Consider the following 72089-nt stretch of genomic DNA (forward strand, 5'->3'; position numbering starts at 1 on the left):
AAGCTGATCCCAGATCTGAACCTAACAGGGGTGTTATGAATCTTACGTATAATGGTTCATAGGGGGAAGCTGATCCCAGATCTGAACCTAACAGGGGTGTTATGAATCTTATGTATAATGGTTCATAGGGGGAAGCTGATCCCAGATCTGAACCTAACAGGGGTGTTATGAATCTTATGTATAATGGTTCATAGGGGGAAGCTGATCCCAGATCTGAACCTAACAGGGGTGTTATGAATCTTATGTATAATGGTTCATAGGGGGAAGCTGATCCCAGATCTGAACCTAACAGGGGTGTTATGAATCTTATGTATAATGGTTCATAGGGGGAAGCTGATCCCAGATCTGAACCTAACAGGGGTGTTATGAATCTTATGTATAATGGTTCATAGGGGGAAGCTGATCCCAGATCTGAACCTAACAAGGGGTGTTATGAATCTTATGTATAATGGTTCATAGGGGGAAGCTGATCCCAGATCTGAACCTAACAAGGGGTGTTATGAATCTTATGTATAATGGTTCATAGGGGGAAGCTGATCCCAGATCTGAACCTAACAGGAAGTGATTTTAATTAATTAAACATGTAAAAAAAGGAAAAGCTCATAAAATAAATAGTTTCTACTTCCTGAATAATGTTTCTACTTCCTGAATTGACTGCCTTCAACCCCTTGTACCTCGGGGAAACATTTTAATGGCTGTCATTTCAATTCAACACCTCCATCTCTGCTGTCAGTCTCCTTCCTTCTGCAGACTACAGAACCATTTTAATGGCTGTCATTTCAATTCAACACCTCCATCTCTGCTGTCAGTCTCCTTCCTTCTGCAGACTACAGAACCATTTTAATGGCTGTCATTTCAATTCAACACCTCCATCTCTGCTGTCAGTCTCCTTCCTTCTGCAGACTACAGAACCATTTTAATGGCTGTCATTTCAATTCAACACCTCCATCTCTGCTGTCAGTCTCCTTCCTTCTGCAGACTACAGAACCATTTTAATGGCTGTCATTTCAATTCAACACCTCCATCTCTGCTGTCAGTCTCCTTCCTTCTGCAGACTACAGAACCATTTTAATGGCTGTCATTTCAATTCAACACCTCCATCTCTGCTGTCAGTCTCCTTCCTTCTGCAGACTACAGAACCATTTTAATGGCTATCATTTCAATTCAACACCTCCATCTCTGCTGTCAGTCTCCTTCCTTCTGCAGACTACAGAACCATTTTAATGGCTGTCATTTCAATTCAACACCTCCATCTCTGCTGTCAGTCTCCTTCCTTCTGCAGACTACAGAACCATTTTAATGGCTGTCATTTCAATTCAACACCTCCATCTCTGCTGTCAGTCTCCTTCCTTCTGCAGACTACAGAACCTGCTGGATTGAAATTCAAAAACAAGACCAATTGCAACCAATGGAAAAACAAAACCACAGAAACAAACTGTGTCCATTTCACGTTCTTGGAATTTATTTAGTTTCCCTTGTCATTGTGGATGCGTTTAAATGTCAACAAAGTTAAAATATGTTGCTTCCTGTCCTCCTGTAACCCAGATGGCATCTGGTTCTTGATTGGTTATTTTTGTTGTTGTTTCAAATGCAAAATAAGAATCAGGACTTTAGAATCTACTGGTTCTGGATAAATCAACTTCCTGTTATTGTTTTTAACTCCTCCCACCCATCTTGTATTCCATCCAATCAGAAGGCCTGTTTTACTAACTCGTCCCGCCCCCAGCCCGTCATCGGTCCTATCCCGAAGAGCTGTTTCACTTCTTAACAATCTGGATGACGTCCTCGTGCTCCATGATGTGTGTTAGCCCCACCCGCTGGGGGTCGAACTTGGTGCTGGTGCCCTGGAACACAACAGTCACAAAATGGAGTCATGAAAGAAAGATACAGCGTTTTATAACGCAGAGGGCAAACCCAACGTTGCTAGCACGGGGTGCTGCTAACTTACCCAGACCAGGGCGTACTTGAACTGGCTGGCTAACGTTCTGTGGATCCGATGGCACTGCAGGGAGAGAGAGGGGGAGACCGTCGTTAAGGCTTTAGCTCAAGGGTTAACACAGTCTGGTGCCGACCACCTGGGTTCAAAGCCAGGATTGTCAGTGTGTTCAAGCTCACCACATGTTCTACAGACGCTCCTCTCCTCATGATGATGGCGTCGCTGAAGTCAGGCCTCTCTGAAACAACAAGACCCACAATTCAACAGGACACACCAGGGGTTCTAACCACAGCGTGGGAGACGCCGAGGGTTCTACACACCGCGTGGGAGGCGCCGGGGGCTCTACACACCGCGTGGGAGGCGCCGGGGGCTCTACACACCGCGTGGGAGGCGCCGGGGGCTCTACACACCGCGTGGGAGGCGCCGGGGGTTCTACACACAGCGTGGGAGGCGCCGGGGGTTCTACCCACAGCGTGGGAGGCGCCGGGGGTTCTACCCACAGCGTGGGAGGCGCCGGGGGTTCTACCCACAGCGTGGGAGGCGGCGGGGGTTCTACACACAGCGTGGGAGGCGCCGGGGGTTCTACCCACAGCGTGGGAGGCGCCGGGGGTTCTACCCACATCGTGGGAGGCGCCGGGGGTTCTACCCACAGCGTGGGAGGCGCCGGGGGTTCTACCCACAGCGTGGGAGGCGCCGGGGGTTCTACCCACAGCGTGGGAGGCGCCGGGGGTTCAACACAGCGTGGGAGACACCGGGGGTTCAACACAGCGTGGGAGACACCGGGGGTTCAACACAGCGTGGGAGACACCGGGGGTTCAACACAGCGTGGGAGAGTGTGTGCACATTTGAGTGTGTATGTGTATGAGTGAGCTTGAGCCTGTGTCCATTTCTGAATTCTCCTACATCCTAAATAGTAGGCTGTTTAAGTATGAGAAAAAGTCAAATAGAATGCGACAATTTGAAACTCAGTCAGCCTATGACAACAGCTGATCAGTTAGATATGGGGAGGAGCTACCGACATCAACCAATAGCAGGCAACAACAAAATCGAACATGACGCATTCTCAGTATACGGGGGTTGGGGGGGGGGGGGGGGGGGGGGAGTGTGTGTGTGTGTACCTCCTCTCTTCTTTGTGTAAAGACAGATGAGCGCCAGGTATTCCCACAGCCTCTCTAACAGGAAGTCCAGGTTCAGCTTCATCCCACAGCTAACAGAGAGACACAGTCAGACAGACAAGAGACAGTCAGACAGACAAGAGACAGTCAGCAGACAAGAGACAGTCAGACAGACAAGAGACAGTCAGACAGACAAGAGACAGTCAGACAGACAAGAGACAGTCAGACAGACAAGAGACAGTCAGACAGACAAGAGACAGTCAGACAGACAAGAGACAGTCAGAGAGACAAGAGACAGTCAGAGAGAAGGACAGTCAGGCAGACAAGTCAGGCAGACAAGAGACAGTCAGGCAGACAAGAGACAGTCAGGCAGACAAGAGACAGTCAGGCAGACAAGAGACAGTCAGGCAGACAAGAGACAGTCAGGCAGACAAGAGGCCAGACAAGAGACAGTCAGGCAGACAAGAGACAGTCAGGCAGACAAGAGACAGTCAGGCAGACAAGAGACAGTCAGGCAGACAAGAGACAGTCAGGCAGACAAGAGACAGTCAGGCAGACAAGAGACAGTCAGGCAGACAAGAGACAGTCAGACAGACAAGAGACAGTCAGACAGAGAAGAGACAGTCAGACAGAGAAGAGACAGTCAGACAGAGAAGAGACAGTCAGACAGAGAGACAGTCAAACAGAGAAGAGACAGTCAGACAGAGAAGAGACAGTCAGACAGAGAAGAGACAGTCAGACAGAAGAGACAGTCAGACAGAGACAGAAGAGACAGTCAGACAGAGAAGAGACAGTCAGACAGAGAAGAGACAGTCAGACAGAGAAGCGACAGTCAGACAGAGAAGAGACAGTCAGACAGAAGAGACAGTCAGACAGAAGAGACAGTCAGACAGAGAAGAGACAGTCAGACAGACAGGGTAGTTTCTGACCTGATGACAACGCTGTGGGGTTCGTGGGCCAGTCTGTCCACCTCCTCTATAGAGATCTGATCCACCTTGTTGTACACCTACACACACCACTACATATTCATTGTGGACTGATACAGAACAGGTACGTATAAACATAGAGCTAGATCATAGATCAGGTACGCATGTATAAACATAGAGCTAGATCAGGTAGGTATTAACATAGAGCTAGATCATAGATCAGGTAGGTATAAACAGAGCTAGATCATAGATCAGGTAGGTATAAACATAGAGCTAGATCATAGATCAGGTACGCATGTATAAACATAGAGCTAGATCATAGATCAGGTACGCATGTATAAACATAGAGCTAGCTAGATCATAGATCAGGTACCTACATATTAACATAGAGCTAGATCATAGATCAGTTACGTATAAACAGAGCTAGATCATAGATCAGATACGTACGTATAAACAGGGCATGTAAACTCGGTTCCCAACAATGACGTCGATGAAGTCATCAGGAGTGCTGTCTTCTCGGAACAGAACCTCCGCATTGAAGATTTCTGAGGGGGATCGTTAAGGTATTGTGTCTGTAGTTAGTAGTGGTATTGTGTCTGTAGTTAGTAGTGGTATGGTGTCTGTAGTTAGTTAGTGGTATGGTGTCTGTAGTTAGTAGTGGTATGGTGTCTGTAGTTAGTAGTGGTATGGTGTCTGTAGTTAGTAGTGGTATGGTGTCTGTAGTTAGTAGTGGTATGGTGTCTGTAGTTAGTAGTGGTATGGTGTCTGTAGTTAGTAGTGGTATGGTGTCTGTAGTTAGTAGTGGTATGGTGTCTGTAGTTAGTAGTGGTATGGTGTCTGTAGTTAGTAGTGGTATGGTGTCTGTAGTTAGTAGTGGTATGGTGTCTGTAGTTAGTAGTGGTATGGTGTCTGTAGTTAGTAGTGGTATGGTGTCTGTAGTTAGTAGTGGTATGGTGTCTGTAGTTAGTAGTGGTATGGTGTCTGTAGTTAGTAGTGGTATGGTGTCGGTAGTTGATGTTGTGTCTGTGTTTAGTGGTGTCTGCAGTTAGTGGTATGTGTCTGTAGTTAGTAGTGGTATGGTGTCTGTAGTTAGTAGTGGTATGGTGTCTGCAGTTAGTGGTATGTGTCTGTAGTTAGTAGTGGTATGGTGTCTGGTTAGTGGTATGGCGTCTGTAGTTAGTAGTGGTATGGTGTCTGTAGTTAGTGGTATGGTGTCTGCAGTTAGTGGTATTTTGTTTGTAGTTAGTAGTGGTATTGTGTCTGTAGTTAGTAGTGGTATTGTGTCTGTAGTTAGATAGTGGTATTGCGTCTGTAGTTGATGATGTTGTGTCTGTGTTTAGTGGCGTCTGTAGTTAGTGGTGTCTGTAGTTAGTAGTGGTATGGTGTCTGTAGTTAGTTAGTGGTATGGTGTCTGGAGTTAGTAGTGGTATGGTGTCTGTAGTTAGTAGTGGTATGGCGTCTATAGTTAGTGGTATTGCGTCTGTAGTTAGTGGTATTGTGTCTGTAGTTGGTAGTGGTATTGTGTCTGTAGTTGGTAGTGGTATTGTGTCTGTAGTTGGTAGTGGTATTGTGTCTGTAGTTGGTAGTGGTATTGTGTCTGTAGTTGGTAGTGGTATTGTGTCTGTAGTTGGTAGTGGTATGGTGTCTGTAGTTGGTAGTGGTATGGTGTCTGTAGTTGGTAGTGGTATTGTGTCTGTAGTTGGTAGTGGTATTGTGTCTGTAGTTGGTAGTGGTATTGTGTCTGTAGTTGGTAGTGGTATTGTGTCTGTAGTTGGTAGTGGTATTGTGTCTGTAGTTGGTAGTGGTATTGTGTCTGTAGTTGGTAGTGGTATTGTGTCTGTAGTTGGTAGTGGTATTGTGTCTGTAGTTGGTAGTGGTATTGTGTCTGTAGTTGGTAGTGGTATTGTGTCTGTAGTTGGTAGTGGTATTGTGTCTGTAGTTGGTAGTGGTATTGTGTCTGTAGTTGGTAGTGGTATTGTGTCTGTAGTTGGTAGTGGTATTGTGTCTGTAGTTGGTAGTGGTATTGTGTCTGTAGCTAGTAGTGGTATTGTGTCTGTAGTTAGTGGTATTGTGTCTGTAGTTAGTGGTATTGTGTCTGTAGTTAGTGGTATTGTGTCTGTAGTTAGTGGTATTGTGTCTGTAGTTAGTAGTGGTACGGTGTCTGTAGTTAGTAGTGGTATTGTGTCTGTAGTTGGTGAGGTTGTGTCTGTGGTTAGTGGTATGGCGTCTATAGTTAGTGGTATGGTGTCTGTAGTTAGTAGTGGTATTGCGTCTGTAGTTGGTGATGCTGTGTCTGTGGTTAGTGGTGTCTGTAGTTAGTGCTGGTATTGTGTGTGGTTGGTGGCATCGTGTCTGTAGTTGGTGGTATTGTGTCTGTAGTCAGGCGTCTGTAGTTGGTATGGTGTCTGTAGTTGGTGGTATTGTGTCCGTAGTCAGTGGTGTCTGTAGTTAGTGGTGTCTGTATCTAGTGGTGTCTGTATCTAGTGGTGTCTGTAGGTAGTGGTGTCTGTAGGTAGTGATATTGTGTCTGTAGTCAGGCGTCTGTAGTTGGTATGGTGTCTGTATCTAGTGGTGTCTGTATCTAGTGGTGTCTGTATCTAGTGGTGTCTGTATCTAGTGGTGTCTGTATCTAGTGGTGTCTGTATCTAGTGGTGTCTAGTTAGTAGTGTCTGTATCTAGTGGTGTCTGTATCTAGTGGTGTCTGTATCTAGTGGTGTCTGTATCTAGTGGTGTCTGTATCTAGTGGTGTCTGTATCTAGTGGTGTCTGTATCTAGTGGTGTCTGTAGGTAGTAGTGTCTGTATCTAGTGGTGTCTGTGTCTAGTGGTGTCTGTATCTAGTGGTGTCTGTAGGTAGTGGTGTCTGTATCTAGTGGTGTCTGTAGGTAGTGGTGTCTAGGTAGTGGTGTCTAGGTAGTGGTGTCTGTAGGTAGTGGTGTCTGTATCTAGTGGTGTCTGTAGGTAGTGGTGTCTGTAGGTAGCAGTGTCTGTAGGTAGTGGTGTCTGTAGGTAGTGGTGTCTGTAGGTAGTGGTGTCTGTATCTAGTGGTGTCTGTAGGTAGTGGTGTCTGTAGGTAGTGGTGTCTGTAGGTAGTGGTGTCTGTAGGTAGTGGTGTCTGTATCTAGTGGTGTCTGTATCTAGTGGTGTCTGTAGGTAGTGGTGTCTGTATCTAGTGGTGTCTGTAGGTAGTGGTGTCTGTAGGTAGTGGTGTATCTAGGTAGTGGTGTCTGTAGGTAGTGGTGTCTGTAGGTAGTGGTGTCTGTAGGTAGTGGTGTCTGTATCTAGTGGTGTCTGTATCTAGTGGTGTCTGTATCTAGTGGTGTCTGTAGGTAGTGGTGTCTGTAGGTAGTGGTGTCTGTAGGTAGTGGTGTCTGTAGGTAGTGGTGTCTGTAGGTACTGGTGTCTGTATCTAGTGGTGTCTGTATCTAGTGGTGTCTGTAGGTAGTGGTGTCTGTAGGTAGTGGTGTCTGTAGGTAGTGGTGTCTGTAGGTAGTGGTGTCTGTATCTAGTGGTGTCTGTATCTAGTGGTGTCTGTATCTAGTGGTGTCTGTAGGTAGTGGTGTCTGTATCTAGTGGTGTCTGTATCTAGTGGTGTCTGTAGGTAGTGGTGTCCTGTATCTAGTGGTGTCTGTAGGTAGTGGTGTCTGTATCTAGTGGTGTCTGTAGGTAGTGGTGTCTGTATCTAGTGGTGTCTGTAGGTAGTGGTGTCTGTAGGTAGTGGTGTCTGTAGGTAGTGGTGTCTGTATCTAGTGGTGTCTGTAGGTAGTGGTGTCTGTATGTCAGAAGGATACTGTATTCGTGGAGGATAAGCTGGACCAGTTTCTCAGAACACATCGTCAGAGGAACCATGGAGTTATAGGACAAACCCCCTCCTTTCTTGGGCTGAACACAAACACACAGTTGTCACATTACTACAGACCAGCATCATACACGTTGTTGAATACTACCATCATACACATGTTGTTGAATACTACCATCATACACATGTTGTTGAATACTACCATCATACACATGTTGTTGAATACTACCATCATACACATGTTGTTGAATACTACCATCATACACATGTTGTTGAATACTACCATCATACACATGTTGTTGAATACTACCATCATACACATGTTGTTGAATACTACCATCAAACACATGTTGAATACTACCATCAAACACATGTTGAATACTACCATCATACACATGTTGTTGAATACTACCATCATACACATGTTGTTGAATACTACCATCAAACACATGTTGTTGAATACTACCATCAAACACATGGTGTTGAATACTACCATCAAACACATGTTGAATACTACCATCATACACATGTTGAATACTACCATCATACACATGTTGTTGAATACTACCATCATACACATGTTGAATACTACCATCATACACATGTTGAATACTACCATCATACACATGTTGAATACTACCATCATACACATGTTGTTGAATACTACCATCATACACATGTTGTTGAATACTACCATCATACACATGTTGTTGAATACTACCATCAAACACATGTTGTTGAATACTACCATCAAACACATGTTGAATACTACCATCATACACATGTTGTTGAATACTACCATCATACACATGTTGTTGAATACTACCATCAAACACATGTTGTTGAATACTACCATCATACACATGTTGTTGAATACTACCATCATACACATGTTGAATACTACCATCATACACATGTTGTTGAATACTACCATCATACACATGTTGAATACTACCATCAAACACATGTTGAATACTACCATCATACACATGTTGTTGAATACTACCATCATACACATGTTGTTGAATACTACCATCATACACATGTTGTTGAATACTACCATCATACACATGTTGAATACTACCATCATACACATGTTGAATACTACCATCAAACACATGTTGAATACTACCATCAAACACATGTTGAATACTACCATCAAACACATGTTGTTGAATACTACCATCAAACACATGTTGTTGAATACTACCATCATACACATGTTGAATACTACCATCAAACACATGTTGAATACTACCATCATACACATGTTGTTGAATACTACCATCAAACACATGTTGTTGAATACTACCATCAAACACATGTTGAATACTACCATCAAACACATGTTGAATACTACCATCAAACACATGTTGTTGAATACTACCATCATACACATGTTGTTGAATACTACCATCATACACATGTTGTTGAATACTACCATCAAACACATGTTGAATACTACCATCAAACACATGTTGAATACTACCATCATACACATGTTGAATACTACCATCAAACACATGTTGAATACTACCATCATACACATGTTGAATACTACCATCATACACATGTGGAATACTACCATCAAACACATGTTGAATACTACCATCATACACATGTTGAATACTACCATCATACACATGTTGAATACTACCATCAAACACATGTTGAATACTACCATCAAACACATGTTGAATACTACACATGTTGAATACTACCATCAACACATGTTGAATACTACCATCATACACATGTTGAATACTACCATCATAACACATGTTGAATACTACCATCAAACACATGTTGAATACTACCATCAAACACATGTTGAATACTACCATCAAACACATGTTGAATACTACCATCAAACACATGTTGAATACTACCATCAAACACATGTTGAATACTACCATCATACACATGTTGAATACTACCATCAAACACATGTTGAATACTACCATCATACACATGTTGAAATACTACCATCATACACATGTTGAATACTACCATCAAACACATGTTGAATACTACCATCATACACATGTTGAATACTACCATCATACACATGTTGTTGAATACACCATCACACACATGTTGTTGAATACTACCATCAAACACATGTTGAATACTACCATCATACACATGTTGAATACTACCATCATACACATGTTGAATACTACCATCAAACACATGTTGAATACTACCATCAAACACATGTTGAATACTACCATCAAACACATGTTGAATACTACATCAAACACATGTTGAATACTACCATCATACACATGTTGAATACTACCATCATACACATGTTGAATACTACCATCAAACACATGTTGAATACTACCATCAAACACATGTTGAATACTACCATCAAACACATGTTGAATACTACCATCATACACATGTTGAATACTACCATCAAACACATGTTGAATACTACCATCAAACACATGTTGAATACTACCATCATACACATGTTGAATACTACCATCAAACACATGTTGAATACTACCATCATACACATGTTGAATACTACCATCATACACATGTTGAATACTACCATCAAACACATGTTGAATACTACCATCAAACACATGTTGAATACTACCATCAAACACATGTTGAATACTACCATCATACACATGTTGAATACTACCATCAAACACATGTTGAATACTACCATCAAACACATGTTGAATACTACCATCATACACATGTTGAATACTACCATCAAACACATGTTGAATACTACCATCAAACACATGTTGAATACTACCATCAAACACATGTTGTTGAATACTACCATCAAACACATGTTGTTGAATACTACCATCATACACATGTTGAATACTACCATCAAACACATGTTGAATACTACCATCATACACATGTTGTTGAATACTACCATCAAACACATGTTGTTGAATACTACCATCAAACACATGTTGAATACTACCATCAAACACATGTTGAATACTACCATCAAACACATGTTGTTGAATACTACCATCATACACATGTTGAATACTACCATCAAACACATGTTGTTGAATACTACCATCATACACATGTTGAATACTACCATCATACACATGTTGAATACTACCATCATACACATGTTGAATACTACCATCAAACACATGTTGAATACTACCATCAAACACATGTTGAATACTACCATCATACACATGTTGAATACTACCATCAAACACGTTGAATACTACCATCATACACATGTTGAATACTACCATCAAACACATGTTGTTGAATACTACCATCATACACATGTTGTTGAATACTACCATCAAACACATGTTGAATACTACCATCATACACATGTTGAATACTACCATCAAACACATGTTGAATACTACCATCAAACACATGTTGAATACTACCATCATACACATGTTGAATACTACCATCATACACATGTTGAATACTACCATCAAACACATGTTGTTGAATACTACCATCATACACATGTTGTTGAATACTACCATCATACACATGTTGTTGAATACTACCATCAAACACATGTTGTTGAATACTACCATCATACACATGTTGTTGAATACTACCATCATACACATGTTGTTGAATACTACCATCATACACATGTTGAATACTACCATCAAACACATGTTGAATACTACCATCATACACATGTTGTTGAATACTACCATCATACACATGTTGTTGAATACTACCATCATACACATGTTGTTGAATACTACCATCATACACATGTTGTTGAATACTACCATCATACACATGTTGTTGAATACTACCATCATACACATGTTGAATACTACCATCATACACATGTTGAATACTACCATCAAACACATGTTGAATACTACCATCAAACACATGTTGAATACTACCATCATACACATGTTGAATACTACCATCATACACATGTTGAATACTACCATCAAACACGCACCTTCTGGGAAGGCTTTCCACTAGATGTTGGAACATTGCTGCTATAACAGCCTCCACTCTTCTGGGAAGGCTTTCCACTAGATGTTGGAACATTGCTGCTATAACAGCCTCTACTCTTCTGGGAAGGCTTTCCACTAGATGTTGGAACATTGCTGCTATAACAGCCTCCTCTCTTCTGGGAAGGCTGTCCACTAGATGTAGGAACATTGCTGCTATAACAGCCTCCACTCTTCTGGGAAGGCTTTCCACTAGATGTTGGAACATTGCTGCTATAACAGCCTCCACTCTTCTGGGAAGGCTTTCCACTAGATGTTGGAACATGGCTGCTATAACAGCCTCCACTCTTCTGGGAAGGCTTTCCACTCGATGTTGGAACATTGCTGCTATAACAGCCTCGACTCTTCTGGGAAGGCTTTCCACTAGATGTTGGAACATTGCTGCAGGGACTTTCTTCCATTCAGCCATGAGCATTAGTGCGGTCGGTCTGATGTTGGGGGTGATTAGGCTCGCAGTCGGTGTTCCAATTCATCCCGAAGGTGTTAGATGGGGTTGAGGTCAGGGCTCTTTGCAGGCCAGTCAAGTTCTTCCACGCAGATCGACAAACTGTTTTTGTATGGACCTCGCTTCGTGCACGCTGAAACAGGAAAGGGCCTTCTCCAAACTGTCGCCACAAAGTTGACAGCACAGAATAGTCTAGAATGTCATTGTATGCTGTAGCGTTAAGATTTTCCTTCACTGGAACTAAGGGGCCCGCACCATGAAAAACAGACCATTATTCCTCCTCCACCAAACTTTACAGTTGGCACTATGTAGTCGGGCAGGAAGCGTTCTCCTGGATTACGCCAAACCCAGATTCGTCCATCGGACTGACAGATGGTTAAGTGTGATTCATCACTCCAGAGAACGTGTTTCCACTGCTCCAGAGTCCAATGGCAGCGAGCTTTACATCACTCCAGTTGACGCTAGGTTGACACCACTCCAGCCCAAACTTGGTTTACACCACTCCAGTCAACGCTTGACATTGAGCATGGTGATCTTAGGCTTGTGTGCGGCTGCTCGGCCATGGAAACCCATTTCACGAAGCTCCCGACTAACAGTTATTGTGCTGATGTCCATTCTGTGAGCTTGTGTGGCCTACCACTTCGCAGCTGAGCCGTTGTTGCTTCTTGACGTTTCCACTTCACAATAACAGAGCTTACAGTTGACCGGGGCAGCTCTAGCAGGACAGAAATTTGATGAACTGACTTGTTGGAAAGGTGGCATCCTGACAGTGCCACGTTGAAAATCACTGAGCTCTTCAGTAAGGCCATTCTACTGCCTATGTTTGTCTATGGAGATTGCATGGCTGTGTGCTGGATTCGATCCACTTATCAGCAGCGGGCTGAAATAGAACCCACTAATTAGAAGGGTGTCCACATAGATATATACTCCCGAGTGGAGCAGCGGTCTGACACACAGCATCTCAGTGCAAGAGGCGTCACTGCAGTCCTTGGTTCGAAACCAGGCTGTTTCACATCCGGCCGTGATCGGAAGTCTCATAGGGCGGTGCACAGCGGCGTCCTGGTTTGGCCAGGGTAGGCCGTCATTGGGAGTCTCATAGGGCGGTGCACAGCGTCGTCCTGGTCTGGCCAGGGTAGGCCGTCATTGGGAGTCTCATAGGGCGGTGCACAGCGTCCTGGTTTGGCCAGGGTAGGCCGTCATTGGGAGTCTCATAGGGCGGTGCACAGCGTCGTCCTGGTTTGGCCAGGGTAGGCCGTCATTGGGAGTCTCATAGGGTGGTGCACAGCGTCGTCCTGGTTTGGCCAGGGTAAGCCGTCATTGTAATGAAGAATTTGTCCTTAAATGACTTGTTAAATAAAAGGTTAAATGTCAAATATATAAAATAATGTGATGGAGAAACTGACCTTAAAGTAGATGTTGGGTTTGGAGCGGTTGAGTCTGATGCCGACGGACTCCAACTCCTTCTCCAGGAGTTTCCTGAGGAGACAGAACACACTAACTAACTAACCAACCAACCTGGGGAGACAGACAGAACACACTAACTAACTAACCAACCAACCTGGGGAGACAGACAGAACACACTAACTAACCAACCAACCTGGGGAGACAGACAGAACACACTAACTAACCAACCAACCTGGGGAGACAGACAGAACACACTAACTAACCAACCAACCTGGGGAGACAGACAGAACACACTAACTAACCAACCAACCTGGGGAGACAGACAGAACATACTAACTAACTAACCTGGGGAGACAGACAGAACATACTAACTAACCAACCTGGGGAGACAGACAGAACACACTAACTAACCAACCAACCAACCTGGGGAGACAGACAGAACATACTAACTAACTAACCTGGGGAGACAGACAGAACATACTAACTAACTAACCTGGGGAGACAGACAGAACATACTAACTAACTAACCTGGGGAGACAGACAGAACATACTAACTAACTAACCTGGGGAGACAGACAGAACACACTAACTAACTAACTAACCTGGGGAGACAGACAGAACACACTAACTAACTAACCTGGGGAGACAGACAGAACACACTAACTAACTAACCTGGGGAGACAGACAGAACACACTAACTAACTAACCAGCTGGGACAGACTGAACAGTACAGGGAAACACACACTAGACGGTTTAGCAGTAACTAACTAGCTGCTAGTACTAAGAACAGAACACACTAACTAACCAGCTGGGACAGACAGAACACACTAACTAACTAACCAGGTGGGACAGACTGAACACACTAACTAACTAACCAGCTGGGACAGACTGAACACACTAACTAACTAACCAGCTGGGACAGACAGAACACACTAACTAACCAGCTGGGACAGACTGAACAGTACAGGGAAACACACACTAGACGGTTTAGCAGTAACTAACTAGCTGCTAGTACTAAGAACAGAACACACTAACTAACTAACCAGCTGGGACAGACAGAACACACTAACTAACTAACCAGCTGGGACAGACAGAACACACTAACTAACCAACCAGCTGGGACAGACAGAACACACTAACTAACCAACCAGCTGGGACAGACAGAACACACTAACCAACCAACCAGCTGGGACAGACAGAACACACTAACTAACTAACCAGCTGGGACAGACAGAACACACTAACTAACTAACCAGCTGGGACAGACAGAACACACTAACTAACTAACCAGCTGGGACAGACAGAACACACTAACTAACTAGCTGGGACAGACGGAACACACTAACCAACCAGCGGGGACAGACTGAACACACTAACCAACCAGCTGGGACAGACTGAACAGTACAGGAAAAACACACTAGACGGTTTAGCAGTAACTAACTAGCTGCTAGTACTAAGAACAGAACACACACCTCTGTACGTCTCCCTTGGTGGCGTCCAGCATCATGATGACCACGTCTGCTGTCCTGGCAACAGCAATGACCTGCCGACCTCGACCCTTACCTACGAAACACACACACAGGTCAGAGGTCACCAAATCACAACAAAGAGTTCAAATCATCATCCAATCATAAAAGGCCTCTATATTAATAGTTCAGAGATAACACAGTGCTCTATATTAATAGCTCAGAGATAACACAGTGCTCTACATGAATAGCTCAGAGATAACACAGTGCTCTATATTAATAGCTCAGAGATAACACAGTGCTCTACATTAATAGCTCAGAGATAACACAGTGCTCTATAACACAGTGCTCTATATTAATAGCTCAGAGATAACACAGTGCTCTATATTAATAGCTCAGAGATAACACAGTGCTCTATATTAATAGCTCAGAGATAACACAGTGCTCTATAACACAGTGCTCTATATTAATAGCTCAGAGATAACACAGTGCTCTATATTAATAGCTCAGAGATAACACAGTGCTCTATATTAATAGCTCAGAGATAACACAGTGCTCTATATTAATAGCTCAGAGATAACACAGTGCTCTATATTAATAGCTCAGAGATAACACAGTGCTCTATATTAATAGCTCAGAGATAACACAGTGCTCTATATTAATAGCTCAGAGATAACACAGTGCTCTATAACACAGTGCTCTATATTAATAGCTCAGAGATAACACAGTGCTCTATATTAATAGCTCAGAGATAACACAGTGCTCTATATTAATAGCTCAGAGATAACACAGTGCTCTATATTAATAGCTCAGAGATAACACAGTGCTCTATATTAATAGCTCAGAGATAACACAGTGCTCTACATGAATAGCTCAGAGATAACACAGTGCTCTACATGAATAGCTCAGAGATAACACAGTGCTCTATATTTATAGCTCAGAGATAACACAATGCTCTATATTAATAGCTCAGAGATAACACAGTGCTCTACATGAATAGCTCAGAGATAACACAGTGCTCTATATTAATAGCTCAGAGATAACACAGTGCTCTATATTAATAGCTCAGAGATAACACAGTGCTCTATATTAATAGCTCAGAGATAACACAGTGCTCTATATTAATAGCTCAGAGATAACACAGTGCTCTATAACACGGTGCTCTATATTAACAGCTCAGAGATAACACAGTGCTCTATAACACAGTGCTCTATATTAATAGCTCAGAGATAACACAGTGCTCTATAACACGGTGCTCTATATTAATAGCTCAGAGATAACACAGTGCTCTATATTAATAGCTCAGAGATAACACAGTGCTCCATATTAACAGCTCAGAGATAACACAGTGCTCTATAACACAGTGCTCTATATTAATAGCTCAGAGATAACAGTACTCTATAACACAGTGCTCTATATTAATAGCTCAGAGATAACACAATGCTCTATATTAATAGCTCAGAGATAACACAGTGCTCTATATTAATAGGTCAGAGATAAGTGCTCTATAACACAGTGCTCTATATTACTAGCTCAGAGATAACACAGTGCTCTATATTAATAGCTCAGAGATAACACAGTGCTCTACATTAATAGCGCAGAAATAACACAGTGCTCTACATGAATAGCTCAGAGATAACACAGTGCTCTACATGAATAGCTCAGAGATAACACAGAGCTCTATATTAATAGCTCAGAGATAACACAGTGCTCTATATTAATAGCTCGGAGATAACACAGTGCTCTATATTAATAGCTCGGAGATAACACGGTGCTCTATATTAATAGCTCAGAGATAACACAGTGCTCTATATTAATAGCTCAGAGATAACACAGTGCTCTATATTAATAGCTCAGAGATAACACAGTGCTCTATAACACAGTGCTCTATATTAATAGCTCAGAGATAACACAGTGCTCTACATGAATAGCTCAGAGATAACACAGTGCTCTATATTAATAGCTCAGATAACACAGTGCTCTACATTAATAGCTCAGAGATAACACAGTGCTCTATATTAATAGCTCAGAGATAACACAGTGCTCTACATTAATAGCTCAGAGATAACACAGTGCTCTATATTAATAGCTCAGAGATAACACAGTGCTCTATATTAACAGCTCAGAGATAACACAGTGCTCTATAACACGGTGCTCTATATTAATAGCTCAGAGATAACACAGTGCTCTATATTAATAGCTCAGAGATAACACAGTGTTCTACATGAATAGCTCAGAGATAACACAGTGCTCTATATTAATAGCTCAGAGATAACACAGTGCTCTATATTACTAGCTCAGAGATAACAGTGCTCTATAACACAGTGCTCTATATTAATAGCTCAGAGATAACAGTGCTCTATAACACAGTGCTCTATATTAATAGCTCAGAGATAACACAGTGCTCTATAACACAGTGCTCTACATTAATAGCTCAGAGATAACACAGTGCTCTATATTAATAGCTCAGAGATAACACAGTGCTCTATATTAATAGCTCAGAGATAACACAGTGCTCTACATTAATAGCTCAGAGATAACACAGTGCTCTACATTAATAGCTCAGAGATAACACAGTGCTCTATAACACAGTGCTCTATATTAATAGCTCAGAGATAACACAGTACCACCAGGGGAGCGTTCAGCAGGACGCACTGTGTTAGAACGTTCAGATAGATAGAAATACGTTATGTAGAACAAACATGCCTCTCAGACATGTACACCAAGGCTCAACTTGTGTCATCTGTATCTGCAACGTTCAACACCGTTTGGCTACTGAACGCGGCAGCAACCCCCTCTACAGTAGACAACCATCACGGTAACCAGTTACTGTACCTTGGGAAGCTCCTTCTATGATTCCTGGCAGATCCAGCAGCTGGATGTTGGCTCCATTATACTGCAGGACAACAGGATGGGTTATTATACACTACTGTCAGCTGGATGTTGGCTCCATTATACTGCAGGATGGGTTATTATACACTACTGTCAGCTGGATGTTGGCTCCATTATACTGCAGGATGGGTCATTATACACTACTGTCAGCTGGATGTTGGCTCCATTATACTGCAGGACAACAGGATGGGTCATTATACACTACTGTCAGCTGGATGTTGGCTCCATTATACTGCAGGACAACAGGATGGGTTATTATACACTACTGTCAGCTGGATGTTGGCTCCATTATACTGCAGGATGGGTTATTATACACTACTGTCAGCTGGATGTTGGCTCCATTATACTGCAGGATGGGTCATTATACACTACTGTCAGCTGGATGTTGGTTCCATTATACTGCAGGACAACAGGATGGGTCATTATACACTACTGTCAGCTGGATGTTGGCTCCATTATACTGCAGGATGGGTCATTATACACTACTGTCAGCTGGATGTTGGCTCCATTATACTGCAGGATGGGTTATTATACACTACTGTCAGCTGGATGTTGGCTCCATTATACTGCAGGATGGGTTATTATACACTACTGTCAGCTGGATGTTGGTTCCATTATACTGCAGGACAACAGGATGGGTCATTATACACTACTGTCAGCTGGATGTTGGCTCCATTATACTGCAGGATGGGTCATTATACACTACTGTCAGCTGGATGTTGGCTCCATTATACTGCAGGACAACAGGATGGGTTATTATACACTACTGTCAGCTGGATGTTGGCTCCATTATACTGCAGGATGGGTCATTATACACTACTGTCAGCTGGATGTTGGCTCCATTATACTGCAGGATGGGTTATTATACACTACTGTCAGCTGGATGTTGGCTCCATTATACTGCAGGACAACAGGATGGGTTATTATACACTACTGTCAGCTGGATGTTGGCTCCATTATACTGCAGGACAACAGGATGGGTTATTATACACTACTGTCAGCTGGATGTTGGCTCCATTATACTGCAGGACAACAGGATGGGTTAATATACACTACTGTCAGCTGGATGTTGGCTCCATTATACTGCAGGACAACAGGATGGGTTATTATACACTACTGTCAGCTGGATGTTGGCTCCATTATACTGCAGGACAACAGGATGGGTCATTATACACTACTGTCAGCTGGATGTTGGCTCCATTATACTGCAGGATGGGTCATTATAAACTACTGTCAGCTGGATGTTGGCTCCATTATACTGCAGGACAACAGGATGGGTCATTATACACTACTGTCAGCTGGATGTTGGCTCCATTATACTGCAGGACAACAGGATGGGTTATTATACACTACTGTCAGCTGGATGTTGGCTCCATTATACTGCAGGATGGGTCATTATACACTACTGTCAGCTGGATGTTGGCTCCATTATACTGCAGGATGGGTTATTATACACTACTGTCAGCTGGATGTTGGCTCCATTATACTGCAGGATGGGTTATTATACACTACTGTCAGCTGGATGTTGGCTCCATTATACTGCAGGACAACAGGATGGGTTATTATACACTACTGTCAGCTGGATGTTGGCTCCATTATACTGCAGGACAACAGGATGGGTTATTATACACTACTGTCAGCTGGATGTTGGCTCCATTATACTGCAGGACAACAGGATGGGTTAATATACACTACTGTCAGCTGGATGTTGGCTCCATTATACTGCAGGACAACAGGATGGGTTATTATACACTACTGTCAGCTGGATGTTGGCTCCATTATACTGCAGGACAACAGGATGGGTCATTATACACTACTGTCAGCTGGATGTTGGCTCCATTATACTGCAGGATGGGTCATTATACACTACTGTCAGCTGGATGTTGGCTCCATTATACTGCAGGACAACAGGATGGGTCATTATACACTACTGTCAGCTGGATGTTGGCTCCATTATACTGCAGGACAACAGGATGGGTTATTATACACTACTGTCAGCTGGATGTTGGCTCCATTATACTGCAGGACAACAGGATGGGTTATTATCCACTACTGTCAGCTGGATGTTGGCTCCATTATACTGCAGGACAACAGGATGGGTTATTATACACTACTGTCAGCTGGATGTTGGCTCCATTATACTGCAGGACAACAGGATGGGTTATTATCCACTACTGTCAGCTGGATGTTGGCTCCATTATACTGCAGGATGGGTTATTATACACTACTGTCAGCTGGATGTTGGCTCCACTATACTGCAGGACAACAGGATGGGTTATTATACACTACTGTCAGCTGGATGTTGGCTCCATTATACTGCAGGATGGGTTATTATACACTACTGTCAGCTGGATGTTGGCTCCATTATACTGCAGGACAACAGGATGGGTTATTATCCACTACTGTCAACTGGATGTTGGCTCCATTATACTGCAGGATGGGTTATTATACACTACTGTCAGCTGGATGTTGGCTCCATTATACTGCAGGATGGGGTTATTATACACTACTGTCAGCTGGATGTTGGCTCCATTATACTGCAGGATGGGTCATTATACACTACTGTCAGCTGGATGTTGGCTCCATTATACTGCAGGATGGGTCATTATACCCTACTGTCAGCTGGATGTTGGCTCCATTATACTGCAGGACAACAGGATGGGTCATTATACACTACTGTCAGCTGGATGTTGGCTCCATTATACTGCAGGATGGGTCATTATACACTACTGTCAGCTGGATGTTGGCTCCATTATACTGCAGGATGGGGTTATTATACACTACTGTCAGCTGGATGTTGGCTCCATTATACTGCAGGATGGGTTATTATACACTACTGTCAGCTGGATGTTGGCTCCATTATACTGCAGGACAACAGGATGGGTTATTATACACTACTGTCAGCTGGATGTTGGCTCCATTATACTGCAGGACAACAGGATGGGTTATTATACACTACTGTCAGCTGGATGTTGGCTCCATTATACTGCAGGACAACAGGATGGGTTATTATACACTACTGTCAGCTGGATGTTGGCTCCATTATACTGCAGGACAACAGGATGGGTCATTATACACTACTGTCAGCTGGATGTTGGCTCCATTATACTGCAGGATGGGTCATTATACACTACTGTTAGCTGGATGTTGGCTCCATTATACTGCAGGACAACAGGATGGGTTATTATACACTACTGTCAGCTGGATGTTGGCTCCATTATACTGTAGGACAACAGGATGGGTTAATATACACTACTCTCCGCTGGATGTTGGCTCCATTATACTGCAGGACAACAGGATGGGTCATTATACACTACTGTCAGCTGGATGTTGGCTCCATTATACTGCAGGATGGGTCATTATACACTACTGTCAGCTGGATGTTGGCTCCATTATACTGCAGGACAACAGGATGGGTTATTATACACTACTGTCAGCTGGATGTTGGCTCCATTATACTGCAGGACAACAGGATGGGTCATTATACACTACTGTCAGCTGGATGTTGGCTCCATTATACTGCAGGACAACAGGATGGGTTATTATACACTACTATCAGCTGGATGTTGGCTCCATTATACTGCAGGACAACAGGATGGGTTATTATACACTACTGTCAGCTGGATGTTGGCTCCATTATACTGCAGGACAACAGGATGGGTTATTATACACTACTGTCAGCTGGATGTTGGCTCCATTATACTGCAGGATGGGTTATTATACACTACTGTCAGCTGGATGTTGGCTCCATTATACTGCAGGATGGGTTATTATACACTACTGTCAGCTGGATGTTGGCTCCATTATACTGCAGGATGGGGTTATTATACACTACTGTCAGCTGGATGTTGGCTCCATTATACTGCAGGATGGGGTTATTATACACTACTGTCAGCTGGATGTTGGCTCCATTATACTGCAGGACAACAGGATGGGTTATTATACACTACTGTCAGCTGGATGTTGGCTCCATTATACTGCAGGACAACAGGATGGGTTATTATACACTACTGTCAGCTGGATGTTGGCTCCATTATACTGCAGGACAACAGGATGGGTTATTATACACTACTGTCAGCTGGATGTTGGCTCCATTATACTGCAGGACAACAGGATGGGTTATTATACACTACTGTCAGCTGGATGTTGGCTCCATTATACTGCAGGACAACAGGATGGGTCATTATACACTACTGTCAGCTGGATGTTGGCTCCATTATACTGCAGGACAACAGGATGGGTTATTATACACTACTGTCAGCTGGATGTTGGCTCCATTATACTGCAGGATGGGTCATTATACACTACTGTCAGCTGGATGTTGGCTCCATTATACTGCAGGACAACAGGATGGGTATTATACACTACTGTCAGCTGGATGTTGGCTCCATTATACTGCAGGACAACAGGATGGGTTAATATACACTACTGTCAGCTGGATGTTGGCTCCATTATACTGCAGGACAACAGGATGGGTCATTATACACTACTGTCAGCTGGATGTTGGCTCCATTATACTGCAGGACAACAGGATGGGTTATTATACACTACTGTCAGCTGGATGTTGGCTCCATTATACTGCAGGACAACAGGATGGGTTATTATACACTACTGTCAGCTGGATGTTGGCTCCATTATACTGCAGGATGGGTTATTATACACTACTGTCAGCTGGATGTTGGCTCCATTATACTGCAGGACAACAGGATGGGTTATTATACACTACTGTCAGCTGGATGTTGGCTCCATTATACTGCAGGACAACAGGATGGGTTATTATACACTACTGTCAGCTGGATGTTGGCTCCATTATACTGCAGGATGGGTCATTATACACTACTGTCAGCTGGATGTTGGCTCCATTATACTGCAGGACAACAGGATGGGTTATTATACACTACTGTCAGCTGGATGTTGGCTCCATTATACTGCAGGATGGTTTATTATACACTACTGTCAGCTGGATGTTGGCTCCATTATACTGCAGGACAACAGGATGGGTTATTATACACTACTGTCAGCTGGATGTTGGCTCCATTATACTGCAGGATGGGTCATTATACACTACTGTCAGCTGGATGTTGGCTCCATTATACTGCAGGATGGGGTTATTATACACTACTGTCAGCTGGATGTTGGCTCCATTATACTGCAGGATGGGTTATTATACACTACCGTCAGCTGGATGTTGGCTCCATTATACTGCAGGACAACAGGATGGGTCATTATACACTACTGTCAGCTGGATGTTGGCTCCATTATACTGCAGGATGGGGTTATTATACACTACTGTCAGCTGGATGTTGGCTCCATTATACTGCAGGATGGGGTTATTATACACTACTGTCAGCTGGATGTTGGCTCCATTATACTGCAGGACAACAGGATGGGTTATTATACACTACTGTCAGCTGGATGTTGGCTCCATTATACTGCAGGACAACAGGATGGGTTATTATACACTACTGTCAGCTGGATGTTGGCTCCATTATACTGCAGGACAACAGGATGGGTTATTATACACTACTGTCAGCTGGATGTTGGCTCCATTATACTGCAGGACAACAGGATGGGTCATTATACACTACTGTCAGCTGGATGTTGGCTCCATTATACTGCAGGATGGGTCATTATACACTACTGTTAGCTGGATGTTGGCTCCATTATACTGCAGGACAACAGGATGGGTTATTATACACTACTGTCAGCTGGATGTTGGCTCCATTATACTGTAGGACAACAGGATGGGTTAATATACACTACTCTCAGCTGGATGTTGGCTCCATTATACTGCAGGACAACAGGATGGGTCATTATACACTACTGTCAGCTGGATGTTGGCTCCATTATACTGCAGGATGGGTCATTATACACTACTGTCAGCTGGATGTTGGCTCCATTATACTGCAGGACAACAGGATGGGTTATTATACACTACTGTCAGCTGGATGTTGGCCCCATTATACTGCAGGACAACAGGATGGGTTAATATACACTACTGTCAGCTGGATGTTGGCTCCATTATACTGCAGGACAACAGGATGGGTTAATATACACTACTGTCAGCTGGATGTTGGCTCCATTATACTGCAGGACAACAGGATGGGTCATTATACACTACTGTCAGCTGGATGTTGGCTCCATTATACTGCAGGACAACAGGATGGGTTATTATACACTACTATCAGCTGGATGTTGGCTCCATTATACTGCAGGACAACAGGATGGGTTATTATACACTACTGTCAGCTGGATGTTGGCTCCATTATACTGCAGGACAACAGGATGGGTTATTATACACTACTGTCAGCTGGATGTTGGCTCCATTATACTGCAGGATGGGTTATTATACACTACTGTCAGCTGGATGTTGGCTCCATTATACTGCAGGATGGGTTATTATACACTACTGTCAGCTGGATGTTGGCTCCATTATACTGCAGGATGGGGTTATTATACACTACTGTCAGCTGGATGTTGGCTCCATTATACTGCAGGATGGGGTTATTATACACTACTGTCAGCTGGATGTTGGCTCCATTATACTGCAGGACAACAGGATGGGTTATTATACACTACTGTCAGCTGGATGTTGGCTCCATTATACTGCAGGACAACAGGATGGGTTATTATACACTACTGTCAGCTGGATGTTGGCTCCATTATACTGCAGGACAACAGGATGGGTTATTATACACTACTGTCAGCTGGATGTTGGCTCCATTATACTGCAGGACAACAGGATGGGTTATTATACACTACTGTCAGCTGGATGTTGGCTCCATTATACTGCAGGACAACAGGATGGGTCATTATACACTACTGTCAGCTGGATGTTGGCTCCATTATACTGCAGGACAACAGGATGGGTTATTATACACTACTGTCAGCTGGATGTTGGCTCCATTATACTGCAGGATGGGTCATTATACACTACTGTCAGCTGGATGTTGGCTCCATTATACTGCAGGACAACAGGATGGGTATTATACACTACTGTCAGCTGGATGTTGGCTCCATTATACTGCAGGACAACAGGATGGGTTAATATACACTACTGTCAGCTGGATGTTGGCTCCATTATACTGCAGGACAACAGGATGGGTCATTATACACTACTGTCAGCTGGATGTTGGCTCCATTATACTGCAGGACAACAGGATGGGTTATTATACACTACTGTCAGCTGGATGTTGGCACCATTATACTGCAGGACAACAGGATGGGTTATTATACACTACTGTCAGCTGGATGTTGGCTCCATTATACTGCAGGATGGGTTATTATACACTACTGTCAGCTGGATGTTGGCTCCATTATACTGCAGGACAACAGGATGGGTTATTATACACTACTGTCAGCTGGATGTTGGCTCCATTATACTGCAGGACAACAGGATGGGTTATTATACACTACTGTCAGCTGGATGTTGGCTCCATTATACTGCAGGATGGGTCATTATACACTACTGTCAGCTGGATGTTGGCTCCATTATACTGCAGGATGGGTCATTATACACTACTGTCAGCTGGATGTTGGCTCCATTATACTGCAGGATGGGTCATTATACACTACTGTCAGCTGGATGTTGGCTCCATTATACTGCAGGACAACAGGATGGGTTATTATACACTACTGTCAGCTGGATGTTGGCTCCATTATACTGCAGGACAACAGGATGGGTTATTATACACTACTGTCAGCTGGATGTTGGCTCCATTATACTGCAGGATGGGTCATTATACACTACTGTCAGCTGGATGTTGGCTCCATTATACTGCAGGATGGGTCATTATACACTACTGTCAGCTGGATGTTGGCTCCATTATACTGCAGGACAACAGGATGGGTTATTATACACTACTGTCAGCTGGATGTTGGCTCCATTATACTGCAGGACAACAGGATGGGTTATTATACACTACTGTCAGCTGGATGTTGGCTCCATTATACTGCAGGACAACAGGATGGGTTATTATACACTACTGTCAGCTGGATGTTGGCTCCATTATACTGCAGGACAACAGGATGGGTTATTATACACTACTGTCAGCTGGACCCCACAACCCCATGGCATGTGGGGTTGTGTATGTTATGTGGTATGGTGTGAGGTATATGGGGTGTGGTATATGGGGTGTGTGGTATGGTATGGTGTGTGGTATACGGGGTGTGTGGTATATGGGGTGTGTGGTATGGTATGGTGTGGGGTATATGGGGTGTGTGGTATATGGGGTGTGTGGTATGTGGGGGTGTGTATGGTATGGTATATGGGGTGTGGGGTATGGTATGGTGTGTGTGGTATATGGGGTGTGGTATGGTATGTGGGGGTGTGTATGTCATGTGGTATGGTATGGGGTATATGGTGTGTGTGGTGTGGTATGGTGTGTGGTATAGTATGGTGTGTGTGGTGTGGTATGGTGTGTGGTATAGTATGGTGTGTGTGGTGTGGTATGGTGTGTGGTATAGTATGGTGTGTGTGGTGTGTATGTTATGTGGTATGGTATGGTGTGTGGTATATGGGGTGTGTGGTATGGTATGGTGTGTGGTACATGGGGTGTGGTATGGTATGTGGGGGTGTGTATGTTCTGTGGTATGGTATTGTGTGTGGCATATGGGGTGTGTGGTATGGTATGGTGTGTGTGGTGTGGGGTATATGGGGTGTGTGGTATGGTATGGTGTGTGTGGTGTGGAGTATATGGGGTGTGTGGTATGGTATGGTGTGTGTGGTGTGGAGTATATGGGGTGTGTGGTATGGTATGGTGTGTGTGGTGTGGAGTATATGGGGTGTGTGGTATGGTATGGTGTGTGTGGTGTGGAGTATATGGGGTGTGTGGTATGGTATGGTGTGTGTGGTGTGGGGTATATGGGGTGTGATATGGTATGTGGTATGGGTTGTGGTATATGGGGTGTGATATGGTATGTGGTATGGGTTGTGGTATATGGGGTGTGTGGTATGGTGTGGGGTATATGGGGTGTGGTATGGTATTGTATGTGGGGGTGTGTATGTTATGTGGTATGGTATGGGGTGTGGTATATGGAGTGTGTGGTACGTGTGGGGTATATGGGGGTGTGTATGTTATGTGGTATGGGGTGTGGTATGGTGTGGTGTATATGGGGTGTGGGGCATGGTATGGTGTGTGGTATATGGTGTGGTGTTTATGGGGTGTGTGGTATGGTATGCGGTATGGAATGGTGTGGGGTATATGGGGTGTGGTATGGTATGTGGGGTTGTGTATGTTATGTGGTATGGGGTGTGGTATGGAATGGTATGGGGTATATGGGGTGTGGTATGGTATGGTGTGGGGTATATGGGGTGTGGTATGGTGTGTGGGGGTGTGTATGTTATGTGGCATGGTATGGTGTGGGGTATATGGGGTGTGTGGTATGGTGTGTGGTATGGTATATGGGGTGTGTGGTATGGTATGTGGTATGGTATGGGGTATATGGGGTGTGGTATGGTGTGTGGGGGTGTGTATGTTATGTGGCATGGTATGGTGTGGGGTATATGGGGTGTGTGGTATGGTATGTGGTATGGTGTGTGGTATATGGGGTGTGTGGTATGGTGTATGGGGTATGGTATGTGGTATGGTATGGTATGTGGGGGTGTGTATGTTATGTGGCATGGTATGTGGTATATGGGGTGTGTGGTATGGTGTGTGGTATATGGGGTGTGGGGGGTATGGTGTTGGGTATATGGGGTGTGTGGTATATGGGGTGTGTGGTATGGTATAGAGTGTGGTATGGTGTGGTATATGGTGTGTGGTATGGTGTATGTGGTATGGTGTATGTGGTGTGGTTGGTATGGTGTGGGGTGTGTGGTATATGTGGTATAGTGTGTGGTATGGTATTGTATGGGGTGTGTGGAATGGTATATGGTATTGGGTGTGTGGTATGGTATGAGGTGTGTGGAATGGTATATGGTATGGGGTGTGTGGAATGGTATGAGGTGTGTGCAATGGTATATGGTATGGGGTGTGTGTTATGGTGTGTGGTATATGGTATATGTGGTATAGTGTGTGGTATGGTATATGGTATTGGGTGTGTGGTATGGTATGGAGTGTGTGGAATGGTATATGGTATGGGGTGTGGTATGGTGTGTGGTATATGGGGTGTGTGGTATAGTGTATGGTATGGGGTGTGTGGTATGGTGTGTGTGGTATGGTGTGGTATGGGGTGTTTGGTATATGGTGTGTGGTAAAGGGTTTGGGGTATGCTGTGTGGTATATGGGGTGTGTGTTATAGTGTGTGGTATATGGTATATGTGGTATAGTGTGTGGTATGGTATATGGTATGGTGTATGAGGTGTGGTATGGGGTATGGTGTATGAGGTGTGGTATGGTGTGTGTGGTATGGTGTATGAGGTGTGGTATATGGTGTATGAGGTGTGGTATGGTGTGTGTGGTATGGTGTATGAGGTGTGGTATATGGTGTATGAGGTGTGGTACGGTATGTGTGGTATGGTGTATGAGGTGCGGTATGGTATATGGTTTGTGTGGTATGGTGTGTGGGGTGTGGTATGGTGTGTGTGGTATGGTGTATGGTATGGTATGTGTGGTATAGTGTATGGTGTGTGTGGTATGGTGTGTGTGGTGTGTGGTGTATGAGGTGTGGTATGGTGTATGGTGTGTGTGGTATGGTGTATGGTGTGTGTGGTATGGTGTCTGTGGTGTGGTATATGAGGTGTGGTATGGTGTGTGTGTGGTATGGTGTATGGTGTGTGTGTGGTGTGTGGTGTGGTATATGAGGTGTGGTTTGGGGTGGATGTACCTCTATAACTCCAGGGATACAGGTCAGGGTGGTGAACTCATAGGAAGCTGCTTCACTGGCAGTTGCTGTCATCAGACTGAGGAAGGTGGACTAGAGGACAGAGACAGAGACATGAGTTAACACACAGGACTAGAGGACAGAGACATGGGTTAACACACAGGACTAGAGGACAGAGACATGGGTTAACACACAGGACTAAAGGACAGAGACATGGGTTAACACACAGGACTAGAGGACAGAGACATGAGTTAACACACAGGACTAGAGGACAGAGACATGAGTTAACACACAGGACTAGAGGACAGAGACATGAGTTAACACACAGGACTAGAGGACAGAGACAGAGACATGAGTTAACACACAGGACTAGAGGACAGAGACAGAGACATGAGTTAACACACAGGACTAGAGGACAGAGACATGGGTTAACACACAGGACTAGAGGACAGAGACATGGGTTAACACACAGGACTAGAGGACAGAGACATGGGTTAACACACAGGACTAGAGGACAGAGACAGAGACAGAGACATGAGTTAACACACAGGACTAGAGGACAGAGACAGAGACATGAGTTAACACACAGGACTAGAGGACAGAGACATGGGCTAACACACAGGACTAGAGGACAGAGACATGGGTTAACACACAGGACTAGAGGACAGAGACATGAGTTAACACACAGGACTAGAGGACAGAGACATGAGTTAACACACAGGACTAGAGGACAGAGACAGAGACATGAGTTAACACACAGGACTAGAGGACAGAGACAGAGACATGAGTTAACACACAGGACTAGAGGACAGAGACAGAGACATGAGTTAACACACAGGACTAGAGGACAGAGACAGAGATATGAGTTAACACACAGGACTAGAGGACAGAGACATGGGTTAACACACAGGACTAGAGGACAGAGACATGGGTTAACACACAGGACTAGAGGACAGAGACATGGGTTAACACACAGGACTAGAGGACAGAGACAGAGACATGAGTTAACACACAGGACTAGAGGACAGAGACAGAGACATGAGTTAACACACAGGACTAGAGGACAGAGACATGGGCTAACACACAGGACTAGAGGACAGAGACATGGGTTAACACACAGGACTAGAGGACAGAGACATGAGTTAACACACAGGACTAGAGGACAGAGACATGAGTTAACACACAGGACTAGAGGACAGAGACATGGGTTAACACACAGGACTAGAGGACAGAGACATGGGTTAACACACAGGACTAGAGGACAGAGACATGGGTTAACACACAGGACTAGAGGACAGAGACATGGGTTAACACACAGGACTAGAGGACAGAGACAGAGACATGAGTTAACACACAGGACTAGAGGACAGAGACATGGGTTAACACACAGGACTAGAGGACAGAGACAGAGACATGAGTTAACACACAGGACTAGAGGACAGAGACAGAGACATGAGTTAACACACAGGACTAGAGGACAGAGACATGAGTTGTTAACACACAGGACTAGAGGACAGAGACATGGGTTAACACACAGGACTAGAGGACAGAGACATGGGTTAACACACAGGACTAAAGGACAGAGACATGAGTTAACACACAGGACTAGAGGACAGAGACATGGGTTAACACACAGGACTAGAGGACAGAGACATGAGTTAACACACAGGACTAGAGGACAGAGACAGAGACATGAGTTGTTAACACACAGGACTAGAGGACAGAGACATGGGTTAACACACAGGACTAGAGGACAGAGACATGGGTTAACACACAGGACTAAAGGACAGAGACATGAGTTAACACACAGGACTAGAGGACAGAGACATGGGTTAACACACAGGACTAGAGGACAGAGACAGAGACATGAGTTAACACACAGGACTAGAGGACAGAGACAGAGACATGAGTTAACACACAGGACTAGAGGACAGAGACAGAGACATGAGTTAACACACAGGACTAGAGGACAGAGACAGAGACATGAGTTAACACACAGGACTAGAGGACAGAGACGTGGGTTAACACACAGGACTAGAGGACAGAGACATGAGTTAACACACAGGACTAGAGGACAGAGATAGAGACATGAGTTAACACACAGGACTAGAGGACAGAGACATGAGTTAACACACAGGACTAGAGGACAGAGACAGAGACATGAGTTAACACACAGGACTAGAGGACAGAGACAGAGACATGAGTTAACACACAGGACTAGAGGACAGAGACATGAGTTAACACACAGGACTAGAGGACAGAGACAGAGACATGGGTTAACACACAGGACTAAAGGACAGAGACATGGGTTAACACACAGGACTAGAGGACAGAGACAGAGACATGAGTTAACACACAGGACTAGAGGACAGAGACATGAGTTAACACACAGGACTAGAGGACAGAGACATGAGTTAACACACAGGACTAGAGGACAGAGACAGAGACATGAGTTAACACACAGGACTAGAGGACAGAGACATGAGTTAACACACAGGACTAGAGGACAGAGACATGGGTTAACACACAGGACTAGAGGACAGAGACAGAGACATGAGTTAACACACAGGACTAGAGGACAGAGACAGAGACATGAGTTAACACACAGGACTAGAGGACAGAGACATGAGTTAACACACAGGACTAGAGGACACGTTGTGAGCGTGCTCAGTCTGTTTCCTGTCTGACCTTTCCGACGGAGGGGAAGCCAATCAGTGCAACACGTGCGTCTCCAGATTTCATGACATCGAAGCCCTCTCCTTTGGCTCCTGCGGACTTGGACGGTTCCAGCAGCTGGGCGCGGTACTTCGCTAGCTTAGCCTTCAGCAGGCCCAGATGGTACTCCGTGGCTACACACACAGGGGGAAATACTGGGACTTAGCCTTCAGCAGGCCCAGATGGTACTCAGTGGCTACACACACAGGGGGAAATACTGGGACTTAGCCTTCAGCAGGCCCAGATGGTACTCTGTGGCTACACACACAGGGGGAAATACTGGGACTTAGCTAGCTTAGCCTTCAGCAGGCCCAGATGGTACTCTGTGGCTACACACACAGGGGGAAATACTGGGACTTAGCCTTCAGCAGGCCCAGATGGTACTCCGTGGCTACACACACAGGGGGAAATACTGGGACTTAGCTAGCTTAGCCTTCAGCAGGCCCAGATGGTACTCCGTGGCTACACACACAGGGGGAAATACTGGGACTTAGCTAGCTTAGCCTTCAGCAGGCACAGATGGTACTCTGTGGCTACACACACAGGGGGAAATACTGGGACTTAGCTAGCTTAGCCTTCAGCAGGCCCAGATGGTACTCTGTGGCTACACACACAGGGGGAAATACTGGGACTTAGCTAGCTTAGCCTTCAGCAGGCCCAGATGGTACTCCGTGGCTACACACACAGGGGGAAATACTGGGACTTAGCCTTCAGCAGGACCAGATGGTACTCCGTGGCTACACACACAGGGGGAAATACTGGGACTTAGCCTTCAGCAGGCCCAGATGGTACTCAGTGGCTACACACACAGGGGGAAATATTGGGACTTAGCCTTCAGCAGGCCCAGATGGTACTCAGTGGCTACACACACAGGGGGAAATACTGGGACTTAGCCTTCAGCAGGCCCAGATGGTACTCAGTGGCTACACACACAGGGGGAAATACTGGGACTTAGCCTTCAGCAGTCCCAGATGGTACTCAGTGGCTACACACACAGGGGGAAATACTGGGACTTAGCCTTCAGCAGGCCCAGATGGTACTCCGTGGCTACACACACAGGGGGAAATACTGGGACTTAGCTAGCTTAGCCTTCAGCAGGCCCAGATGGTACTCCGTCTGGAGTACAACAAGCTGCACAAGAACTCACTACTGTAATGGTCCAGGTGAAGACACACACACACACAATAACATACACACTACTATACAGACACATTACTATACAGACACGCACACAATAACATACACACTACTATACAGACACACACACACACACACACACACTACTATACAGACACATTACTATACAGACACACACACAATAACATACACACTACTATACAGACACACACACACACACACACACACTACTATACAGACACACACACACACAATAACACACACTACTATACAGACACACACACACACACACTACTATACAGACACACACACACACACTACTATACAGACACACACACACACACTACTATACAGACACACACACACACACTACTATACAGACACACACACACACACAATAACACACACTACTATACAGACACACACACACACTACTATACAGACACACACACAATAACATACACATTACTATACAGACACACACACTACTATACAGACACACACACACAATAACATACACACTACTATACACACACACTACTATACAGACATACACACACACTACTATACAGACACACACACACACACACACACACTACTATACAGACACATTACTATACAGACACACACACACTACTATACAGACACACACACACTACTATTCAGACACACACACAATAACATACACACTACTATACAGACACATTACTATACAGACACACACACACTACTATACAGACACATATACACACACACACACACACACACACACACACACTACTATACAGACACACACACACTACTATACAGACACACACACACACACACACTACTATACAGACACACACACACTACTATACAGACACACACACACTACTATACAGACACACAATAACATACTCACTACTATACAGACACGTACACATGCATTTAGTGTTGTAGATATGTGGTAGTGGAGTAGGGGCCTGAGGGCAAACACATAGTGTAGTGAATTCTGGTGGAGTAGGGGCCTGAGGGCAAACACACAGTGTGTAGTGAATTCTGGTGGAGTAGGGGCCTGAGGGCAAACACACAGTGTAGTGAATTCTGGTGGAGTAGAGGCCTGAGGGCAAACACACAGTGTGTAGTGAATTCTGGTGGAGTAGGGGCCTGAGGGCAAACACATAGTGTAGTGAATTCTGGTGGAGTAGAGGCCTGAGGGAACACATAGTGTAGTGAATTCTGGTGGAGTAGGGGCCTGAGGGAAAACACATAGTGTAGTGAATTCTGGTGGAGTAGGGGCCTGAGGGCAAACACACAGTGTGTAGTGAATTCTGGTGGAGTAGGGGCCTGAGGGCAAACACACAGTGTGTAGTGAATTCTGGTGGAGTAGGGGCCTGAGGGAACACATAGTGTGTAGTGAATTCTGGTGGAGTAGGGGCCTGAGGGCAAACACACAGTGTGTAGTGAATTCTGGTGGAGTAGGGGCCTGAGGGAACACATAGTGTGTAATGAATTCTGGTGGAGTAGGGGCCTGAGGGAACACATAGTGTAGTGAATTCTGGTGGAGTAGGGGCCTGAGGGAACACATAGTGTAGTGAATTCTGGTGGAGTAGGGGCCTGAGGGCAAACACATAGTGTAGTGAATTCTGGTGGAGTAGGGGCCTGAGGGCAAACACACAGTGTGTAGTGTATTCTGGTGGAGTAGGGGCCTGAGGGAACACATAGTGTAGTGAATTCTGGTGGAGTAGGGGCCTGAGGGCAAACACATAGTGTAGTGAATTCTGGTGGAGTAGGGGCCTGAGGGAACACACAGTGTAGTGAATTCTGGTGGAGTAGGGGCCTGAGGGCAAACACATAGTGTAGTGAATTCTGGTGGAGTAGGGGCCTGAGGGCAAACACATAGTGTAGTGAATTCTGGTGGAGTAGGGGCCTGAGGGAACACACAGTGTGTAGTGAATTCTGGTGGAGTAGGGGCCTGAGGGCAAACACACAGTGTAGTGAATTCTGGTGGAGTAGGGGCCTGAGGGAACACACAGTGTGTAGTGAATTCTGGTGGAGTAGGGGCCTGAGGGCAAACACATAGTGTAGTGAATTCTGGTGGAGTAGGGGCCTGAGGGAACACACAGTGTGTAGTGAATTCTGGTGGAGTAGGGGCCTGAGGGCAAACACACAGTGTGTAGTGAATTCTGGTGGAGTAGGGGCCTGAGGGCAAACACACAGTGTGTAGTGAATTCTGGTGGAGTAGGGGCCTGAGGGCAAACACATAGTGTAGTGAATTCTGGTGGAGTAGGGGCCTGAGGGAACACATAGTGTAGTGAATTCTGGTGGAGTAGGGGCCTGAGGGAAAACACATAGTGTAGTGAATTCTGGTGGAGTAGGGGCCTGAGGGAACACATAGTGTAGTGAATTCTGGTGGAGTAGGGGCCTGAGGGCAAACACACAGTGTGTAGTGAATTCTGGTGGAGTAGGGGCCTGAGGGCAAACACACAGTGTGTAGTGAATTCTGGTGGAGTAGGGGCCTGAGGGAACACATAGTGTGTAGTGAATTCTGGTGGAGTAGGGGCCTGAGGGCAAACACACAGTGTGTAGTGAATTCTGGTGGAGTAGGGGCCTGAGGGAACACATAGTGTGTAATGAATTCTGGTGGAGTAGGGGCCTGAGGGAACACATAGTGTAGTGAATTCTGGTGGAGTAGGGGCCTGAGGGAAAACACATAGTGTAGTGAATTCTGGTGGAGTATGGGCCTGAGGGCAAACACACAGTGTAGTGAATTCTGGTGGAGTAGGGGCCTGAGGGAAAACACATAGTGTGTAGTGAATTCTGGTGTAAATTGTGTAACTGCCTTCATTTTGCTGGACCCCAGGAAGAGCAGCTGAGCTAATGGGGATCCATAATAAACCCCAGGAAGAGTAGCTGAGCTAATGGGGATCCATAATAAACCCCAGGAAGAGCAGCCGAGCTAATGGGGATCCATAATAAACCCCAGGAAGAGCAGCTGAGCTAATGGGGATCCATAATAAACCCCAGGAAGAGTAGCTGAGCTAATGGGGATCCATAATAAACCCCAGGAAGAGTAGCTGAGCTAATGGGGATCCATGATAAACCCCAGGAAGAGTAGCTGAGCTAATGGGGATCCATAATAAACCCCAGGAAGAGTAGCTGAGCTAATGGGGATCCATAATAAACCCCAGGAAGAGTAGCTGAGCTAATGGGGATCCATAATAAACCCCAGGAAGAGCAGCTGAGCTAATGGGGATCCATAATAAACCCCAGGAAGAGTAGCTGAGCTAATGGGGATCCATGATAAACCCCAGGAAGAGTAGCTGAGCTAATGGGGATCCATAATAAACCCCAGGAAGAGCAGCTGAGCTAATGGGGATCCATAATAAACCCCAGGAAGAGTAGCTGAGCTAATGGGGATCCATAATAAACCCCAGGAAGAGCAGCTGAGCTAATGGGGATCCATAATAAACCCCAGGAAGAGTAGCTGAGCTAATGGGGATCCATAATAAAACCCAGGAAGAGCAGCTGAGCTAATGGGGATCCATAATAAACCCCAGGAAGAGTAGCTGAGCTAATGGGGATCCATAATAAACCCCAGGAAGAGTAGCCGAGCTAATGGGGATCCATGATAAACCCCAGGAAGAGTAGCTGAGCTAATGGGGATCCATAATAAACCCCAGGAAGAGTAGCCGAGCTAATGGGGATCCATGATAAACCCCAGGAAGAGTAGCTGAGCTAATGGGGATCCATAATAAACCCCAGGAAGAGTAGCTGAGCTAATGGGGATCCATAATAAACCCCAGGAAGAGTAGCTGAGCTAATGGGGATCCATAATAAACCCCAGGAAGAGTAGCTGATCTAATGGGGATCCATGATAAACCCCAGGAAGAGTAGCTGAGCTAATGGGGATCCATGGTAAACCCCAGGAAGAGTAGCGGAGCTAATGGGGATCCATGATAAACCCCAGGAAGAGTAGCTGAGCTAATGGGGATCCATGATAAACCCCAGGAAGAGTAGCTGATCTAATGGGGATCCATAATAAACCCCAGGAAGAGTAGCTGAGCTAATGGGGATCCATGATAAACCCCAGGAAGAGTAGCGGAGCTAATGGGGATCCATGATAAACCCCAGGAAGAGTAGCTGAGCTAATGGGGATCCATGATAAACCCCAGGAAGAGTAGCGGAGCTAATGGGGATCCATGATAAACCCCAGGAAGAGTAGCTGAGCTAATGGGGATCCATGATAAACCCCAGGAAGAGTAGCTGAGCTAATGGGGATCCATGATAAACCCCAGGAAGAGTAGCTGATCTAATGGGGATCCATGATAAACCCCAGGAAGAGTAGCTGATCTAATGGGGATCCATGATAAACCCCAGGAAGAGTAGCTGAGCTAATGGGGATCCATAATAAACCCCAGGAAGAGTAGCTGAGCTAATGGGGATCCATAATAAACCCCAGGAAGAGCAGCCGAGCTAATGGGGATCCATAATAAACCCCAGGAAGAGTAGCTGAGCTAATGGGGATCCATGATAAACCCCAGGAAGAGTAGCTGAGCTAATGGGGATCCATAATAAACCCCAGGAAGAGTAGCGGAGCTAATGGGGATCCATGATAAACCCCAGGAAGAGTAGCTGATCTAATGGGGATCCATGATAAACCCCAGGAAGAGTAGCTGAGCTAATGGGGATCCATGATAAACCCCAGGAAGAGTAGCTGATCTAATGGGGATCCATGATAAACCCCAGGAAGAGTAGCTGAGCTAATGGGGATCCATGATAAACCCCAGGAAGAGTAGCGGAGCTAATGGGGATCCATAATAAACCCCAGGAAGAGTAGCTGAGCTAATGGGGATCCATAATAAACCCCAGGAAGAGCAGCTGAGCTAATGGGGATCCATGATAAACCCCAGGAAGAGTAGCGGAGCTAATGGGGATCCATAATAAACCCCAGGAAGAGCAGCTGAGCTAATGGGGATCCATAATAAAACCCAGGAAGAGCAGCTGAGCTAATGGGGATCCATAATAAACCCCAGGAAGAGTAGCTGAGCTAATGGGGATCCATAATAAAACCCAGGAAGAGTAGCTGAGCTAATGGGGATCCATGATAAAAATACACTAATTCGTGCTCACACTCTCACTGTGACATAAGTTGATTGAGATGTCCTGGGTAGACAGACCCCACTAGCGAGGCCTGACAGAGGAACTGGCTAGCTAAAATTGTCCAAGTTCAACTTTTCCCCCCCGATGCCTTGAGATGGATGAAATCATACCTTGAAGACAGAACTCAGTGTGTCAGAGTGATCCTAAACAGCCTGGCTCCCCCTCCACTCAGTACTTTTGTTAAACAGAAAACCCAAACATATGGCACCAGATCCACAAGGTCTGCCATGAGAGGTGACTGTATAGTTCCCTTAAGGAAAAGCACCTTTAGTAAATCTGCATTCTCTGTGAGAGCTTCCCATGTCTGGAATACACTGCCATCAGACACACATAACTGCACCACATATCACACTTTCACAAAATGCTTGAAGACATGGCTAAAGGTCAGTCAGATTTGTGAACATGGTCCCTAGCTGTGTGTTGCCGCTTTCCATCTGTTGTCTGTAGCTTGTGAGGTGTAGAAACACTGTTGCTTTTATGAATTTTGTTCTATGTTGCTCTGTCTGTATGCTACGTCTTGCTTGTTCTATGTTGCTCTGTCTGTATGCTACATCTTGCTTGTTCTATGTTGCTCTGTCTGTATGCTACATCTTGCTTGTTCTATGTTGCTCTGTCTGTATGCTACATCTTGCTTGTTCTATGTTGCTCTGTCTGTATGCTACATCTTGCTTGTTCTATGTTGCTCTGTCTGTATGCTACATCTTGCTTGTTCTATGTTGCTCTGTCTGTATGCTACGTCTTGCTTGTTCTATGTTGCTCTGTCTGTATGCTACGTCTTGCTTGTTCTATGTTGCTCTGTCTGTATGCTACGTCTTGCTTGTCCTATGTTGCTCACTGCTCAATGATTGTCTATATTGTAATTGTTTTTAATAACCTGCCCAGGTACTGCGGTTGAAAATTAGCCGGCTGGCTAAAACCGGCACTTTTACTGAAACGTTGATTAATGTGCACTGTCCCTGTAAAAATAAAATCAACTCAAACTCAACCCAGCCGGCCACTCTCGGCACACCTCTGTCTTACCTTTGTTTTTCTGTGTTCGAGAGATCTCTCTCTCTATCTCTCCTATCTTCTCCAGGATACCCATGTTGTCGTAGCGGGCAGGTTACACTTCTAGTCTGGTTACTGCCTGGAGAGAGAGACACATCAGACTGGTTACTGCCTGGAGAGAGACACACACACTACATCAGACTGGTTACTGCCTGGAGAGAGACACTACATCAGACTGGTTACTGCCTGGAGAGAGACACTACATCAGACTGGTTACTGCCTGGAGAGAGACACTACATCAGACTGGTTACTGCCTGGAGAGAGACACTACATCAGACTGGTTACTGCCTGGAGAGAGACACTACATCAGACTGGTTACTGTCTGGAGAGAGACACACATCAGACTGGTTACTGCCTGGAGAGAGACAGACATCAGACTGGTTACTGCCTGGAGAGAGACAGACATCAGACTGGTTACTGTCTGGAGAGAGACAGACATCAGACTGGTTACTGTCTGGAGAGAGACAGACATCAGACTGGTTACTGCCTGGAGAGAGACACACACACTACATCAGACTGGTTACTGTCTGGAGAGAGACAGACACACTACATCAGACTGGTTACTGTCTGGAGAGAGACACACATCAGACTGGTTACTGCCTGGAGAGAGACACACATCAGACTGGTTACTGTCTGGAGAGAGACACTACATCAGACTGGTTACTGTCTGGAGAGAGACAGACATCAGACTGGTTACTCTCCTGGAGAGAGACAGACATCAGACTGGTTACTGCCTGGAGAGAGACAGACATCAGACTGGTTACTGTCTGGAGAGAGACAGACATCAGACTGGTTACTGCCTGGAGAGAGACACACATCAGACTGGTTACTGCCTGGAGAGAGACAGACATCAGACTGGTTACTGTCTGGAGAGAGACACACATCAGACTGGTTAGTGCCTGGAGAGAGACAGACATCAGACTGGTTACTGCCTGGAGAGAGACAGACATCAGACTGGTTACTGTCTGGAGAGAGACAGACATCAGACTGGTTACTGTCTGGAGAGAGACACACATCAGACTGGTTACTGCCTGGAGAGAGACACACATCAGACTGGTTACTGCCTGGAGAGAGACAGACATCAGACTGGTTACTGCCTGGAGAGAGACAGACATCAGACTGGTTACTGTCTGGAGAGAGACACACATCAGACTGGTTACTGCCTGGAGAGAGACAGACATCAGACTGGTTACTGCCTGGAGAGAGACACTACTATCAGACTGGAACCACTGGAGGCTGCTGGGTGGAGGACGGCTCATAATAATGGCAGGAACGGAGCGAATGGAAACCATGTGTTTGATACCATTCCACTCATTTCACTCCAGCCATTACCACGAGTCCATCCTCCCGAATGAAGGTGCCACCAACCTCCTGTGATTGAAACGTGTCAACACTGCTACTCCCCAATAGGCTAGCAAGCTCGCTAACTAGCGGTAGCTTCCTGTGTTAGGCAACTAGTGAGAAGACCGCAACATTAATTTGTCAATCAAATAAAAACTACAGATTTAACTAAAAAACCAAGAAGGTAACATACAAACACAAAACTGATCAGCCGGTAGTAATATCTATGAAAAATATACACTTTAAATGTGTTCGACTCAACTGCATGCATAGGAAAATGACATCACAAACCGGAACTACAGGGTTCCGTTCTCTTTTGATTCCGGTGGGGAACAAAACATCTAACGTTAAATACCTGGAAAAATAGTTCCTGGTCAAATATCAAGTAGTTTACAGAACACTGTTCGAGTGGACTTACTGCCCTACATGTTTAGAATAAATTCAGACATGTGTAGTTGGTGAACATGGAGGCCGGGTGTCATATATAGAACACATGGAGGAGGAGTTATAAAGCGTTATAACGGAAGCGTCCTTCAGCCGCGGGTTCTGGTCCGATGACAGTCCTTCCCACAGTAACACAGCGGACATGGCCGCGTCCACCGGAGGATCATCCACCGCGGGCATCCAGGGGTTCCCCATCATAACCGGCAGGCCCCCGGAGGACAGCACCGGTAAGGACCCGGAGCAGACCGGAGAACCTAAGAAAAAGCCGTGCAGGGCTTGTACCGACTTCAAGTCGTGGATGAAGGTCCAGAAAACGCCACAGGTGAGCATGGCTCTCGACCTTCGCCCCTCCCGAGTCCGTACGGGAGTTGCAACGATGGGACAAGACTGGAACTACTACCAATTGGATTTCACTAAATTGGAGAGCGAACGGAATTTTAAAAAATATACGTTTTTTTTTTTTTATTCCATGGGAGAGAAACTGTGAATTTAATTATCTGCAGTTGACATAGCTAAGTAAATGGAAGAATACTCTTATTGCAATGTGGGTGGCTCTTAAAATAGTTTTTGGTTGTGCATAGTGAATTCTACGGCACCAGGTGTTGCCAGGGAACAGCAACCTCTTAGATGTAGGAGGTGACGATCTGCAACACGGATTGGCTCCCGTGCTGAGGTGAAGAGCTCAGAAGTCCCTGCCCTATCCAGAGGTCCCTGCCCTATCCAGAGGTCCCTGCCCTATCCAGAGGTCCCTGCCCTATCTGCCCTATCCAGAGGTCCCTGCCCTATCCAGAGGTCCCTGCCCTATCCAGAGGTCCCTGCCCTATCCAGAGGTCCCTGCCCTATCCAGAGGTCCCTGCCCTATCCAGAGGTCCCTGCCCTATCCAGAGGTCCCTGCCCTATCCAGAAGTCCCTGCCCTATCCAGAATAGCCTTCTCTCTAGATCTTTGACAGCTGGATCTGCTATCCTTTCACCCTCCTCCATGGCCATAAATTCATTAAACTATTTACCCATTTAATAACCAGACCTTCATACAAACTTGCTATATGCTGAATTCTTGACGCACAATCGACTGTTCTGCAATATGCTGCCAGCACACCCACAAGTGAGCCACGCATGATGTACTGCGTACTGACGCGCACGGCCAGTTTCACTACTGTGCATTCTAATTCCAGCGTCTGCACTCTCGTTCACGCGTATAAAAACACACGTTTCTTTTGATTTGGCCTTTAGAAACTGACTGTCCTCTCAGACTGAAGGTTATGAGCGTCAACCTACCGTAAAGCTACTTGTTTGAGACAAACATCAACCGACCATAAAGCTACTTGTTTGAGACAAACATCAACCGACCATAAAGCTACTTGTTTGAGACAAACATCAACCGACCATAAAGCTACTTGTTTGAGACAAACATCAACCGACCATAAAGCTACTTGTTTGAGACAAACATCACTGTTTATGTAGCTGATAAGATGTTTCCTCATGGACACCTCTGTAAGCTGCCACTTTGTTCTGACTCGGCCAGGCCTCTACTATTATCTAGTAGAGGACCTATTTACATTAGTAGCCCTGAATGATGTCAGTGTGGATAGCCTACTAACTCTGTTTCATCATGTTGAGTAATGATGACTTGGTAATGCCCATCAGACAACTCAGTCAAGCAGAATGTGTGTCTATCTGTATCCCTGTGTGTGTGTAGGCGGCCCCAGCTGAGCATGTGGAGCCCCAGCAGCAGCCGGAGTGTCCGCTGGACAGGGAAGAGTTAGGGCGTAACACCTGGTCCTTCCTGCACACCATGGCAGCTTACTACCCAGACCGGCCCTCCCCCAGACAGCAGACAGACATGGGACAGTTCATCAACCTCTTCTCTAAGGTCTTCCCCTGCGAGGAGTGTGCTGAGGACCTGCGGACAAGGTCAGGGGTTAGAGGTTATGTTATTGTGTGTTACGTTGGCTGGTGTTGAGAGTTGTATAATTGGTTCTAGTGGGTTAAAGGTCACAGATGATTGGCAGTAGATACAGGTCCACTTCCTGCCCAACTAGATACCCAGGAGTAGCATTGCATCAATCAATAGTTGCATGCCACATCATCCACTATGCAGTCGGGCGTCAGATTGCTATATTATATGTGGTTAGCTGATCTGTTAAATACCTGTCCAGGCATTGTAAGATCGTCTGCAATGTAGTCGAGTAGGGACTCCACCACAGTGTTGATGACATCACTTCCTGTTTCCTCAGGCTGAAGACCAATCAGCCAGACGCCAGTAGTCGCCACGCCCTCTCCCAGTGGCTGTGTGGCGTCCATAACGACGTCAACGCTCGGCTGGGGAAGCAGCCGTTTGACTGTTCCCTCGTGGATGAGAGGTGGAGGGACGGTTGGAAAGATGGCAGCTGTGACTGATTCATTACTGTTACCTGGGAACTGAGAGATACAGGACACGTCTATTCACATCCTGTTCCCTGTATAGTAGCGTTTAGGGAACTATCTGGCATCTGACACAGAGACTATGTTCTATTTTCTGATTGGCTACGGATCTACATGATGCTCACTATCAATCTGTTGTCCAGTGCTTTCAGAAAGTATTCATACCCCTGGACTTATTACACATGTTGTTGTGTTACAGCCTGAATTCCACATGGATTACATACCCCATAATGACATCACAATACCCCATAATGCCATCACAATACCCCATAATGCCATCACAATACCCCATAATGACATCACAATACCCCATATTGACATCACAATACCCCATAATGACATCACAATACCCCATAATGACATCACAATACCCCATAATGACATCACAATACCCCATAATGACAAAAGTGAAAACAGGTTTTTAGAAATGTATTGAAAATTAAATACAGAAATATCTAATTTTACAAGTATTCACACCCCTGAGTCAGTACATGTTAGAATCATCTTTGGCATCGATTTACAGCTGTGAGTCTTTCTGGGTAAGCTTTGTGGGTAATTCTCTAAGAACTTTACACACTTGGATTGTACAATATTTGTACATTATATTTTTTGCATGTTTTGGAATACGTATCTGTATTGGGAAGCAGACAACCAGGTTTTCCTCTGGGATTGTGTCTGTGCTTCACTCTATTCCGTTGATTTCTATCCTAAAAAACTTCCCTAGTCCTTGCCGATGACAAGCATACCCATAACATGATGCAGCCACCTCATCTTTGAAATTATGAAGAGTGGTACTCAGTGATGTTGTGTTGGATTTGCCCCAAACATAACGCTTTGTATTCAGGACATAAAGTTAATTTCTTTGCCACATTTTTGCAGTTTTACGTTAGTGCCTTGTTGCAAACAGGATGCATGTTTGGAATATTTTTATTCTGTACAGGCGTCCTTCTTTTCACTCTGTCAATTGGGTTAGTATTGTGGAGTAACTACAATGTTGTCCATCCTCGTTTTTCTCATATGATCACAGCCATTAAACTCGAACTGTTTTGCAGTCGCCATTGGCCTCATGGTGAAAACACTGAGCGGTTTCCTTCCTCTCCGTTAACCGAGTTAGAAAGGACACCTGTATCATTGTAGGGACTGGGTGTATTGATACACCATCCACAGTGTAATTACTAACTTCACCATGATCAAAGGTTTGATTCTGTGTTTGAAATTCACTGCTCAACCGGAGGGACCTTACAGATAATTATATGTGTGGGGTACAGAGATGAGGTAGTCATTGTATGTGTGAGGTACAGAGATGAGGTAGTCATTGTATGTGTGGGGTACAGAGATGAGGTAGTCATTGTATGTGTGGGGTACAGAGATGAGGTAGTCATTGTATGTGTGAGGTACAGAGATGAGGTAGTCATTGTATGTGTGAGGTACAGAGATGAGGTAGTCATTGTATGTGTGGGGTACAGAGATGAGGTAGTCATTGTATGTGTGGGGTACAGAGATGAGGTAGTCATTGTATGTGTGGGGTACAGAGATGAGGTAGTCATTGTATGTGTGGGGTACAGAGATGAGGTAGTCATTCAAAGTTCATTTCTACTCCTGAACTTATTTAGACCGTAACAAAGGGGTTTAATCAAATCAAATGTTATGTGTCACAAGCGGCGAAATGCTGAATACCAACTATGCAGTTAAGAAAAATACATGTTAAGTAAAATATAAGAAAGAAAAGTAACAAATAATTAAAGAAGAGCAGTTCAATAACAAGGCTGCTATATACAGGGGGTACCGGTACAGAGTCAATGTGGAGGCTATATACAGGGTATTACGGTACAGAGTCAATGTGGAGGCTATATACAGGGTGTTACGGTACAGAGTCAATGTGGAGGCTATATACAGGGGGTACCGGTACAGAGTCAATGTGGAGGCTATATACAGGGTGTTACGGTACAGAGTCAATGTGGAGGCTATATACAGGGTGTTACGGTACAGAGTCAATGTGGAGGCTATATACAGGGTATTACGGTACAGAGTCAATGTGGAGGCTATATACAGGGTATTACGGTACAGAGTCAATGTGGAGGCTATATACAGGGTATTACGGTACCGAGTCAATGTGGAGGCTATATACAGGGTATTACGGTACAGAGTCAATGTGGAGGCTATATACAGGGTGTTACGGTACAGAGTCAATGTGGAGGCTATATACAGGGTATTACGGTACAGAGTCAATGTGGAGGCTATATACAGGGTATTACGGTACAGAGTCAATGTGGAGGCTATATACAGGGTATTACGGTACAGAGTCAATGTGGAGGCTATATACAGGGTATTACGGTACAGAGTCAATGTGGAGGCTATATACAGGGTATTACAGTACAGAGTCAATGTGGAGGCTATATACAGGGTATTACGGTACAGAGTCAATGTGGAGGCTATATACAGGGTATTACGGTACAGAGTCAATGTGGAGGCTATATACAGGGTATTACGGTACAGAGTCAATGTGGAGGCTATATACAGGGTATTACGGTACAGAGTCAATGTGGAGGCTATATACAGGGTATTACGGTACAGAGTCAATGTGGAGGCTATATACAGGGTATTACGGTACAGAGTCAATGTGGAGGCTATATACAGGGGGTACCGGTACAGAGTCAATGTGGAGGCTATATACAGGGTATTACGGTACAGAGTCAATGTGGAGGCTATATACAGGGTATTACGGTACAGAGTCAATGTGGAGGTTATATACAGGGTGTTACGGTACAGAGTCAATGTGGAGGCTATATACAGGGGGTACCGGTACAGAGTCAATGTGGAGGCTATATACAGGGTATTACGGTACAGGGTCAATGTGGAGGCTATATACAGGGGGTACCGGTACAGAGTCAATGTGGAGGCTATATACAGGAGGTACCGGTACAGAGTCAATGTGGAGGCTATATACAGGGTATTACGGTACAGAGTCAATGTGGAGGCTATATACAGGGTATTACGGTACAGAGTCAATGTGGAGGCTATATACAGGGTATTACGGTACAGAGTCAATGTGGAGGCTATATACAGGGTATTACGGTACAGAGTCAATGTGGAGGCTATATACAGGGTGTTACGGTACAGAGTCAATGTGGAGGCTATATACAGGGGGTACCGGTACAGAGTCAATGTGGAGGCTATATACAGGGTATTACGGTACAGGGTCAATGTGGAGGCTATATACAGGGTATTACGGTACAGGGTCAATGTGGAGGCTATATACAGGGTATTACGGTACAGAGTCAATGTGGAGGCTATATACAGGGTATTACGGTACAGAGTCAATGTGGAGGCTATATACAGGGTATTACGGTACAGAGTCAATGTGGAGGCTATATACAGGGTATTACGGTACAGAGTCAATGTGGAGGCTATATACAGGGTGTTACGGTACAGAGTCAATGTGGAGGCTATATACAGGGGGTACCGGTACAGAGTCAATGTGGAGGCTATATACAGGGTATTACGGTACAGAGTCAATGTGGAGGTTATATACAGGGTGTTACGGTACAGAGTCAATGTGGAGGCTATATACAGGGGGTACCGGTACAGAGTCAATGTGGAGGCTATATACAGGGTATTACGGTACAGGGTCAATGTGGAGGCTATATACAGGGGGTACCGGTACAGAGTCAATGTGGAGGCTATATACAGGAGGTACCGGTACAGAGTCAATGTGGAGGCTATATACAGGGTATTACGGTACAGAGTCAATGTGGAGGCTATATACAGGGTATTACGGTACAGAGTCAATGTGGAGGCTATATACAGGGTATTACGGTACAGAGTCAATGTGGAGGCTATATACAGGGTATTACGGTACAGAGTCAATGTGGAGGCTATATACAGGGTGTTACGGTACAGAGTCAATGTGGAGGCTATATACAGGGGGTACCGGTACAGAGTCAATGTGGAGGCTATATACAGGGTATTACGGTACAGGGTCAATGTGGAGGCTATATACAGGGTATTACGGTACAGGGTCAATGTGGAGGCTATATACAGGGTATTACGGTACAGAGTCAATGTGGAGGCTATATACAGGGTATTACGGTACAGAGTCAATGTGGAGGCTATATACAGGGTATTACGGTACAGAGTCAATGTGGAGGCTATATACAGGGTATTACGGTACAGAGTCAATGTGGAGGCTATATACAGGGTGTTACGGTACAGAGTCAATGTGGAGGCTATATACAGGGGGTACCGGTACAGAGTCAATGTGGAGGCTATATACAGGGGGTACCGGTACAGAGTCAATGTGGAGGCTATATACAGGGTATTACGGTACAGGGTCAATGTGGAGGCTATATACAGGGTATTACGGTACAGAGTCAATGTGGAGGCTATATACAGGGGGTACCGGTACAGAGTCAATGTGGAGGCTATATACAGGGTATTACGGTACAGGGTCAATGTGGAGGCTATATACAGGGTATTACGGTACAGGGTCAATGTGGAGGCTATATACAGGGTATTACGGTACAGAGTCAATGTGGAGGCTATATACAGGGTATTACGGTACAGAGTCAATGTGGAGGCTTTATACAGGGTGTTACGGTACAGAGTCAATGTGGAGGCTATATACAGGGTATTACGGTACAGAGTCAATGTGGAGGCTATATACAGGGGGTACCGGTACAGAGTCAATGTGGAGGCTATATACAGGGTGTTACGGTACAGAGTCAATGTGGAGGCTATATACAGGGTATTACGGTACAGAGTCAATGTGGAGGCTATATACAGGGTATTACGGTACAGAGTCAATGTGGAGGCTATATACAGGGGGTACCGGTACCGAGTCAATGTGGAGGTTATATACAGGGGAACCGGTACAGAGTCAATGTGGAGGCTATATACAGGGTGTTACGGTACAGAGTCAATGTGGAGGCTATATACAGGGTATTACGGTACAGAGTCAATGTGGAGGCTATATACAGGGTATTACGGTACAGAGTCAATGTGGAGGCTATATACAGGGTGTTACGGTACAGAGTCAATGTGGAGGCTATATACAGGGTATTACGGTACAGAGTCAATGTGGAGGCTATATACAGGGTATTACGGTACAGAGTCAATGTGGAGGCTATATACAGGGTATTACGGTACAGAGTCAATGTGGAGGCTATATACAGGGTATTACGGTACAGAGTCAATGTGGAGGCTATATACAGGGTATTACGGTACAGAGTCAATGTGGAGGCTATATACAGGGGGTACCGGTATAGAGTCAATGTGGAGACTATATACAGGGGGTACCGGTACAGAGTCAATGTGGAGGCTATATACAGGGTATTACGGTACAGAGTCAATGTGGAGGCTATATACAGGGTATTACGGTACAGAGTCAATGTGGAGGCTATATACAGGGTATTACGGTACAGAGTCAATGTGGAGGTTATATACAGGGTATTACGGTACAGAGTCAATGTGGAGGCTATATACAGGGTATTACGGTACAGAGTCAATGTGGAGGCTATATACAGGGTATTACGGTACAGAGTCAATGTGGAGGCTATATACAGGGTATTACGGTACAGAGTCAATGTGGAGGCTATATACAGGGGGTACCGGTACAGAGTCAATGTGGAGGCTATATACAGGGGTACCGGTACAGAGTCAATGTGGAGGCTATATACAGGGTATTACGGTACAGAGACAATGTGGAGGCTATATACAGGGTATTACGGTACAGAGTCAATGTGGAGGCTATATACAGGGTATTACGGTACAGAGTCAATGTGGAGGCTATATACAGGGTATTACGGTACAGAGTCAATGTGGAGGCTATATACAGGGAGTACCGGTACAGAGTCAATGTGGAGGCTATATACAGGGAGTACCGGTACAGAGTCAATGTGGAGGCTATATACAGGGTATTACGGTACAGAGTCAATGTGGAGGCTATATACAGGGTATTACGGTACAGAGTCAATGTGGAGGCTATATACAGGGTATTACGGTACAGAGTCAATGTGGAGGCTATATACAGGGTATTACGGTACAGAGTCAATGTGGAGGCTATATACAGGGTATTACGGTACAGAGTCAATGTGGAGGCTATATACAGGGTATTACGGTACAGAGTCAATGTGGAGGCTATATACAGGGTATTACGGTACAGAGTCAATGTGGAGGCTATATACAGGGTATTACGGTACAGAGTCAATGTGGAGGCTATATACAGGGGGTACCAGTACAGAGTCAATGTGGAGGCTATATACAGGGGGTACCGGTACAGAGTCAATGTGGAGGCTATATACAGGGGGTACCGGTACAGAGTCAATGTGGAGGTTATATACAGGGGGTACCGGTACAGAGTCAATGTGGAGGTTATATACAGGGTATTACGGTACAGAGTCAATGTGGAGGCTATATACAGGGGGTACCGGTACAGAGTCAATGTGGAGGCTATATACAGGGTATTACGGTACAGAGTCAATGTGGAGGCTATATACAGGGTATTACGGTACAGAGTCAATGTGGAGGTTATATACAGGGTATTACGGTACAGAGTCAATGTGGAGGTTATATACAGGGTATTACGGTACAGAGTCAATGTGGAGGTTATATACAGGGTATTACGGTACAGAGTCAATGTGGAGGCTATATACAGGGTATTACGGTACAGAGTCAATGTGGAGGTTATATACAGGGGGTACCGGTACAGAGTCAATGTGGAGGCTATATACAGGGTATTACGGTACAGAGTCAATGTGGAGGTTATATACAGGGTATTACGGTACAGAGTCAATGTGGAGGCTATATACAGGGGGTACCGGTACAGAGTCAATGTGGAGGCTATATACAGGGTATTACGGTACAGAGTCAATGTGGAGGTTATATACAGGGTATTACGGTACAGAGTCAATGTGGAGGCTATATACAGGGTATTACGGTACAGAGTCAATGTGGAGGTTATATACAGGGGGTACCGGTACAGAGTCAATGTGGAGGCTATATACAGGGTGTTACGGTACAGAGTCAATGTGGAGGCTATATACAGGGTATTATGGTACAGAGTCAATGTTTATTTTATTTATTTTATTTTACCTTTATTTAACCAGGTAGGCAAGTTGAGAACAAGTTCTCATTTACAATTGCGACCTGGCCAAGATAAAGCAAAGCAGTTCGACAGATAAAACGACACAGAGTTACACATGGAGTAAAAACAAACATACAGTCAATAATGCAGTATAAACAAGTCTATATACAATGTGAGCAAATGAGGTGAGAAGGGAGGTAAAGGCAAAAAAGGCCATGATGGCAAAGTAAATACAATATAGCAAGTAAAATACTGGAATGGTAGTTTAGCAATGGAAGAATGAGCAAAGTAGAAATAAAAAATAATGGGGTGCAAAGGAGCAAAATAAATAAAATAAATTAAAATTAAATAGTTGGGAAAGAGGTAGTTGTTTGGGCTAAATTATAGGTGGGCTATGTACAGGTGCAGTAATCTGTGAGCTGCTCTGACAGTTGGTGCTTAAAGCTAGTGAGGGAGATAAGTGTTTCCAGTTTCAGAGATTTTTGTAGTTCGTTCCAGTCATTGGCAGCAGAGAACTGGAAGGAGAGGCGGCCAAAGAAAGAATTGGTTTTGGGGGTGACTAGAGAGATATACCTGCTGGAGCGTGTGCTACAGGTGGGAGATGCTATGGTGACCAGCGAGCTGAGATAAGGGGGGACTTTACCTAGCAGGGTCTTGTAGATGACATGGAGCCAGTGGGTTTGGCGACGAGTATGAAGCGAGGGCCAGCCAACGAGAGCGTACAGGTCGCAATGGTGGGTAGTATATGGGGCTTTGGTGATAAAACGGATTGCACTGTGATAGACTGCATCCAATTTGTTGAGTAGGGTATTGGAGGCTATTTTGTAAATGACATCGCCAAAGTCGAGGATTGGTAGGATGGTCAGTTTTACAAGGGTATGTTTGGCAGCATGAGTGAAGGATGCTTTGTTGCGAAATAGGAAGCCAATTCTAGATTTAACTTTGGATTGGAGATGTTTGATATGGGTCTGGAAGGAGAGTTTACAATCTAACCAGACACCTAAGTATTTGTAGTTGTCCACGTATTCTAAGTCAGAGCCGTCCAGAGTAGTGATGTTGGACAGGCGGGTAGGTGCAGGTAGCGATCGGTTGAAGAGCATGCATTTAGTTTTACTTGTATTTAAGAGCAATTGGAGGCCACGGAAGGAGAGTTGTATGGCATTGAAGCTTGCCTGGAGGGTTGTTAACACAGTGTCCAAAGAAGGGCCGGAAGTATACAGAATGGTGTCGTCTGCGTAGAGGTGGATCAGGGACTCACCAGCAGCAAGAGCGACCTCATTGATGTATACAGAGAAGAGAGTCGGTCCAAGAATTGAACCCTGTGGCACCCCCATAGAGACTGCCAGAGGTCCGGACAGCAGACCCTCCGATTTGACACACTGAACTCTATCAGAGAAGTAGTTGGTGAACCAGGCGAGGCAATCATTTGAGAAACCAAGGCTGTCGAGTCTGCCGATGAGGATATGGTGATTGACAGAGTCGAAAGCCTTGGCCAGATCAATGAATACGGCTGCACAGTAATGTTTCTTATCGATGGCGGTTAAGATATCGTTTAGGACCTTGAGCGGAGTGTGGAGGCTATATACAGGGTATTACGGTACAGAGTCAATGTGGAGGCTATATACAGGGTATTACGGTACAGAGTCAATGTGGAGGCTATATACAGGGTATTACGGTACAGAGTCAATGTGGAGGCTATATACAGGGTATTACGGTACAGAGTCAATGTGGAGGCTGTATACAGGGGGTACCGGTACAGAGTCAATGTGGAGGCTATATACAGGGTATTACGGTACAGAGTCAATGTGGAGGCTATATACAGGGTATTACGGTACAGAGTCAATGTGGAGGCTGTATACAGGGGGTACCGGTACAGAGTCAATGTGGAGGCTATATACAGGGGGTACCGGTACAGAGTCAATGTGGAGGCTATATACAGGGGGTACCGGTACAGAGTCAATGTGGAGGCTATATACAGGGAGTACCGATACAGAGTCAATGTGGAGGCTATATACAGGGGGTACCAGTACAGAGTCAATGTGGAGACTATATACAGGGGGTACCAGTACAGAGTCAATGTGGAGGCTATATACAGGGTGTTACGGTACAGAGTCAATGTGGAGGCTATATACAGGGGGTACCGGTACAGAGTCAATGTGGAGGCTATATACAGGGTATTACGGTACAGAGTCAATGTGGAGGCTATATACAGGGGGTACCAGTACAGAGTCAATGTGGAGGCTATATACAGGGGGTACCAGTACAGAGTCAATGTGGAGGCTATATACAGGGGGTACCGGTACAGAGTCAATGTGGAGGCTATATACAGGGGGTACCGGTACAGAGTCAATGTGGAGGCTATATACAGGGGGTACCGGTATAGAGTCAGTGTGTAGGCTATATACAGGGGGTACCGGTGCAGAGTCAATGTGGAGGCTATATACAGGGGCTACCAGTACAGAGTCAATGTGGAGGCTATATACAGGGGGTACCGGTGCAGAGTCAATGTGGAGGCTATATACAGGGGGTACCGGTGCAGAGTCAATGTGGAGGCTATATACAGGGGGTACCGGTGCAGAGTCAATGTGGAGGCTATATACAGGGGGTACCAGTACAGAGTCAATGTGGAGGCTATATACAGGGGGTACCAGTACAGAGTCAATGTGGAGGCTATATACAGGGGGTACCGGTACAGAGTCAATGTGGAGGCTATATACAGGGGGTACCGGTACAGAGTCAATGTGGAGGCTATATACAGGGGGTACCGGTATAGAGTCAGTGTGTAGGCTATATACAGGGGGTACCGGTGCAGAGTCAATGTGGAGGCTATATACAGGGGCTACCAGTACAGAGTCAATGTGGAGGCTATATACAGGGGGTACCGGTGCAGAGTCAATGTGGAGGCTATATACAGGGGGTACCGGTGCAGAGTCAATGTGGAGGCTATATACAGGGGGTACCGGTGCAGAGTCAATGTGGAGGCTATATACAGGGGGTACCGATACAGAGTCAATGTGGAGGCTGTATACAGGGGGTACCGGTACAGAGTCAATGTGGAGGCTGTATACAGGGTATTACGGTACAGAGTCAATGTGGAGGCTATATACAGGGGGTACTGATACAGAGTCAATGTGGAGGCTATATACAGGGGGTACCGGTACAGAGTCAATGTGGAGGCTATATACAGGGTGTTACGGTACAGAGTCAATGTGGAGGCTATATACAGGGGGTACCGGTACAGAGTCAATGTGGAGGCTATATACAGGGTATTACGGTACAGAGTCAATGTGGAGGCTATATACAGGGGGTACCAGTACAGAGTCAATGTGGAGGCTATATACAGGGGGGTACCAGTACAGAGTCAATGTGGAGGCTATATACAGGGGGTACCGGTACAGAGTCAATGTGGAGGCTATATACAGGGGGTACCGGTACAGAGTCAATGTGGAGGCTATATACAGGGGGTACCGGTATAGAGTCAGTGTGTAGGCTATATACAGGGGGTACCGGTGCAGAGTCAATGTGGAGGCTATATACAGGGGCTACCAGTACAGAGTCAATGTGGAGGCTATATACAGGGGGTACCGGTGCAGAGTCAATGTGGAGGCTATATACAGGGGGTACCGGTGCAGAGTCAATGTGGAGGCTATATACAGGGGGTACCGGTGCAGAGTCAATGTGGAGGCTATATACAGGGGGTACCGATACAGAGTCAATGTGGAGGCTGTATACAGGGGGTACCGGTACAGAGTCAATGTGGAGGCTGTATACAGGGTATTACGGTACAGAGTCAATGTGGAGGCTATATACAGGGGGTACTGATACAGAGTCAATGTGGAGGCTATATACAGGGGGTACCGGTACAGAGTCAATGTGGAGGCTATATACAGGGGGTACCGGTGCAGAGTCAATGTGGAGGCGATATACAGGGGGTACCGGTGCAGAGTCAATGTGGAGGCTATATACAGGGGGTACCGGTGCAGAGTCAATGTGGAGGCTATATACAGGGGGTACCGATACAGAGTCAATGTGGAGGCTATATACAGGGGGTACCGATACAGAGTCAATGTGGAGGCTATATACAGGGTATTACGGTACAGAGTCAATGTGGAGGCTATATACAGGGGGTACCGGTACAGAGTCAATGTGGAGGCTATATACAGGGTGTACCGGTGCAGAGTCAATGTGGAGGCTATATACAGGGGGTACCGGTGCAGAGTCAATGTGGAGGCTATATACAGGGGGGTACCGATACAGAGTCAATGTGGAGGCTATATACAGGGGGTACCGGTGCAGAGTCAATGTGGAGGCTATATACTGGGGGTACCGGTACAGAGTCAGTGTGGAGGCTATATACAGGGGGTACCGATACAGAGTCAATGTGGAGGCTATATACAGGGGGTACCGATACAGAGTCAATGTGGAGGCTATATACAGGGGGTACCGATACAGAGTCAATGTGGAGGCTATATACAGGGGCTACCAGTACAGAGTCAATGTGGAGGTTATATACAGGGGGTACCGGTACAGAGTCAATGTGGAGGCTATATACAGGGGCTACCAGTACAGAGTCAATGTGGAGGCTATATACAGGGGGTACCGGTACAGAGTCAATGTGGAGGCTATATACAGGGGGTACCGGTACAGAGTCAATGTGGAGGCTATATACAGGGGGTACCGGTACAGAGTCAATGTGGAGGCTATATACAGGGTATTACGGTACAGAGTCAATGTGGAGGCTATATACAGGGGGTACCGATACAGAGTCAATGTGGAGGCTATATACAGGGGGTACCGGTACAGAGTCAATGTGGAGGCTATATACAGGGGGTACCGGTACAGAGTCAATGTGGAGGCTATATACAGGGTATTACGGTACAGAGTCAATGTGGAGACTATATACAGGGTATTACGGTACAGAGTCAATGTGGAGGCTATATACAGGGGGTACCGGTGCAGAGTCAATGTGGAGGCTATATACAGGGGGTACCGGTACAGAGTCTATGTTCGGGGGCACTGGTTAGTTGAGGTAATATATATACACTACCGGTCAAACGTTTTAGAACACCTCATTCAAGGGTTTTGATTTATTTTTACATTGTAGAATAATAGTGAATTGACTACAGGACTATTGACATATGGAATCAAGTAGTAACCAAAAAAAAGAGTTAAACAAATCAAAATAGATTTTATATTTGAGATTCTTCAAATAACAGCCCTTTGCTTTGATGACAGTGTTGCACACTCTTGGCATTCTCTCAACCAGCTTCATGAGGTAGTCACCTGGAATGCATTTCAATTAACAGGTGTGCTGCCTTAATTTGTGGAATTTATTTCCTTAATAAGTTTGAGCCAATCAGTTGTGTTGTGACATGGTAGGTGTGGTATACAGAAGATAGCCCTATTTAGTAAAATACCAAGTCCATATTATGGAACAGCTCAAATAAGCAAAGAGAAACGACAGTCCATTTTTACTTTAAGACAAAAAGGTCAGTCAATACGGAAAATTTCAAGAACTTTTAAAGTTTCTTCAAGTCGCAAAAACCGTCAAACGCTGTGATGAAACTGGCTCTCATGAGGAGCGTCACAGGAATGGAAGACACAGAGTTACCTCTGCTGCAGAGGATAAGTTCATTAGAGTTAACTGGCTCTCATGAGGACCACCACAGGAAAGGAAGACCCAGAGTTCCCTCTGCTACAGAGGATAAGTTAATTATAGTTACCAGCAATCAGAAATTGCAGCCCAAATAAATGTTTCACAGAATTCAAGTAACGGACACATCTCAACATCAACTGTTCAGAGGAGACTGTGTGAATCAGGCCTTCATGGTTGAATTGCTGCAAAGAACCCACTACTAAAGGACACCAATACGAAGAATAGACTTGCTTGGGCCAAGAAACACGATCAATGGACATTGGACCGCTAGATATTTGTCCTTTGGTCTGGAGTCCAAATTGGAGATTTTTGGTACGTACCGCTTTGTCTTTGTGAGATGAGGTGTGGCAGAATGGATGATCTCTGCATGTATGGTTCCCACCGTGAAGCATGGAGGAGGAGGTGTGATGGTGTGGTGCTTTGCTGGTGACGCTGTCTGTGATTTTCTTTTAAATTCAAGGCTCTCTTAACCAGCATGGCTACCACAGCATTCTGCAGCGATGCGCCATGCCATCTGGTTTACTCTTAGTGGGACTATCATTTGTTTTTCAACAGGACAATGACCCAACACACCTCTAGGCTGTGTAAGGGCTATTTGACCAAGAAGGAGAGTGATGGAGTGCTGCATCAGATGACCTGGCCTCCACAATCCCCCTACCTCAACCAAATTGAGATGGTTTGGGATGAGTCGGACCGCAGAATGAAGGAAAAGAGGCCAACAAGTTCTCAGCATATGAGGAAACTCCCTCAAGACTGTTGGAAAAGCATTCCAGGTGAAGCTGGTTGAGAGAATGCCAAGAGTGTGCACAGCTGTCATCAAGGCTATTAGTTGTGATGTCTTCACTATTAGAAAATAGTAACAATAAAGAAAACCTCTTGAATGAGTAGGTGTTCTAAAACTGTTGACCAGTAGTGTACATGTAGGCAGAGTTAAAGTGACTATGCATAGAAAATAATCAGAGAATAGCAGCAGTGTAAAAGAGGGGAGGGGGGGGGGGTAGACGTCTTATAGCTGGGGGGTAGAATCTGATGAGGAGTCTAATAGCCGGGGGGGTAGAAGCTGTTCAGGAGTCTTATAGCTGGGGGGTAGAAGCTGTTCAGGAGTCTTATAGCTGGGGGGGTAGAAGCTGTTTAGGAGTCTTATAGCTGGGGGGTAGAAGCTGTTCAGGACTCTTATAGCTGGGGGGTAGAAGCTGTTCAGGAGTCATAGCTGGGGGGTAGAAGCTGTTGAGGAGTCATAGCTGGGGGGTAGAAGCTGTTGAGGAGTCTTATAGCTGGGGGGTAGAAGCTGTTGAGGAGTCTTATAGCTGGGGGGGTAGAAGCTGTTGAGGAGTCTTATAGCTGGGGGGTAGAAGCTGTTCAGGAGTCTTATAGCTGGGGGGTAGAAGCTGTTGAGGAGCCTTTTGGACCTAGACTTGGCGCTCCGGTACCGCTTGCCGTGTGGTAGCAGAGAGAACAGTCTATGACTTGGGGGTAGAAGCTGTTGAGGATTCTTTTGGACCTAGACTTGGGGCTCCGGTACCGCTTGCCATGCGGTTGCAGAGAGAACAGTCTATGACTATGAACAGTCTATGACTGGGGTGGCCTTCCTTTGACACCTCCTGGTATAGAGGTCCTGGATTGCAGGAAGCTTGGCCCCAGTAATGTACTGGGCCGTACGCACTACCCTCTGTAGTGCCTTGCTTTCGGAAGCCGAGCAGTTGCCATACCAGGCAGTGATGCAACCATGCTCTCGATGGTGCAGCTGTATATATCCTTTTGAGGATCTGAGGACCCATGACAAATAATTTCAGCCTCCTGAGGGGGAATAGGTTTTGTCGTGCCCTCTTCGTGACTGTCTTGGTGTTCTTGGACCATGTTAGTTTGTTGGTGATGTGGACACCAAGGAACTTGAAGCTCTCAACCTGCTCCATTACAGCCCCGTCAATGAGAATGGGGGCGTGCTCAGTTCTCCTTTTTCCTGTAGTCCACAATCATCTCCTTTGTCTTGATCACGTTAAGGGAGAGGTTGTTGTCCTGGCACCACACGGTCAGGTCTCTGACCTCCTCCCTATAATCAATCAATCAATCAAATTTATTTATATAGCTCTTCGTACATCAGCTGATATCTCAAAGTGCTGTACAGAAACCCAGCCTAAAACCCCAAACAGCAAGCAATGCAGGTGTAGAAGCACGGTGGCTAGGAAAAACTCCCTAGAAAGGCCAAAACCTAGGAAGAAACCTAGAGAGGAACCAGGCTATGTGGGGTGGCCAGTCCTCTTCTGGCTGTGCCGGGTGGAGATTATAACAGAACATGGCCAAGATGTTCAAATGTTCATAAATGACAAGCATGGTCGAATAATAATTGAAACTGTTGAAACTGGAGCAGCAGCACAGTCAGGTGGAAGTTGAAACTGGAGCAGCAGCATGGCCAGGTGGACTGGGGACAGCAAGGAGTCATCATGTCAGGTAGTCCTGGGGCATGGTCCTAGGGCTCAGGTCCTCCGAGAGAGAGAAAGAAAGAGAGAAGGAGAGAATTAGAGAACGCACACTTAGATTCACACAGGACACCGAATAGGACAGGAGAAGTACTCCAGATATAACAAACTGACCCCAGCCCCCCGACACATAAACTACTGCAGCATAAATACTGGAGGCTGAGACAGGAGGGGTCAGGAGACACTGTGGCCCCATCCGAAGACACCCCCGGACAGGGCCAAACAGGAAGGATATAACCCCACCCACTTTGCCAAAGCACAGCCCCCACACCACTAGAGGGATATATTCAACCACCAACTTACCATCCTGAGACAAGGCTGAGTATAGCCCACAAAGATCTCCGCCACGGCACAACCCAAGGGGGGGGCGCCAACCCAGACAGGATGACCACAACAGTGAATCAACCCACTCAGATGACGCACCCCCTCCAGGGACGGCATGAGAGAGCCCCAGCAAGCCAGTGACTCAGCCCCTGTAATAGGGTTAGAGGCAGAGAATCCCAGTGGAAAGAGGGGAACCGGCCAGGCAGAGACAGCAAGGGCGGTTCGTTGCTCCAGAGCCTTTCCGTTCACCTTCCCACTCCTGGGCCAGACTACACTCAATCATATGACCCACTGAAGAGATGAGTCTTCAGTAAAGACTTAAAGGTTGAGACCGAGTTTGCGTCCCTGACATTGGTAGGCAGACCGTTCCATAAAAATGGAGCTCTATATGAGAAAGCCCTGCCTCCAGCTGTTTGCTTAGAAATTCTAGGGACAATTAGGAGGCCTGCGTCTTGTGACCGTAGCGTACGTGTAGGTATGTACGGCAGGACCAAATCAGAGAGATAGGTAGGAGCAAGCCCATGTAATGCTCTGTAGGTTAGCAGTAAAACCTTGAAATCAGCCCTTGCCTTGACAGGAAGCCAGTGTAGAGAGGCTAGCACTGGAGTAATATGATCAAATTTTTTGGTTCTAGTCAGGATTCTAGCAGCCGTATTTAGCACTAACTGAAGTTTATTTAGTGCTTTATCCGGGTAGCCGGAAAGTAGAGCATTGCAGTAGTCTAACCTAGAAGTGACAAAAGCATGGATTAATTTTTTATAGGCTGTCTCATCGTTGTCGGTGGCCATGCAGTCATGAGTGAACAGGGAGAACAGGAAGGGACTGAACACTTACCCCTGAGGGGCTCTTGTGTTGAGGATCAGCGTGGTGGATGTGTTGTTACCTACCCTTACCACCTGGGGGCAGCCCATCAGGAAGTCCAGGATCCAGTTGCAGAGGGAGGTGTTTAGTCCCAGGGTCCTTAGCTTAGTGATGAGCTTTGAGGACACTATGGTGTTGAACACTGAGCTGTAGTTAATGAACAGCATTCTCACATAGGTGTTCCTTTTGTCCGGGTGGGAAATATTTATTGACTCAAGATTTGTATTAATTTAATTTGTAAAAATGTCTAAAAACATAATTTCACTTTTAGACATTTTGTATTGTATGTATTATTGATCCCCAAAATCTCAATTGAGTCCATTCTAAATTCAGGCTGTAACACAACAACCACGTGGAAAAGGGGTGTGAATACATTCTGAAGGCTCTGCACATATTCAAACATATCGAAGATACTTATTTCCCTGGGGAAAATCCCTTTGAATTTACAGTACCTGAACTATCCAACTACAGAGCTCCTGGTGTACCTGACTACAGAGCTCCTGGTGTACCTGACTACAGAGCTCCTGGTGTACCTGACTACAGAGCTCCTGGTGTACCTGACTACAGAGCTCCTGGTGTACCTGACTACAGAGCTCCTGGTCTACCTGACTACAGAGCTCCTGGTCTACCTGACTACAGAGCTCCTGGTGTACCTGACTACAGAGCTCCTGGTGTACCTGACTACAGAGCTCCTGGTCTACCTGACTACAGAGCTCCTGGTCTACCTGACTACAGAGCTCCTGGTGTACCTGACTACAGAGCTCCTGGTCTACCTGAATTACAGAGCTCCTGGTGTACCTGACTACAGAGCTCCTGGTGTACCTGAATTACAGAGCTCCTGGTGTACCTGACTACAGAGCTCCTGGTCTACCTGACTACAGAGCTCCTGGTGTACCTGACTACAGAGCTCCTGGTGTACCTGACTACAGAGCTCCTGGTCTACCTGAATTACAGAGCTCCTGGTGTACCTGACTACAGAGCTCCTGGTGTACCTGAACTACAGAGCTCCTGGTGTACCTGACTACAGAGCTCCAGGTCTACCTGAACTACAGAGCTCCTGGTGTACCTGACTACAGAGCTCCTGGTCTACCTGACTACAGAGCTCCTGGTGTACCTGACTACAGAGCTCCTGGTGTACCTGAACTACAGAGCTCCTGGTGTACCTGACTACAGAGCTCCTGGTCTACCTGAATTACAGAGCTCCTGGTGTACCTGACTACAGAGCTCCTGGTGTACCTGACTACAGAGCTCCTGGTGTACCTGACTACAGAGCTCCTGGTGTACCTGACTACAGAGCTCCTGGTGTACCTGACTACAGAGCTCCTGGTGTACCTGACTACAGAGCTCCTGGTGTACCTGACTACAGAGCTCCTGGTGTACCTGACTACAGAGCTCCTGGTCTACCTGAACTACAGAGCTCCTGGTGTACCTGACTACAGAGCTCCTGGTCTACCTGAATTACAGAGCTCCTGGTGTACCTGACTACAGAGCTCCTGGTCTACCTGACTACAGAGCTCCTGGTGTACCTGACTACAGAGCTCCTGGTGTACCTGAATTACAGAGCTCCTGGTGTACCTGACTACAGAGCTCCTGGTCTACCTGACTACAGAGCTCCTGGTGTACCTGACTACAGAGCTCCTGGTGTACCTGACTACAGAGCTCCTGGTCTACCTGAATTACAGAGCTCCTGGTGTACCTGAACTACAGAGCTCCTGGTGTACCTGACTACAGAGCTCCAGGTCTACCTGAACTACAGAGCTCCTGGTGTACCTGACTACAGAGCTCCTGGTCTACCTGACTACAGAGCTCCTGGTGTACCTGACTACAGAGCTCCTGGTGTACCTGAACTACAGAGCTCCTGGTGTACCTGACTACAGAGCTCCTGGTCTACCTGAATTACAGAGCTCCTGGTGTACCTGACTACAGAGCTCCTGGTGTACCTGACTACAGAGCTCCTGGTGTACCTGACTACAGAGCTCCTGGTGTACCTGACTACAGAGCTCCTGGTGTACCTGACTACAGAGCTCCTGGTGTACCTGACTACAGAGCTCCTGGTGTACCTGACTACAGAGCTCCTGGTGTACCTGACTACAGAGCTCCTGGTGTACCTGACTACAGAGCTCCTGGTGTACCTGAACTACAGAGCTCCTGGTGTACCTGACTACAGAGCTCCTGGTCTACCTGAATTACAGAGCTCCTGGTGTACCTGACTACAGAGCTCCTGGTCTACCTGACTACAGAGCTCCTGGTGTACCTGACTACAGAGCTCCTGGTGTACCTGACTACAGAGCTCCTGGTCTACCTGAATTACAGAGCTCCTGGTGTACCTGACTACAGAGTTCCTGGTGTACCTGACTACAGAGCTCCTGGTCTACCTGAATTACAGAGCTCCTGGTGTACCTGACTACAGAGCTCCTGGTGTACCTGACTACAGAGCTCCTGGTGTACCTGACTACAGAGCTCCTGGTCTACCTGAATTACAGAGCTCCTGGTGTACCTGACTACAGAGCTCCTGGTCTACCTGAACTACAGAGCTCTTGGTGTACCTGACTACAGAGCTCCTGGTGTACCTGACTACAGAGCTCCTGGTCTACCTGAATTACAGAGCTCCTGGTGTACCTGACTACAGAGCTCCTGGTGTACCTGACTACAGAGCTCCTGGTGTACCTGAATTACAGAGCTCCTGGTGTACCTGACTACAGAGCTCCTGGTGTACCTGAACTACAGAGCTCCTGGTGTACCTGACTACAGAGCTCCTGGTCTACCTGAATTACAGAGCTCCTGGTGTACCTGACTACAGAGATCCTGGTGTACCTGACTACAGAGCTCCTGGTCTACCTGACTACAGAGCTCCTGGTGTACCTGACTACAGAGCTCCTGGTGTACCTGAACTACAGAGCTCCTGGTGTACCTGACTACAGAGCTCCTGGTCTACCTGACTACAGAGCTCCTGGTGTACCTGACTACAGAGCTCCTGGTCTACCTGACTACAGAGCTCCTAGTGTACCTGAACTACAGAGCTCCTGGTCTACCTGACTACAGAGCTCCTGGTCTACCTGACTACAGAGCTCCTAGTGTACCTGAACTACAGAGCTCCTGGTCTACCTGACTACAGAGCTCCTAGTGTACCTGAACTACAGAGCTCCTGGTCTACCTGACTACAGAGCTCCTGGTCTACCTGAACTACCTGCCTACAGAGCTCCTGGTCTACCTGACTACAGAGCTCCTGGTCTACCTTACAGTCTGTCTGGGTGTTAATACATGTCCTGGATGTTACATAGTAGATGTTAGTGTATGATCTACATAGTGTATGATCTACATAATGTTTAATCTACATAGTGTATGATCTATATAGTGTATGATCTACATAATGTTTCATCTACATAGTGTATGATCTATATAGTGTATGATCTATATAGTGTATGATCTATATAGTATATGATCTATATAGTGTATGATCTATATAGTAGATGTTAGTGTATGATCTATATAGTGTATGATCTATATAGTAGATGTTAGTGTATGATCTATATAGTGTATGATCTATATAGTAGATGTTAGTGTATGATCTATATAGTGTATGATCTATATAGTGTATGATCTATATAGTAGATGTTAGTGTATGATCTATATAGTGTATGATCTCTATAGTAGATGTTAGTGTATGATCTATATAGTGTATGATCTATATAGTAGATGTTAGTGTATGATCTATATAGTGTATGATCTATATAGTAGATGTTAGTGTATGATCTACATAGTGTATGATCTATATAGTAGATGTTAGTGTATGATCTATATAGTAGATGTTAGTGTATGATCTATATAGTATATGATCTTTATAGTGTATGATCTATATAGTAGATGTTAGTGTATGATCTACATAGTGTATGATCTATATAGTAGATGTTAGTGTATGATCTATATAGTGTATGATCTATATAGTGTGTGATCTGTATAGTGTATGATCTATATAGTAGATGTTAGTGTATGATCTACATAGTGTATGATCTACATAGTGTATGATCTACATAGTGTATGATCTATATAGTGTATGATCTATATAGTATATGATCTACATAGTGTATGATCTACATAGTATATGATCTACATAGTGTGTGATCTATATAGTGTATGATCTATATAGTGTATGATCTATATAGTGTATGATCTATATAGTGTATGATCTATATAGTATATGATCTATATAGTGTATGATCTATATAGTGTATGATCTATATAGTATATGATCTATATAGTGTATGATCTATATAGTGTATGATCTATATAGTAGATGTTAGTGTATGATCTATATAGTGTATGATCTATATAGTAGATGTTAGTGTGTGATCTATATAGTAGATGTTAGTGTATGATCTATATAGTAGATGTTAGTGTATGATCTATATAGTGTATGATCTATATAGTAGATGTTAGTGTATGGTCTATATAGTAGATGTTAGTGTATGATCTATATAGTGTATGATCTACATAGTGTATGATCTATATAGTGTATGATCTATATAGTGTATGATCTATATAGTAGATGTTAGTGTATGGTCTATATAGTAGATGTTAGTGTATGATCTATATAGTGTATGATCTACATAGTGTATGATCTATATAGTAGATGTTAGTGTATGATCTATATAGTGTATGATCTATATAGTGTATGATCTATATAGTAGATGTTAGTGTATGATCTATATAGTAGATGTTAGTGTATGATCTATATAGTGTATGATCTATATAGTAGATGTTAGTGTGTGATCTATATAACTCCTCAACAGATGTGTAGTCTAGACCTCCTATAACTCCTCAACAGATGTGTAGTCTAGACCTCCTATAACTCCTCAACAGATGTGTAGTCTAGACCTCCTATAGCTCCTCAACAGATGTGTAGTCTTGACCTCCTATAGCTCCTCAACAGATGTGTAGTCTTGACCTCCTATAGCTCCTCAACAGATGTGTAGTCTAGACCTCCTATAACTCCTCAACAGATGTGTAGTCGAGACCTCCTACCTCCTCAACAGATGTGTAGTCTAGACCTCCTACCTCCTCTACATATGTGTAGTCTAGACCTCCTATAGCTCCTCAACAGATGTGTTGTCTAGACCTCCTATAACTCATCAACATATGTGTAGTCTAGACCTCCTACGTCCTATACCTCCTCAACAGATGTGTAGTCTAAACCTCCTATACCTCCTCAACAGATGTGTAGTCTAGACCTCCTACCTCCTCAACAGATGTGTAGTCTAGACCTCCTATAACTCCTCAACAGATGTGTTGTCTAGACCTCCTACCTCAACAGATGTGTAGTCTAGACCTCCTACCTCCTCAACAGATGTGTAGTCTAGACCTCCTTTAACTCCTCAACAGATGTGTAGTCTAGACCTCCTTCATCCTATACCTCCTCAACAGATGTGTAGTCTAGACCTCCTATAGCTCCTCAACAGATGTGTAGTCTAGAACTCCTATAGCTCCTCAATACATGTGTAGTCTAGACCTCCTATAACTCCTCAACAGATGTGTTGTCTTGACCTCCTATAGCTCCTCAACAGATGTGTAGTCTTGACCTCCTATAGCTCCTCAACAGATGTGTAGTCTAGACCTCCTATAACTCCTCAACAGATGTGTAGTCGAGACCTCCTACCTCCTCAACAGATGTGTAGTCTAGACCTCCTATAACTCCTCAACAGATGTGTAGTCTAGACCTCCTACCTCCTCTACATATGTGTAGTCTAGACCTCCTATAGCTCCTCAACAGATGTGTTGTCTAGACCTCCTATAACTCATCAACATATGTGTAGTCTAGACCTCCTACGTCCTATACCTCCTCAACAGATGTGTAGTCTAAACCTCCTATACCTCCTCAACAGATGTGTAGTCTAGACCTCCTACCTCCTCAACAGATGTGTAGTCTAGACCTCCTATAACTCCTCAACAGATGTGTTGTCTAGACCTCCTACCTCAACAGATGTGTAGTCTAGACCTCCTACCTCCTCAACAGATGTGTAGTCTAGACCTCCTTTAACTCCTCAACAGATGTGTAGTCTAGACCTCCTTCATCCTATACCTCCTCAACAGATGTGTAGTCTAGACCTCCTATAGCTCCTCAACAGATGTGTAGTCTAGAACTCCTATAGCTCCTCAATACATGTGTAGTCTAGACCTCCTATAACTCCTCAACAGATGTGTTGTCTAGACCTCCTACCTCAACAGATGTGTAGTCAAGACCTCCTTTAACTCCTCAACAGATGTGTAGTCTAGACCTCCTACCTCCTCAACATATGTGTAGTCTAGACCTCCTTTAACTCCTCAACAGATGTGTAGTCTAGACCTCCTTCATCCTATACCTCCTCAACAGATGTGTAGTCTTGACCTCCTATAGCTCCTCAACAGATGTGTAGTCTAGACCTCCTATAACTCCTCAACAGATGTGTAGTCGAGACCTCCTACCTCCTCAACAGATGTGTAGTCTAGACCTCCTATAACTCCTCAACAGATGTGTAGTCTAGACCTCCTACCTCCTCTACATATGTGTAGTCTAGACCTCCTATAGCTCCTCAACAGATGTGTTGTCTAGACCTCCTATAACTCATCAACATATGTGTAGTCTAGACCTCCTACGTCCTATACCTCCTCAACAGATGTGTAGTCTAAACCTCCTATACCTCCTCAACAGATGTGTAGTCTAGACCTCCTACCTCCTCAACAGATGTGTAGTCTAGACCTCCTATAACTCCTCAACAGATGTGTTGTCTAGACCTCCTACCTCAACAGATGTGTAGTCTAGACCTCCTACCTCCTCAACAGATGTGTAGTCTAGACCTCCTTTAACTCCTCAACAGATGTGTAGTCTAGACCTCCTTCATCCTATACCTCCTCAACAGATGTGTAGTCTAGACCTCCTATAGCTCCTCAACAGATGTGTAGTCTAGAACTCCTATAGCTCCTCAATACATGTGTAGTCTAGACCTCCTATAACTCCTCAACAGATGTGTAGTCTAGACCTCCTACCTCCTCAACAGATGTGTAGTCTAGACCTCCTTTAACTCCTCAACAGATGTGTAGTCTAGACCTCCTTCATCCTATACCTCCTCAACAGATGTGTAGTCTAGACCTCCTATAGCTCCTCAACAGATGTGTAGTCTAGGCCTCCTATAGCTCCTCAACAGATGTGTAGTCTAGACCTCCTATAGCTCCTCAACAGATGTGTAGTCTAGACCTCCTATAACTCCTCAACAGATGTGTAGTCTAGACCGCCTATAGCTCCTCAACAGATGTGTAGTCTAGACCTCCTATAGCTCCTCAACAGATGTGTAGTCTTGACCTCCTATAGCTCCTCAACAGATGTGTAGTCTTGACCTCCTATAGCTCCTCAACAGATGTGTAGTCTAGACCTCCTATAACTCCTCAACAGATGTGTAGTCGAGACCTCCTACCTCCTCTACATATGTTTAGTCTAGACCTCCTATAGCTCCTCAACAGATGTGTTGTCTAGACCTCCTATAACTCATCAACAGATGTGTAGTCTAGACCTCCTACGTCCTATACCTCCTCAACAGATGTGTAGTCTAGACCTCCTATAACTCCTCAACAGATGTGTAGTCTAGACCTCCTATAGCTCCTCAATACATGTGTAGTCTAGACCTCCTATAGCTCCTCAATACATGTGTAGTCTAGACCTCCTATAACTCCTCAACAGATGTGTAGTCTAGACCTCCTATAACTCCTCAACAGATGTGTAGTCTAGACCTCCTATAACTCCTCAACAGATGTGTAGTCTAGACCTCCTATAACTCCTCAACAGATGTGTAGTCTAGACCTCCTATAACTCCTCAACAGATGTGTAGTCTAGACCTCCTATAGCTCCTCAACAGATGTGTAGTCTAGACCTCCTATAACTCCTCAACAGATGTGTAGTCTAGACCTCCTATAACTCCCCAACAGATGTGTAGTCTAGACCTCCTATAGCTCCTCAACAGATGTGTAGTCTAGACCTCCTACCTCCTCAACAGATGTGTAGTCTAGACCTCCTATAACACCTCAACAGATGTGTAGTCTAGACCTCCTACCTCCTCTACATATGTGTAGTCTAGACCTATAACTCCTCAACAGATGTGTTGTCTAGACCTCCTACCTCAACAGATGTGTAGTCTAGACCTTCTTTAACTCCTCAACAGATGTGTAGTCTAGACCTCCTACCTCCTCAACATATGTGTAGTCTAGACCTCCTTTAACTCCTCAACAGATGTGTAGTCTAGACCTCCTTCATCCTATACCTCCTCAACAGATGTGTAGTCTAGACCTCCTATAGCTCCTCAACAGATGTGTAGTCTAGACCTCCTATAACTCCTCAACAGATGTGTAGTCTAGACCTCCTATAGCTCCTCAACAGATGTGTAGTCTAGACCTCCTATAGCTCCTCAACAGATGTGTAGTCTAGACCTCCTATAACTCCTCAACAGATGTGTAGTCTAGACCGCCTATAGCTCCTCAACAGATGTGTAGTCTAGACCTCCTATAGCTCCTCAACAGATGTGTAGTCTTGACCTCCTATAGCTCCTCAACAGATGTGTAGTCTTGACCTCCTATAGCTCCTCAACAGATGTGTAGTCTAGACCTCCTATAACTCCTCAACAGATGTGTAGTCGAGACCTCCTACCTCCTCAACAGATGTGTAGTCTAGACCTCCTATAACTCCTCAACAGATGTGTAGTCTAGACCTCCTACCTCCTCTACATATGTGTAGTCTAGACCTCCTATAGCTCCTCAACAGATGTGTTGTCTAGACCTCCTATAACTCATCAACATATGTGTAGTCTAGACCTCCTGCGTCCTATATCTCCTCAACAGATGTGTAGTCTAAACCTCCTATACCTCCTCAACAGATGTGTAGTCTAGACCTCCTACCTCAACAGATGTGTAGTCTAGACCTCCTATAACTCCTCAACAGATGTGTTGTCTAGACCTCCTACCTCAACAGATGTGTAGTCTAGACCTCCTACCTCCTCAACAGATGTGTAGTCTAGACCTCCTTTAACTCCTCAACAGATGTGTAGTCTAGACCTCCTTCATCCTATACCTCCTCAACAGATGTGTAGTCTAGACCTCCTATAGCTCCTCAACAGATGTGTAGTCTAGAACTCCTATAGCTCCTCAATACATGTGTAGTCTAGACCTCCTATAACTCCTCAACAGATGTGTAGTCTAGACCTCATACCTCCTCAACAGATGTGTAGTCTAGACCTCCTATAACTCCTCAACAGATGTGTAGTCTAGACCTCATACCTCCTCAACAGATGTGTAGTCTAGACCTCCTTTAACTCCTCAACAGATGTGTAGTCTAGACCTCCTTCATCCTATACCTCCTCAACAGATGTGTAGTCTAGACCTCCTATAGCTCCTCAACAGATGTGTAGTCTAGGCCTCCTATAGCTCCTCAACAGATGTGTAGTCTAGACCTCCTATAGCTCCTCAACAGATGTGTAGTCTAGACCTCCTATAACTCCTCAACAGATGTGTAGTCTAGACCGCCTATAGCTCCTCAACAGATGTGTAGTCTAGACCTCCTATAGCTCCTCAACAGATGTGTAGTCTTGACCTCCTATAGCTCCTCAACAGATGTGTAGTCTTGACCTCCTATAGCTCCTCAACAGATGTGTAGTCTAGACCTCCTATAACTCCTCAACAGATGTGTAGTCGAGACCTCCTACCTCCTCTACATATGTTTAGTCTAGACCTCCTATAGCTCCTCAACAGATGTGTTGTCTAGACCTCCTATAACTCATCAACAGATGTGTAGTCTAGACCTCCTACGTCCTATACCTCCTCAACAGATGTGTAGTCTAGACCTCCTATAACTCCTCAACAGATGTGTAGTCTAGACCTCCTATAGCTCCTCAATACATGTGTAGTCTAGACCTCCTATAGCTCCTCAATACATGTGTAGTCTAGACCTCCTATAACTCCTCAACAGATGTGTAGTCTAGACCTCCTATAACTCCTCAACAGATGTGTAGTCTAGACCTCCTATAACTCCTCAACAGATGTGTAGTCTAGACCTCCTATAACTCCTCAACAGATGTGTAGTCTAGACCTCCTATAACTCCTCAACAGATGTGTAGTCTAGACCTCCTATAACTCCTCAACAGATGTGTAGTCTAGACCTCCTATAGCTCCTCAACAGATGTGTAGTCTAGACCTCCTATAACTCCTCAACAGATGTGTAGTCTAGACCTCCTATAACTCCCCAACAGATGTGTAGTCTAGACCTCCTATAGCTCCTCAACAGATGTGTAGTCTAGACCTCCTACCTCCTCAACAGATGTGTAGTCTAGACCTCCTATAACTCCTCAACAGATGTGTAGTCTAGACCTCCTACCTCCTCTACATATGTGTAGTCTAGACCTATAACTCCTCAACAGATGTGTTGTCTAGACCTCCTACCTCAACAGATGTGTAGTCTAGACCTCCTTTAACTCCTCAACAGATGTGTAGTCTAGACCTCCTACCTCCTCAACATATGTGTAGTCTAGACCTCCTTTAACTCCTCAACAGATGTGTAGTCTAGACCTCCTTCATCCTATACCTCCTCAACAGATGTGTAGTCTAGACCTCCTATAGCTCCTCAACAGATGTGTAGTCTAGACCTCCTATAACTCCTCAACAGATGTGTAGTCTAGACCTCCTATAGCTCCTCAACAGATGTGTAGTCTAGACCTCCTATAGCTCCTCAACAGATGTGTAGTCTAGACCTCCTATAACTCCTCAACAGATGTGTAGTCTAGACCGCCTATAGCTCCTCAACAGATGTGTAGTCTAGACCTCCTATAGCTCCTCAACAGATGTGTAGTCTTGACCTCCTATAGCTCCTCAACAGATGTGTAGTCTTGACCTCCTATAGCTCCTCAACAGATGTGTAGTCTAGACCTCCTATAACTCCTCAACAGATGTGTAGTCGAGACCTCCTACCTCCTCTACATATGTTTAGTCTAGACCTCCTATAGCTCCTCAACAGATGTGTTGTCTAGACCTCCTATAACTCATCAACAGATGTGTAGTCTAGACCTCCTACGTCCTATACCTCCTCAACAGATGTGTAGTCTAGACCTCCTATAACTCCTCAACAGATGTGTAGTCTAGACCTCCTATAGCTCCTCAATACATGTGTAGTCTAGACCTCCTATAGCTCCTCAATACATGTGTAGTCTAGACCTCCTATAACTCCTCAACAGATGTGTAGTCTAGACCTCCTATAACTCCTCAACAAATGTGTAGTCTAGACCTCCTATAACTCCTCAACAGATGTGTAGTCTAGACCTCCTATAACTCCTCAACAGATGTGTAGTCTAGACCTCCTATAACTCCTCAACAGATGTGTAGTCTAGACCTCCTATAACTCCTCAACAGATGTGTAGTCTAGACCTCCTATAGCTCCTCAACAGATGTGTAGTCTAGACCTCCTATAACTCCTCAACAGATGTGTAGTCTAGACCTCCTATAACTCCCCAACAGATGTGTAGTCTAGACCTCCTATAGCTCCTCAACAGATGTGTAGTCTAGACCTCCTACCTCCTCAACAGATGTGTAGTCTAGACCTCCTATAACTCCTCAACAGATGTGTAGTCTAGACCTCCTACCTCCTCTACATATGTGTAGTCTAGACCTATAACTCCTCAACAGATGTGTTGTCTAGACCTCCTACCTCAACAGATGTGTAGTCTAGACCTCCTTTAACTCCTCAACAGATGTGTAGTCTAGACCTCCTACCTCCTCAACATATGTGTAGTCTAGACCTCCTTTAACTCCTCAACAGATGTGTAGTCTAGACCTCCTTCATCCTATACCTCCTCAACAGATGTGTAGTCTAGACCTCCTATAGCTCCTCAACAGATGTGTAGTCTAGACCTCCTATAACTCCTCAACAGATGTGTAGTCTAGACCTCCTATAGCTCCTCAACAGATGTGTAGTCTAGACCTCCTATAGCTCCTCAACAGATGTGTAGTCTAGACCTCCTATAACTCCTCAACAGATGTGTAGTCTAGACCGCCTATAGCTCCTCAACAGATGTGTAGTCTAGACCTCCTATAGCTCCTCAACAGATGTGTAGTCTTGACCTCCTATAGCTCCTCAACAGATGTGTAGTCTAGACCTCCTATAACTCCTCAACAGATGTGTAGTCGAGACCTCCTACCTCCTCAACAGATGTGTAGTCTAGACCTCCTATAACTCCTCAACAGATGTGTAGTCTAGACCTCCTACCTCCTCTACATATGTGTAGTCTAGACCTCCTATAGCTCCTCAACAGATGTGTTGTCTAGACCTCCTATAACTCATCAACATATGTGTAGTCTAGACCTCCTACGTCCTATACCTCCTCAACAGATGTGTAGTCTAAACCTCCTATACCTCCTCAACAGATGTGTAGTCTAGACCTACCTCCTCAACAGATGTGTAGTCTAGACCTCCTATAACTCCTCAACAGATGTGTTGTCTAGACCTCCTACCTGAACAGATGTGTAGTCTAGACCTCCTACCTCCTCAACAGATGTGTAGTCTAGACCTCCTATAACTCCTCAACAGATGTGTTGTCTAGACCTCCTACCTCAACAGATGTGTAGTCAAGACCTCCTTTAACTCCTCAACAGATGTGTAGTCTAGACCTCCTACCTCCTCAA

General features: G+C 45.2%; 2 protein-coding genes across 5 annotated transcripts; one reads left to right on the forward strand and one right to left on the reverse strand.

The window, feature by feature from the left end:
- Nucleotides 1–1440: 1440 nt before the first annotated feature.
- Nucleotides 1441–40514, reverse strand: LOC116372983 (developmentally-regulated GTP-binding protein 2). Of its 4 annotated transcripts, none has more exons than XM_031821539.1 (14): nt 40403–40514; nt 38773–38878; nt 31444–31604; nt 28759–28848; nt 17935–17995; nt 15106–15196; nt 13633–13705; nt 7767–7857; nt 4425–4522; nt 3981–4057; nt 3055–3143; nt 2116–2174; nt 1949–2002; nt 1441–1844 (listed from the first exon to the last, which is right to left on the reverse strand). In XM_031821539.1, the coding sequence occupies exons 2-14, from the start codon at nt 38834–38836 to the stop codon at nt 1758–1760; spliced, it is 1095 nt and encodes a 364-aa protein (XP_031677399.1). In that variant the 5' UTR covers nt 38837–38878; nt 40403–40514; the 3' UTR covers nt 1441–1757. The 4 variants fall into 4 exon arrangements, with proteins under 4 accessions (XP_031677399.1, XP_031677400.1, XP_031677398.1 ...); XM_031821540.1 differs by having other exon boundaries at nt 40432–40494; XM_031821538.1 differs by having other exon boundaries at nt 40334–40460.
- On the forward strand, nt 40495–44088 carry LOC109887380 (FAD-linked sulfhydryl oxidase ALR). Its single transcript, XM_020478779.2, has 3 exons — nt 40495–40906; nt 42282–42496; nt 42820–44088. The coding sequence occupies exons 1-3, from the start codon at nt 40727–40729 to the stop codon at nt 42980–42982; spliced, it is 558 nt and encodes a 185-aa protein (XP_020334368.2). The 5' UTR covers nt 40495–40726; the 3' UTR covers nt 42983–44088.
- The last annotated feature ends 28001 nt before the right edge of the window (nt 44089–72089 follow it).

The sequence above is a fragment of the Oncorhynchus kisutch genome, unplaced genomic scaffold, assembly GCF_002021735.2.
Source record: "Oncorhynchus kisutch isolate 150728-3 unplaced genomic scaffold, Okis_V2 scaffold3991, whole genome shotgun sequence".
Lineage (NCBI taxonomy): Eukaryota > Metazoa > Chordata > Actinopteri > Salmoniformes > Salmonidae > Oncorhynchus > Oncorhynchus kisutch.

Coding starts and splice junctions, on each gene's coding strand:
- LOC116372983 (XM_031821539.1), bottom strand. CDS start 38,836: ATGGGTATCCTGGAGAAGATAGGAGAGATAGAGAGAGAGATCTCTCGA. Junction 3,144..3,980: donor CCCCACAGCGTTGTCATCAG/GTCAGAAACTAC, acceptor TCTCTCTGTTAG/CTGTGGGATGAAGCTGAACC. Junction 2,175..3,054: donor TTACACAAAGAAGAGAGGAG/GTACACACACAC, acceptor TTGTTGTTTCAG/AGAGGCCTGACTTCAGCGAC.
- LOC109887380 (XM_020478779.2), top strand. CDS start 40,727: ATGGCCGCGTCCACCGGAGGATCATCCACCGCGGGCATCCAGGGGTTC. Junction 40,907..42,281: donor AGGTCCAGAAAACGCCACAG/GTGAGCATGGCT, acceptor GTGTGTGTGTAG/GCGGCCCCAGCTGAGCATGT. Junction 42,497..42,819: donor GCTGAGGACCTGCGGACAAG/GTCAGGGGTTAG, acceptor CTGTTTCCTCAG/GCTGAAGACCAATCAGCCAG.